This window comes from Quercus robur, chromosome 2 (genome assembly GCF_932294415.1).
Source record: "Quercus robur chromosome 2, dhQueRobu3.1, whole genome shotgun sequence".
Taxonomy (NCBI): domain Eukaryota; kingdom Viridiplantae; phylum Streptophyta; class Magnoliopsida; order Fagales; family Fagaceae; genus Quercus; species Quercus robur.
This window is the reverse complement of record NC_065535.1, coordinates 18,281,537-18,353,625: the sequence shown is the minus strand read 5'-3', so window position 1 is coordinate 18,353,625 and position 72,089 is coordinate 18,281,537. Positions and strand designations below refer to the sequence as shown.

The window sequence follows — 72,089 nt, the reverse complement described above, 5'->3', positions numbered from 1 at the left end:
TATTATTTTCAGGCTTCAATTTGTCAACTTGTTGCAAGTCTTGATGTTTTTCAACCACTTCAAGGTTCTCTTCAAAACTCGATTCTATATTGTTCATCCTCATTATTATATCTTCTCTTGATGATTGATGGTAGGGTTCATCAGTAAAATTCCTAAAGTAAGAATTTTTTGGCCAATAATCTCGTTTTGTATATGATAAAATTACATCATAATCTAAGGGGGAAAAAATCAATTGCAGGCATCTTTTTCATCTTTGTCCATGAATAAATTTTGTCTTTATCTTGTTGGCTTCTATGAAATTGAATTACATTCCGACCAATCTAAGGCATATCAACTACGTATATACAAAGCAAACTTAAACCTTTCTCTCCCCCGAAATATCCATAAAGTCAAATAAATCATCTGGATTAAGTATTCAATCAAGAAAATCTTCCTTATAAAAACAACAATTAATTTTTTTTATTCTTTCATAAAATTTATAATCCTTATGAATATCACAAAAGGAATCGTGCTCTCCAATAGGTTACCCATGATTGATATTTTTGCAACAGCTATCCTTATTGTTAACACAATCTATTTTGGGTACTTAATCGCTAAAAATCTCTGATACCAATTGACGCAAAACGAAAAGCAAGATAGGGGCCAAATCTCATTCTAACTTAACGAAACGCTTAAATCCATAAGAGCTCATTGAATCTACTGAAGAATTTAAAAGTACATCCCTGAAATATAGGTCTTAATTGATAACCAATCATAATAAAACTCTAATTTGACAAGTAAAACCTTTTAAAAAATAAAAATAAAAAACCTAAAATCAAGGAAATAAATTTTTTGCTCCTAAAATTCTGAAAATTAAATACAAATGCAAAAATTAATAAATAATAAAAAATTAAACCCCCATCATTTTTACTACGTCATGATCCCTCGCTTTTTGTCTATCCTATAAAAAATCACAAAGGGAGATTCATCAATGGAATACATGCAGAAGTAAAATGGGAGCTTTGTTTTGGGTGTGGCTTTGGCCACCAGTAGTGTGGAGTGGTCAAATTGGTGGATCATAAAGTTTAGTTCGTTTGGGTTTGGTCACCAGTCACAACCTCTCTCTCTCTCTCTCTCTCTCTCTCTCTCTCTCTCTCTCTCTCTCTCTCTCTCTCTCTCTCTCTCTCTCTCTCTCAGGCGTCTCTTTATTTGCTGATTGAACGAGGTTGTTTGTCTGGGTGCTACTGCTAACCAATCAATTTTTTTTATGTCAATTTAACAAAAGTGAGACCTAAGGATGATATTGATTCCATTCACTCCCCTTGTGTGTGCTTATTAGTTATTCCTAAAAAAATAAAGAATGATATATTATTAAGTAAAGTTTTAATTTAGTCTATTATCTAGTAATTATGTACATAATTACTAGATAATAGACTAAATTAAAACTTTACTTAATAGATCAAGGATGAAATTAGTAATTTAACTGATATATTAATAATTAAGTTGTGGATTCTAATTATTAACTCAACTGGTAAAAAAAAATTTTGGTCGAATAAAAGATTCAAATCCTACCTACAATAAAAAATTAATATGAACCAATGGTTGAATTTAATTATCCTTGGGGAAAAAAAAATATCACACTATTAATTTGTGTTGCATTTGGAGTTCCTACTAATTGATGCATCATTTATTAATATATGGACGGTTATTTTTAAAAGCAGAATTTTAAACCAAGGTTTGTTCTTAATGAGAAAATAAATAGAGGGCTTAATATCTTTGTAATTTTTTTTTTTTTTTTTTTTTGAGAATATATCAATGTCTTTGTAAATTTGAAGTACAAAGATTGTGGCTTCTATTCTATATGATGAAGAACATATATACCATCAAGTCCCTTTTTTTTCTTTTTCTTTTTCTTTTTTCCTTTCACGCCTTTTGGAATTCTAAAGAAAACTATAATCAATAAAAATCTAAAGGATAAATAAGCTACTAGGGACTTGAGGGAATTAAAGCATTATATAGTCTCCATTACTGCTGTACAAACTTGACTTTAATAAGTTCTGTTATCTTAATCATTAAAATGATCTTCAATTATTGGAACACTACCAAGTTAATCACTACATATATATCTAGATCGTACTGCACTGAAGCAAACATAAGGAATGAGTGACGTAACATTTTGATATAAAATATATATTACTACTGAAAAGTTAAACCTTCTTTGCTAATGGTAATCACATCATGATGAGGGTAATAAGATTGATAATTGTGATACATACAAGGACAAAACCAAACCAAAAAACCAGAAAGGGAAAAATCGTGCCTCCTAGATATGGGACCTCGGTGAAACCACAAAAGGCCAGACATCATCCTCAAACTAAGGAGCAACCTGGGATGTTTTATGATATATACGACAACTTTATGACAAAATTGATTATCCTAGCTATGCCTACACTTCTAGGCTTTGCAATTTGCATGGCTTTCGTCTCACTACTATTCAGTAATGGATGACACGAATTGAAAGAGCAAATTTTCTCATAAGCTCTCTTTGCTTTCTGCTATTCTCAGAATTTTGTTTTTTATAATCTCATTACGTTTTATGTATGTGGATTATGGATCGTATTAGAAATGTCAAAACTTGTTCTTTGATATACATTGAATATATCATATACAAGAAATGATCATCAAATCCTGATAAAGAAAAAATGATATAAAATTTTTTTGTTCAACTAGAGTTAGTGATCAGTTTATGGACAATACTTTCCCTAAACCTTTGTTATTGGGAGTATAAACTATAAACACTGTTGCAATCCTTTTTATTTGGAACGGATTATTTTGTATTTTCCCACTTTGTTTGTCTTCTATTCCAATTTAGGATGTCCCAAAATATTGTCCTGTTTCTAAAAATAAAAATCATTAATTTACTAATGTTCCTATTATACCCCTATTTTATTAATAATTCAATTTTTTGATAAATTTATTTAAGGGTAGTTTTGGAAACTTATACATTTTTAAAAGGTAGACAAGATAATAAATGATGTTCCTTTAAAAAGTTTGACTTTTCAAACAGGACAAATAAAATGAAACGGAGGGAGTACAAATTTAAAAGTGCATTTAATGTACCTTAAAATGGACTCTCTTTAATTATTAGATATTGTTTGGTGATTAGCAATTACCTTTCTATTAGTAGATTATGAATTGGGTTGGTAACCATAAACAAATGAAGCTTGACTATTTTTTTTAAAAAAAAAATCTCAGGTAATTCGGATAACAAGAAAAGCTTATTATAAGCCTCAAACTCACTTGAAAAATTAATAGTCTATTAAGCCTTGAGTTTTTCTCCTGTACTTAGGCTTATAAAAAAACTCCTCTATAAGCCTTTGGAATCCTAAGCTATAGTGGGGAGTGGGCTCCTCGGTACCATTTTGTGATTGAAATTTTTAAATTGATGTTTTCTGGATGAATGAAAATATTATAGAGACAATATAGGTACTAGAATTAAGTAAAAGGGCACCGTACTAGAGCACCAAGACAGAAGCATACCAACAAACATAAGAGAACCATAGCTGAAAACCTTTGTAGAAATAATTGTGATAACAATGATTGAGAATGTCAGGTGGTGCAAAGCCCAATAGTAACAAGAGAATCATATTGAATAAATTGTCTTCTCAGGAATTAATAATTAACAAAATTTTCCATTTCATTATCCCGCGTATAGTAACTTTTTTCAATGCTTCTACGTACTCATTTCAATTTTACTGAAAATACATGGGTTTCTAGCATATATACTTAGTCCCTATCCATTACTGATATTGATATAGTCTTATAGACTTAATTTGCTAATGATAATATAAAGTACTTAGAAATATCCTTAGTTTTGTCATTAAAATATATATATATATATGCCCGAGGCATATAGAGACGGCGAGATGGGTGGGGTTGCCTGAGAGATTCACTGTGGCCATTTGGTGCGCACGATATGGATTAGTGGAAAACACCACTCCGGCTTTTCTTGCTTAGCTTCTCCCATGCATCCTGACGGATCTAACCTCTCTGTCTTTACAATGTTACTTATTATTTTCCCCATAAATGCAAGTTAATTTAACGAGTGAGATAATGATGAATCATGCATGTCCCCACTATATGTCAACGTCATTTCACGTACAGAACCTTTTCTTTCTTTCTTTTTGTGGGTAAAACTGTGTTTGTTGTCCATATTTTTAGGTTGGCTAATTATAAACAATTCTAATATTTAGAACGTAGTTTGTCTAGATAGATTGGCATCAGATTATATTTGTTCAAGACAAATCAATAAGTTCAAATGGAAGACTCAGGATTGCAGAAATTGGACTTCTGTTAATGCAGAAACTGAACTTCTGTTGTGTTGTATTTCGGCTACACCTCAGACAAGTCAAGATCCACTTAACTCAACCAGTTGAACTGCATATCTCGACTAATCAAGATTCATACAAATTGGATTTTCAGTAGTTCTTCTCAACCATTGGATCTAGAGTTTTGTATATATACAAATCCTATAGCACGTTTTTAAATATATGAGAGGTCAATGTGTTTTGTAGACAGATCTAGAATTTTCTAAGCCTTTTAAAGCATCAACCAAAGTCCTACGTGCATACTAAAGATCCGGCGTCAACAAGTACTACATGAGATAACATTAGATTTAAGGTTAAATCTTCTCAATAAACTTTCATTCTATTCTAATGGATTTATTGCCTTAAGTATTGACAGTTAAATCCCCCAAGTTTTTGGGGTTGGTTTTCATGGGTCATCAGTTTGGCGTTGTATGTGATTCATGTTTGTGTGATGTTATTCAATTCAGATCTAAAGTATAATTAATCTAATTAATTACTTGGCTACGAATTTGTTAATATAATGACAACCAGGGCATTTAACCCTAACATATAAAATTAACATTATATTTTGTGTGCAACAAGTTTATCCCCAAAACTCTTAAAAAAAAAAAAAAAAAAAGTTTATCCCCAAAACCATTACCAAAACCTAAAGATACAACATTATGCATCTCACAACATATTCCACTAGACTTTTTTCGAGTCCAAATCTTTTGTTTCATTCTTCCTACTTCACTCTATGTTCCATCAATAAAAACATACCACATGTCCACCTATTTAATCAAATGCTAAATTTAAGTCTTTTATTATTTCAATTACCAAAATAAATAAAAAGTAGAACCCATCATATTCCGTCTGCCACCACTACCAACCTTCACCGGCCACCACTATCAAGATTCCGGCGAAGCCAACAAAACCTCCGGTCACTGCCAATCACCACCTCCGACAAAAACCATCACTCTTCCACTTCTTTCCACACAAACCCATAAAAAATAAATAATAAATAATTTAAAAAATCCACCCATCTCTGCTCAAACACCTAAAGAATTCTAAAATTTTGTTATTATTAGTAGGTTGAATAGATTGTGATTTGTGAGAATGTTTTATGTATTTTGAATCTGAAGCCTAAAGGGTTATTTTGGTTGATGAATGGAGAGAGGTGAAGGGAAGGGTGGTAGTGTGGTGGTATTGGGTGAGTTTTTCATGGTTTTGAGAGAGACGAAAGGGGAAGAGTGAAGAGTTTCATCAGAAGTGGTGGGCTTAGTGGTTGTGGTTGGCCATGACCGTAAAGGCTGCCGGCAAAGGCGGTGGTGAAGCAATGGGAAGAGTAATAGAGATGGGTGAGTTCTTTTTATGGCTTTGATAGGAATGAAGTGGAAGGGTGATGCATTCGTTGGAGGTGGTGGTTAGTAAGGGACCGAAGGCTTTGTTGGCTCCGCTGGAATCTTAACGGCGGTGGTGGCTGGTGGAGATGGTTTGATTTTATTATTTTTTTTTTTTGGTAACTAACTAGTGGTGGTGGATTGATAGCCAATGGTGGTGGCTGTTGGCCGTTGATGGCGTTGGTGAACTCCTCTTGGTGGCTCTGGCAAAGTGATGGTGGTGGTGGAGGACTGGTGGTGTGGCTGGTGAGATGTGATAGAGGACCTGTGGAATGGTTTGGTTATTTGAGGTTTTATTTATTTTAGGAAGTTAAGTAAAAAATGCTGAAAATTAGATATGAATTAAATATAACGTACACATAGCAAATTTTTATTAGTAGAGCAGAAAGAATGAGACTAGGGTCTCATTTAGTAGAGCATTTTAAACACATGTTTTCAGTTTTTAAACAACATTACACACATTTTCACATACTTATTCACCAATACGTATATCAAAAAAATACAAACAACATTATTCAAACTCCTCTACCAAACAGGCCCTAAAAATTTATACTCACTTTTTTCAATCTATGGAGAAAGTGTTGCCTTTTTTTAACTCCCTTTGTGCTAATCATCCCATTTAATTTATTAAAAGAATCACCTCCTTTGTACACATGTTGAATCAACCAGCTCAAAGCAATAAGTGTTGTTATGCTCACGTTCAAATATAATCTTTCATTGACTAGAAGAAGCATTCTTAACTTTCTGTTTTAGGGCATTTTTATTCTTTTGGGGTGAAATTAAAGGGAAAAGTTTGGCCCTAAAGCTTATGTGTTTTCAGGGCAACACGTGCCTTCATTGAGTTGGGCTGGGCTTTTTGAATAAACAATGACCAAAAGCTAGAAGAGAGGTTCCCTTTAGCTTTAATAATCATAATAATAATAATAATGTTCAATTATGGGAGAGAAGATTCCAAAAATCAGGTTATAAATATGGACATGATGCTCAGTAAGGACCATTTCAAGAATTTGTATATGGAAAAAGCACGAGAGAAGGAGCTTATTGGTTCCTTTCCCCTTTCATATGAAACAATGCTATGGTGAACAAAATCAACAAATAACCTTAATTAAAAAAACAGCAATACAAACTTTAAAGAAACCTTCCAAAGGATCTAGTGAAGTCACAGAATCCTCCATTATTGTACTGGTCAAACGCATTAGTTCCACCCACATGAGGATTATATAGATGAATGGAAAAATTATTCAAATTAATCCATCACATTTCTCAACTTCTGAAAGCACATGAAATTATAACCCTTTTTTATATGTAGATAGTGGGAAGGGAAGAGGAGGGTTCGAATTATATATATATGGAATATCACAAAGAATGTCATTACTTATTACTTGAATTCTAAAATAGAACTTGTGCTATTAGTTTAGGGGATACTCAAAGTCAAAGTGGTTTTTTTTTTTGCAAGAGGTAAATCAGTAGAATTGGCCCAACCATCGCAAAGAACAAAATTAAAGTGCACTTAATTGGACCTCAATTCATCGCAAACCACCTAAGTTTAATAATATATGGTCATTGCTTTTTAGGCACAATAGGCGTGGATTTTGTGACTTTTGTCTACTTGGGGAAGTTAAAGTCTATTGTTTTGGATCTAACACTCTATAATTCTTGATTTTGGGTTTTGGTTGATTAGGTTATCTAAATCTTCTTCTTCTTCTTCTTTTCTTTTTTTTTTTTTTTTCTTTGAGAAATTACTAAACCAACTTTATATGGTTTGCTAGTGAAGAAATTGTGCAAAAAGAACTAAATGTTTGGTCCGAAAAACTTTTCACTCTTAAAAGACGAGTCGCATCCCTCCTTTCACATGAGATGTGGACCCCAATGTGGAACCCATGGTAGAGCTCACATCTCTTGTGAAAGGAGGAAAGACTTCTCCCATAGAAGTGAATAATATCTTAGGGTCCTAGAGCTAGCTATCTCATGGAACGAAAACGAAAAATTTCTCAAGTATTTGGTGGCCTTGCAGGCACATGCATGCCCAAGACTTTGCACCATGAAAAATGGTAGGATCACAACAAAGCTTACAATTTTTACCACAACTTACTACATGGTGAGTCGTGGCAAAAATTTTGTAAATAATTGTGATCCTAGAATTGTTCTTGTACCATATATGGTAGCATAATTTGATGCTTTACTACAACTGCACGGGGAAAATGTATATGCCCCAAAAAGGTGCTTGACACTAGAGCTGGCAATGGCCCAATACAAATTTCACTAGAAGTTGAGTCATGGGCTGGCCCGGAGACCGTTTTGAAGTTCACATCTTATCGGCCTCGTTAGGCCCGTCTATCCAAAACTTGTTGATTTTCAAACAGTGCACACCCACCATCTGATTGATACAATCTTTCAAATGAATTAACTTAAAATTCACTTAATTTTTCTTTAAAATGAATTCATAATATATATATGTATATATGTATATATATTATTAATTTTATCTTTTTTTGACTACATTTAAACATATATGATGGACCATCTTTAGAATTTTGAGAAAAAACAATTAAACCTAAAGAAAAGTATCACTAAATATTATGTTTTCAGAATTATTGATTTTGTAATTTTAATATTTTTATTTTTATTTTTATTTTCTAAATACAAGATGTGAAAACTCACATAAATTTGTTTGTATATTTTTAACTATTATTAGTAATAAAATTACTATATATTTATTTTTAAAATTATTATTTATTTATTTATGACATCACTAGTTTGACCATCAATCTAACACCGATCAAACCATAAAACCGAGAACCACTCCTCTTTTCGGTTCTTTGACCAGTCTGGTTTTTAAAACTATACTTTCAAGTTAGGATTTAGGACCACCAAAAAAAAAAAAAAAAATGTGAGGGTTTACGACTTTAAACTTTAAAGCTTAAGAGTTAACATCCCCCCCCCCCCCCTCCACTTCGCCCCCTCTCCTTAAAAAAATAAAAATAAAAATATGTTTGCAATGGTTAGAGCATTAGAGGAGATGAGAGGAGATTTCATTTCCCATGATTAGTTATTTTTGTAAGGAAAGGAGATGAAAGATTTAAGGGGGCTTGGAGTTGGGGTTACAAAACTCCCCCAATTTAGGAGAATTTGAAGGGAAATGATTTATAATCAATGAATTTTTATGTACTTTCCATTTTGTAATAAGTACTTTTTAAGTATAGTGTTTATTTGGGTAATTTGTGTGTGTGTATAAATATTGAATGTAATGTACATGGAATGACTAACAAACTTAACAGATCGAGGATAATATCTCCTTCTTGCTTTCAAGTCCCATATCTCGTTTGAACCTGAAAATCCATTGACACATAAATCGTCTACATCATCCTTTTGCAACTGGATGGGAGTGTTGGAAGTATAGTTTGGAAAATTGTCCAAATTGATTAACAAAGTTACAAAGCAATATCAATAATATATCAATAAAACAAGATATGCTCAAATTAACTTATAAGCAAAATAGACAAGTACGAAAGCGTATAAAATTAAGGATTAAGTAAAACTTATCACCAAGGCACGGAACTAAATCCACTGTCCTTAAGAAGGGATTTCGCCCCCACTGGAATGAATCGTCAGTGCAAATGGATCAAGCGGTCGCTCTCCAGGATACAACGGCAACTCTATTAATGTGCACCCACAAACAGAGTTTCGAACTCGTCACAAATGCCCTAAAGAAAATTTTCAACAGAAACAAATTAGCTAGAGTATCAAAAGTAATATATGTTTTATTATTTTTAACTAATATCATATATGCAAAAAAAAAAAAAAAAAAATTGATAGTCTTAGAGCTCTAAAAAAAAAAAAAAAAAAAAGGAAGTAAATAAAGATGATTAGAGTGAAAAAGGAAAAGGCAAAAATAAAGGAAATTTCCTTTCCCATTGATGTTGCTACTATGTATTTTCTACAAAATAGGAGAAGGTGAGGCGGACAATGTTTATTAGGAAATATGAGATGGTTGAGGGTTTTGTTTGCTGCCAAAAATTCCCACGCCAGCCAAGGAAATTCTAGAGCATGGGCTTGGGCTTTACAACAAAATATTATGGGCTTAAGTTTTGAACATACCCAATTAATTTTAAAATATACCCAACAGGGAGTCACTAGTAGTGCTCGGCACCAAAGAGTCATAGACTTGAATCTTCCTAACAGCTAACAGGGGTCTAACTGGCACCTTTCCTCCTTTACATTGGAAACCTCTCAACCAATTACATTTTTTGACTTTTCCAACTATGAATTTTGTCAAAACTAGGTTTCACCATCAAAATGAAATATTTTTTAATGGGCTATTAAGTTCCATACTTTAATCCCCCAAAGATGAAATCTTGGTTATGTCTCTGACTTGAATCGACCCAGGCTATTAATAGTTTAAGAAAATAAATTTTAAATATGTTAGTTTGATTTAGTTTGGATTTTTTTTTTTTTTTTTTTATAAAGAAGAAACAATACTTTTTTTTTTTTTGATTGAAAAGGTGGAAAGAAAAAACAATACTTATTATTAACTAAGGCTGTTCAAATCAGCCTAAAGTATAGATTTAAGATTTGATGGTACATCCTCCATTCAGACTAATAATTGAGAGATGAGAATTACACTTCTCACAAGTGAGTGAGCTACAAAATTACAATGCTATATGAGAAAAACATAAATTTGTGAACAAAGAAGCAAGGTACTATATATTGTTCACAGTCAAGGTAGTGTATATCAGTTGCGATATGTCCAGATTGGGCCAAGGAGCCGCAGCCAGTCTTAAGAGCCTTGATGAGGATTTCAAAGTCTCCTTCCAAGATAATTCGGCCTATATCCAATGCAAATTCCAGGCCCATCACCTTCCAGGATTTATTTTGGATTTTGAGACTTAATTTTTATGAAGATGGAATATTATGCACAATTCTTTAAACTGCAATCATTTCTAAAATAATGTGTTTAAATTGTTAAATGAAAACTCCATTATTTTATTAGGTCTAACAAAATGGCCTCAACTCAACAACAACACAAACCAATCCCTATTATAAGATTGGGTTGGTTTTGCAGTTGTCATGGATTGAATTGGGAATTTCTAAACTCCAAAACGTTGAAGTGAATTAAAAAAATATTCCTTAACCCTTGTACGCCGGCTCAGACGAATCGGCAAAAAGCCCATATTGTAGAAAAAGAAAAATTAAGTTTGGCTTTAACAAATGAAGTTTGGGATCAATAACTTTTAGACGACGTGATCTTCCTGTTTCTTTCATTTACAACGAAGGTTGTTAGCCACACCTTGGCATAGAACTTGTATGATTAGAAGCATTTAACCCAGTAGAAGAATTACCGCTTGGAAGATACCTTGGAATATTATGGGGAAGAGTCAAAAGAGTGAAACACTTTTGTGTAGACCCCCCTCACCTGTGGGTCGAGAAGGTGCCAGATTAATCTGTAAAGGTTCTCTTAATAGTGCCAATAATATTTTTATTGACCCAAAAAGTCTTTTCTCTTTTTCTGATGAATTGACCCAAAAAGTCATAAACCAAAAAAGTGAAATCTATTTTATTTGCAACTTTAACTGTGAATACCCACACATTATTTTTACACTACTATATATATATATAAAGTAAAAGGTGGATTCAAATTATATCTAGTATAACTCTTATAAAGTTATACATTTTTTATACCATAAATTTCTAAAAGATTTAACTGTTAAAAAAAGCATTATTAAATGTTATTTTTTTTACTTTATTACATAATTTTTTTTTTTTTTGAGAATCCGGCTTCAAATTTTATAAAACTAAAATCAACCAAAATTGGCTAAAAGTACATCAGCAACTTATGGTAGAACATCTTCCATCCACACAGAAACACCATCAATAGTTTTTGCGTGTTTTGCTAAAAAATGAGCAACTGAGTTTCCTGACCTATGAATGTGAAAGAAAGAAATGCAATTACAAGAAACAAAATAGTGCTTAATAGAAGAAATTAGATGACCAAAAGAAGATAGAGATTCCTCTTTACTTCTTAAGGCTGAAATAACCACCTCCGAGTCTCCCTCAACAATAAAAGAGGGTAGGTTGAGGTCCATAGCAAGGGTAATAGCTCGAACAGCTACGAGAGCTTCAACTTCATCTGAGGATGAGGGGAGCGTGATCTTCTCCGCCAAGGATGCAAGCACCTGACCATGTGAATCCCGGACAACCACTCCTAACCCAACCTCCTCTGTTAATATTAACATTTACTCTTTCCTTATTTATTATTGCTTTCCACTTTATCCAAAACTTCAAATTTGTGGCTATCATACGCTAAAGCAAAATATCCCTTTTTTTTTTTTTTTTTTTGAATTGCAGGCTAAACTATCAACGTTTTAACTTTTAACAAAGACATATAAACAAAAAAACGAAATATGAATAAAATATCAATATAGCTTTCCCAAAAAGTTTTTATTTGATGGTAGAAGAAGCAATTCAAATCTAAAAACATATGTTAAGCTTGAAATTTTACCATAAATTATAAATTATTCGAAATAATGTCTTCTATTAATCTTTGTTTATCCTTTATAAGAAAATATTTTTATATTATATGGAGGACCAAAGCATGATCAGGGATAATAAATTTTCACTATCGTTGCTTTTGCAATGCGAAAACTTATAATATATTAGTTCTTCTTTCTTGTTGAAATAAACCTAGTGGTGAGGCCTATGCTACTGGAGAAGCCCCCAATCCATTCCTTGTGAACATTCCTGATAATACCTCCACACCCCACCCTACCGAGGTTTCCAATTGTTGATTCATCTGTGTTTAGACGCACCCAACCAGGCTAAGGTTTTTCCCATCTGACTCTCAATACCTTTTTGATGCCCGTGTGCTTGGGGTTGAGAACACAGTGCTGGAATTTCAAAGCACTAAATAGGGTATCATTGTAGACATTGGATTGAATGGGTCAATTCCTAAAAATCACATTGTTCCTATGCTTCCACTGAAGCCATATAGCGAAGGGGAAAATAATTCTCCATGGGTGGTAGTTGTTCACCGGACACACATTATCTTTATAGTTCTTCTCCATCCAATATTGGAGATTTCCCTCATAGAAACTACTAGTAGGGTTAATCCCCAGTCGACCCCACGTGTTTTTTACCACCTTGCAATCTCTGAGCCCATTGAGGATTGTTTCAAATTCCCTGTGATAGAGATTTATAACAGTAATGTCATAAATTCTTTGATGAAGAAATTTCAAATGAAAGTACTATAAACAAACAAAACATCTTTTTCATTTTTTTTTTAAGTAAGTGATAAGTTCTATTGATGAGAAGAACCAATGCATCAAAGTATACAAGGGTATACTAGATTTTTTTTTAGATGAATGGCATATCTACACTCTATGATTACAATGATCCATAAAATCTTGTCAATCATAAAAAAAGGATATGCTCTTACAATATGCATCCACTCAAATAATTTCTAGAAAAAATTTCTCTTCACTTTCTAGAATAGACTACTCACTCCCCTCAAAAGTTCTAGAATTCCTTTTGCATCAAACACACCACATCAAGTAGTGGGAAATAAGTCAAATAACCTTCCATATATATTATGTTTTTTCTTGCTTCCCAAAATTATCTTGCCATCTCAAAATTATCTTGCCAACATGCTAGTAAACTAAGAACCTCTTTAGGCATCAACCATGAACTCAAATAAATCAAAAACCATATCCCACTATTCTCTCGCGAAATGGCAATGCAAGAGAAAATGAGTCCTCATCTCACTTACACATACAACACGAACTAGCTAGCTAGAAGTATATTCATTTTCCTCAAATTATCTGCATTGCTTATCTTATACTATACGTCGAACCATTAATATTCATTATATATATATATATATATACACACACATATAATTAGACATATTTAGGAGTGAACAAAAAAGTGACCAGACCAACCTAAACCCATTGCCACCAATGATCACTGAATCGATCAATTTGAGTAATTAAAGGGGGCCGCCGGGCGCCGAGGGGGGGGGGGGGGAGGGGCAATTTGGTGTGATTCAGTGAGGTGGTTGGTGGTGATTTTAAAAATCTTTAAAAATTGAATCATACTATACGCGCACGCACACACACACACACATATAAATCATTCCATGTATGAAAAAAAGAATAGCGTTGTTTATTGCTCATGGTTAAGAGAAATTGAGGATCTCAATTCTCACGTTAGATTTCTCTCTCACCAAGAGCCTAAGACTACATCAAAAGAAAACCCTATTCCTTAATCCTAATAGTAAACTTAACTTCTTCTTTTTTCTTTTTCTTTTTTCTAATTGTTTGTTTGTTTGTTTATTTATTTATTTAAAATATGCAATATAAGCCAGTCTAACCAACCACACTGTTAGGAGCTTTACTTGTTGCTAATGATGGCATAAGGAATGAGGGTGTTTGGGCAGCATTGGGCCAATCACTTGGCCTCATGTTTTCTCAACATACTCATGGCTCCTCATGCTAGACTAATGATGCTCCTAAGGGCTCTTTGAGGGGGACCTGTCCAGTTTCCCTACTTGAGTTAGATTGATGAGCGAGGATGAGGGGGCAGCATGTGGAGGCACCTTGCTCCACATGATGCCTCAAGGCCATAGCAAAAGAGGGCCATGGTGGGCAGAGATGAATTTTGATGATGGGTAGCAGCAAATAGTGCTGACCCTATGTAGTGGTGCATGACATTGGTGGCTTAATTGTTAGTTTTTTGTGTGTGAGCTTAGTGGCTTGAGTGCAAGGCATGGCTCCATGGTAGAGGAGGTTCATGGTGGGCAGAGATGGATTTTAATAATGGGCAGCAGCAGGTGGTGCTGACCTTATGTGATGGTGCATGACATTAGTGGCTTAGTTGTTGGTTTTTTGTGTGTGGGCTTAGTGGCTTGAGTGCAAGGCAGAGCTGGACTGCTATGATAATTAAATGTTGTGTGCAAGGCATTGGGCTAGTAAGGGCTGGCTAAATGCATGGACAAGTGCTAGTGGGCTGATGGTAGTTACTTTGTGTGCTACATGTGGGCATGTTGTGTGAGCTATAGTGCTGATGGGAGGCATTGAGAGTGGCCCAAGCCTCCTAATACATGTGAGAACATATTGTGTGGGCTACTAGAGGATGGGTAGAGGCCCCATGGTCTGTTGAGACATGAGCTGTGCATGTGCAACATGTGTAGTGGTAGTTACTAAGCGGTTACCAAGCAATTCCTAGTTTTCCTGATGATCAGACCTGCTGTGTAAAGGCTGGAAATATGGAGAGCAGGACAAGACAGCATCAATTGAAGGTGTCCTAAGTCAGAACACAAGTGGCAAATTGTCCAAGACTCAAGCAATTACTAGGCAGTAACTGTCATAGCAGTTAATTATGTGTATTTAACCCTAAGACTGTTGGGGGTGTCAACAGCAGAGTGTATTTGACCTTGGGAAAATTCTGTGTAATTCTTAGGGGTTGTAAAATAGTTTCCTTTGTACTTGAGATTAAGTAATAAAGGTTGGGAGTGGGTTCCTTGTAAATATTATATGTGTTGTGTGTTTATACGTCTTTATATAATCTGTTCTAAGTGCTATTGCAGTGTAAAAATATTTCCATCTAGCCCACTATTGTAAGAGCACGTGTTTGATGCAAAAGGAATTTTAGAACTTTTGAGGGGAGTGAGTAGTCTATTCTAGAAAGTGAAGACAAATTTTTCCCAGAAATTATTAGAGTGGATGCATATTGCAAGAGCATGTCCCTTTTTTTTTTTATGATTGACAAGATTTTATGGATCATTGTAATCATAGATAGTAGATATGCCATTCATCTATAAAAAAAAATCTAGTATACCCTTGTATACTTTGATGGATTGATTCTTCTCATCAATAAAACTTATAACTTAATAAAAAGAAATGAAAAAGATGTTTTGTTTGTTTATAGTACTTTCATTTGAAATTTCTTCATCAAAGAATTTATGACATTATTGTTATAAATATTATTCGAAGGTATTTTATAAGAGATTACGAGTATGACATCCCTGATATAAAAAATAATAATAATAATAAGAAAATGAAAAAGATGTTTTGTTTGTTTATAGTACTTTCATTTGAAATTTCTTCATCAAAGAATTTATGGCATTACTGTTATAAATATTATTCGAAGGTATTTATGAGATTACTAGTATGACATCACTGATATAAAATAAAAAAAATAAAAACTTTTTTTTAAAGAAATTGATATAAATAAACCGTTTTTTTTTTTTTTAAGAGAGAGGATATAAATAAACTTTTTTTTTTGAGAGTCAGGATATAAATAAACTTGGTTGGAAGGAATCATGCTATATTCTAGGCTATATTAATGTTTTAATTTCATATTCAATGTTTCTTTAGGAACACCCAAGTGGTAGGCTTAACGGACTTAAAAAAGACATGTCATAAATTCAAACATTTCAAGTTTCATGAAATTTTTAGAATATTGTATGAGCATGAAATGAAATAATCTTGTCATTTTCAATAAGTATTTTCCTCGTCATGCTCAAGACTTTAATAGTACATTTCACAAAATCCAAGCTTTGGAATGCTTTATCTATAACATTGTGTTGTTATAGTTAAAAGGAATTTTATTTTTTTTAATAAATTTTAATTTTTAGATTTAAGAAAGCTTTGTATTATTTTTTTAAAATTTATTGTATTTACTTATATTTAATTAAAACATTTTTGTTGAGTAAGTCCCTTATTATTTATTAATAAAGCTGATTAGTTGTTAAAAACCATTAGTATTCCGTTGCAAATTTAGACCTCTCACTAAATAATCTCTTAACTTTTTCAACACTTTCCTCTTAGTTTGTAAAGCATGTAAATACTTTGAGATTCTTATTTTCACTTTCCAAAAATCTTAAAGCCATATATATTATAAATCAAGTACGTTTTTGCTGGTTTCAATTTTAAAGTTGAAAGATGGGCACGTGCATTCTAGACAAAAATCTCCAATGATTGATGAGGACAATTGCTCAATTGATAATTTAATTGTGTCTCATGTCGGCTGCTTATATAGCTGATCCAGTTCAATACTTATATGTTCTAACCCCACTCCACACATCCATCAATATGACCTGTTTATCAAACTAATAATGACAACAATAACTTCTACCCCAAATAATAATAATGACAATAACAAACCATCAAGGAGCTAGATGATTTTTTTTTTTTTTTTTTTTTTTTTTTTGAGAATGATTTTTGTAGCTTAGTTGGTAGCAAAAGTTGTTCTCTTAAAGAGTTTAATTAATAAAAGGTAAGGTTATTAAAGATGCAATATGTTATAAATATAGTGAATTTTACTTAGCTCAATTGATGACGTTTCTTAACGTCGAATAAAAGACTTAAATTTGATTTTCTCCTTAAAAAAAACCACATTGGTGTATTAAAATGTTGATAAAAATTAATCACAATAAAACTAACAACATAGAATTGTGTGTGTCTATATATGTATATATATATATATATATATATATATATATATCTTGTAGAAAAATAACTTTCCATCGTTTGTGCCTATATATAGCTTAAACTAGGATTGTTGAAATGGTTAATAAAAAAAGAAGAAGAAGGATTTTTGATGTGTTTAAAGGCTTACAAAGTAAAATAATAACGGATATTTCCATATTTGTGCCATGTATTTAAAATTGTCTAAACCAAAAATTCTAGGGATACATAATCCACTGACATTCCATAATATAAAAAGATGCTTTTATTATTTTGTTTAAATTTTATTTTTTATTTTTTTATTTTTTGGTAAACGGCGCATTGCATTAACTAACAAACAACAAGTCTATTACAAAAAACAATGCCAGCTTTATCACTAGCCAGCATCTCATCCACCACATCCAGTGGTTCAAACAAAAAAAGAAAATCAGTTACAACAAGTTCAGCTCCCATCCTTGCAAGCTGGTCAGCGTAGCCATTCGCTTCCCTGAACAAATGCACCACCAAGGAGTTAGGGAAAGTCTGAATCAGGTTCCTACATTCAGATAAGAGGGGTTCAAGCATTAGATTAACCATTGAAGGCCTTGAAACAAGCTGTACAATAAACTCAGCATCCATCTCAATACAGATATTTTCAATCCCCATTTGCTTTGCCATGGTGAGCCGTCCTTTAGAGCCCAAAGTTCTGCCACCGTGCTCGACGTGCTGCCCATTTTCCTCACAAATCTGCCTATCCAATCTCCACTACTGCTTCTCAAAATACCACCACCACCTACCTTAACCGGATTTCCATACATAGTCCCATCAGTGTTTAGTTTTACCCAACCGATAAGAGGTTTATTCCATTTCACTTGGATCTACACTTTACCCGGCTTGTTAGGTTCATTGGGGACAATAGCATAGTATTCCACACCTTTCTTAAGGCATAGCGAACTCATACCTTCCACAACTCTACCTATCTGAAATAAAGTCTTATTTCTCTGCAGCCAAATGACCCAAATTGCTTGAGGAAACAGAATTTTCCATGGCACATGGGGTCTCAGGTAGCTAGTGGAAGTCCCACAAAACTTCTTTAGCCACTCTACCAAATTCAAACCAAAAAAATCCCAGTTGTTCTCCTCAAAACCCAGGTCTCTCCATACCGCTCTAGCCACCTTACAGTCTCTAAGAGTATGAATGATAGATTCCGCCCCTTCATAACATAACTCACACATCGGGTCAAGGTTTAACCCTCTTGAACCAAGCACTTCCTTCGTAGGCACACTATGATGAGTGCATGGCCAAATAAAAAATTTGATTCTAGGGGATGTATGGGCTTTCCACACCCATTGATGGGTGCTAGTATTAAGGTTCAAAAGATTAAACCCTTTAGCTATGAGATAAGCAAAATTAAGGGAAAATGAGCCATCATGAGAAAAGGCCCAAATTAGCAAGTCTTCATGGGAAGGATTTGCTACAATGGGGATGCCTCTAATTTCTTGAAGGATTCTGTCAGGGAGGGCGAAAGAGATACACTCCGCACTGTTCATTAGGCTCTTGGTTGAGATCTTATCTTTCCCCACATTCAAAGGGCCTTCAATTTGCTGCCTAAGAGGTCCTGAAGGGAGCCAAAAATCAACCCAAGCGCTTACACTTTCACCGTTGGCAATAGACCATCTAAGACCCTTGTTAAAGAAAACCCCTCCCACCTTGCAAGCTTTCCATATTCGAGAGGTAGTTTGGTTCCTAGAATGACCCCTCAGACGAAGCAGGGTGAGATATTTGCAAATGAGCATTTGAGCCCATGGCATATCCAGGCTAGAGGCAATCTACCAACAAAGCTTTGCCAAAAAAGCTGCATTCCTTGCTTGCATGTCAAAATTCCCAAGCCCTCCCATATTAGTTGGATTTGTGACCTTATGCCACCCAACAAGATGCATTTTCTTCTTATCCACAGTAAAGCCCCAAAGAAAGTTTCTCACCAATTTATTCACCTCCTCACATACCTTGACAGGAAGTTTATGGCACTGCATAGTATACTCGGGTATGGCAGTCACCGCTACCTTAATAAGCACAAGCCTCCCTGCTGGCAAAAGGCATTTGGATTTCTAGCCATCCAACTTTGCTTGAACTCTTTTCACAACAAAATGAAATTCATTACGTCTCCTTCCCTTGTGGATTAAGGGAAGCCAAGATATTTTCCAAGGAAATGGGTTTCACAAATCCCGGTAAGGTTCACAATATCCAACTTATCCTCCATGGTTACATTAGGTGAGAAGAATATTTTGGACTTCTCTTTGCTGATTTTTAGACTTGAAAGCTTGCAAAAAAACATCCAAAACCTCCACTACAGCCTCTACATTTCTTTCATTAGTCTAGGCAAACAATAAGAGGTCATCAACAAAAAAAAATATGGGAGAAACCAGGGCCACTGCGAGAAGCCTTAATCTTCTTCCAACTCCCCTCCTCGCACTTCAAAATATTTAAGGTACTCAAATACTCCATACAAAGGATGAATATATATGGCAAGATTGGATCACCTTGTCTTAAGCCACAGGAAGGACAAATTTCCCCAATCTGATCCCCATTAAAAAGCAACGCTGCCAAGGTAGTAGAGATGCAGCTAAGAATAAGCTCCACTGTGTCCGAGTGAAATCCCCTCCTCGCACTTCATTACTTCTTTAGTTGGTAATGTACTATGCAAACTTTGGAAGGGATCTAGAAAAACAAAATCCCACATTCATATGATTATTTTAGCTTTAAACATTTCTTTTTTAAGACTTTCTCTTGTACCTACACACTAAACTATATAAGTTTTGACCTTGTATATGTTATTATTTTAATATTAAAACTTTACACGTGGTTTTTTTTTTTTTTTGGAGAAACAACTTTATATGTGAGTTAAAACCATTAAAAATCCATTTATCATGAGTTTTATTGGATTAAAGATATATCAAAATAAACAAATTTCAAATAAATTGTGTTTAATATTCTCTATATAAAATATAATTAAATTTTGTTTAATTTATTTTACAAATTCTTTTATAAAAATTTTTATTTATTAATATCAATTAAACAAGTTTGTTTTTTTTTTTCCCCTTAAAATAGGTTACCCACAAGTTATTATAAAGAGAAAAATGGAAAACCCCCAAAATCAAATGTTTGGTGATTAAAAGTTGTAACTTCCAACAAGAAGCAAGAACGAAGAAAAATCCCAAATGATAAGCAATGATGATGCTTCTATTTGAGTTTCACGTGGACCCAAACAAGGCTTCAATGTCCCAAAGCTTCTCATTGGCCGTGATTTCCAACTTCTGTCACGACACGTGACCCAATCACACCACCGCCTTCATCACCCACAAAACCAAACCAAATAGTACTCCTGGCTAGTACTTCACTAAAAACTAAAAAAAAAAAAAAAATTCTAAAACTAAACAAATTCCTTTCCAGGGAAGAAACCCAAAACCCAAAAAAAAAAAAAAAAAAAAAAACCTCAATTGATTTGTGTTTGTTTGGTTGCGTTGTTGTTCCAAAATACGAGTACTTCTCGAATAAGGTAAGCCTCCCTTACCAATAAATATACAATTCCAAGCTCTTTACTATTGTTATTATTATTATTGGGCTTTTGGATTGGATCTCTGATAAACCCTAATTAGAATTATTATTATTATTAATAATAATAAGAGGGATTTGGTTGTGATGAATGAGAAACCCTAATAAGAAGAAGAAGAAGTTGGGGAGAAAGGCGTAGATGCTTGTCTCTGGAGGTGGAGGGGGACTGGACCTGAATTGGTTCCTGCAGTTCTTATTTACTCTCTTCATTATCGCTGTTGGATTGCTCCACCTCGTCAAGAACACCGCTTCCAAGTACTTTGAGGTTGACGCCAATTTTGAATCAACCCCACCCAGAGATTCAGCAATAGTCGTAGAAAATAGCAGCAGCACCACCACCAACAACAGCTCAAGCTCTAGCTCTAGCTCTAGCTCTGATCATATTCATCTCAGCTCTCCAATGCCCAACGAGGACACCGCCTGCGCCCACTGCCGCAACCCCGCCACCAAAAAGTGCTCCGGTTGCAAGGCCGTTCGCTACTGGTAACTCTAAAGATGATCACTTTGGCTTACTTGTTTGTGATTCCTTGCTTTTTCTTTTCTTTTTTTAATCTGGGGTCTCTTGTTTTTCAATTAAAGTGACTGTTTTTGACGTTTTGTTGTGACAAGTTTTTGTTTTTATAGGTAATTTTGGATTGATGCATTATAATTGGATAGAATTTAGTATAATTGGTATTCTGAAATAGTTTAATTCTAGCGTAATTTTAAGAGTTAGTGGTTTTAGCAACAACTTGAATTTATGTTGAGTTCTAGTCTGCAAGAAAAGTTTATAAATTGGTGGATCCAGGACTTATTACATGCCAAAGATTATTAATTTACATGCCAAAGATTGAAGCTTGAATAGTGGTTTGCATTCAAGTGATTAGATTATGCAGAGTTCTGGCCTGCAAGAAAACTTTATAAATTGGTGGATCCAGGACTAATTACATGCCAAAGATGGAAGTTTGATATATATAATCAAAAGGAAAATCATAGCAACAACTTGGGCAAATTCAAAAAACACTTGGGGGAGTTCAATTTCAATTTGTTTTTTTTTTGGGTCAATTGCTAATTTCAACGAGTAATAAATGAATTTTATTTTATTTTTACTTAAATTATTAACTTTCTAGTTTCACCCATCTCCATAAAAGGACAGATTTGTAATTGCCTTGTATGAGTTGCTATAGGAAGCTTCATGTTTTTGGCATTGGTCTGTGGATGAAAGACCTATCCGCTTAAGGATTTACTTTGCACAACTAAGTTATTCTTGTATAGGAAATACAACTAAAAACTTACTAAAAATTGAATGTTGATGCGTGTATCGTGGATGAGCAAGAAGGTGGCACATGCTGCCTATTACGATGCAACTTAAACTGTTGCATCTGATCTTGCAAGACTTTCTAGGTGAATTTCTTGTTTACTGTCTTGAGACCTTTCTTTTTTCTTTTTCTTTTTTTCTTGGATCGCCATTGGTGAACATGAGTAGGGTAACCTATCCTTCAAGCCACTGGATGTTCTGGTGCTTCTAGCTACGGGTGGTGTTTGGGCAAGCATTGTTGCGCAATATCTGGACAGATGATCTTCATGTCAATACATCAATTCCATGAGACTGTTGTGGCATTTAAGTTTTGAAGTTTAATGATTGGTTCTGTGAACCAGAGAATATAATTTTTCATTATTTAAGATTTAAATAAATTGTCTTTTTGGGCATGTTACTGGGTACTGTTGGCAGATTTGTTCTACAATGCAACTATATGATTCTTAGGTTAAATCTAAAATTTAATAACAAGAACCTGGAGATAAGCTTCATTTTTGTAATGTTATTATTATTGGGTGCAAATATTTTTTCTTGGAACAAAGGAGACTTTGCTTCTCTCTTATGTGGACTACAGTAAATCCGAGAACCTCCTTTGGGTAAAACAAGCTCAGCTGTGCCTCTCGCAGATGATTTTTTGCATGAGGAAATAACTCTTTTGTATGTAAGAACCCATACCCTTCACTTGTCCCCCCTTACTCTTTAGTTTAGTACTGGTATTAACCACTGATTTACTTGTATATTTATATAAACTGGTATTAATCACTGCCTTCTTCTAGTATCGACATTTTTATGTTTTTCAAGGCACTAGTATTTATTATTATTCCTTTTTTTGAATGCGTTTCTTATTTGGTTGGTGAGTGCATGCGTATGTTTTTGTTTTTGGCTGCATTAATTTTGTTTTGTTATTGTTTACATTATTTATTTGACTTTTTTACTGTTTTAGTGAGTTTCATCTGTAATGGTGAGTGTGTGCTTTTTAGTAGTTGTTACTTGTTAGGTTCATAATAATTATCAGGTGGTAATTTTAATTTTTTTTCCCAGCTCGCATAAATGCCAAGAAGCTCACTGGAAATCTGGACATAAGACAAAATGCAAGGATTTGAGACCACCTGGGGTAAATTCAACTGCAGGGTCTGGACGCAAAACTTCTGGGCTTGGGGGTAAAATTTGCTCGGGAATTGCACTGGTTCCTGCTCATGGTCGTGGAATCTCTAAGCTAATCAAGCAGCCAAAAAAAGTAATTGTCCCCCCCTCCCCCCCCCCTCCCCCCCCCATACTTTTTCTTTTGCACTATAAATGGAACTTAAATAAGAAATAACTAAGACTTGTATCTTTTCAGATTCTTTTTCCATATGAAGAATTTGTGAATTTTTTCAATTGGGACAAGCCAGGATTCCCTCCTTGTGGACTTCTAAATTGTGGGAACAGGTTTGTGCATACCATAATTATGCTTTGGTATAAAACCATCAAGTGGATGCTTAACACATGTTGATATATTACACTAGTGCACATTTTCCCCTCCCCTTGAAATGAACACAAAATACATGCATGCATATGGGGTTCATGAATGGTGATTTTTTTCCTTTATTTGGTGCAGTTGCTATGCCAATGTGGTTCTACAATGCCTTGCTTTCACACGGCCACTTGTTGCTTACTTGTTGGAAAAAGGCCATCGGAGTGAATGTAAAGTCATATGCTAGATATCACCTTCCCCTGACCACCCCCCACCCCCCCTTTTTTCTCTTTGGAGGGGTTATAAGTGCTTAAACTATTTCTCACTCTTATGATGATTGATTTGTGTTCCAGGTAATCGTGGTGATTGGTGCTTCCTATGTGAATTTCAAACACATGTTGAAAAAGCAAGCCAAAGCTTGCAAGCCTTTTCACCTATAAATATTCTCTCTCGCTTACCTAATATTGGTGGTAATCTTGGCTATGGAAGACAGGAAGATGCTCATGAGTTCATGAGGTTTGTGTTATTTGTGTCAAATTCAGTTTATTTACTTGAACTAGCAGATTGCTTCAGTTCCATTAAATAAGGACATAATGTAGTGTAACGGCATTTTATGTTAAGTTCAGTTCAATTTTGTGAAGTCCACTGTCTTGCTTGTAGGTTTGCAATAGATACAATGCAATCTGTCTGTCTCGATGAATTCGGTGGAGAAAAGGCTGTTGATTCAAGCTCTCAAGAGACAACCCTTATCCAACATATATTTGGCGGTCATCTCCAATCTCAGGTTATGCATATTATTATTACTGAACACAATGATTTTACTTGTTGTTTATGAGAGTCCTGTTACTTCTTTGTGCATTTAATGTGGGTGTTAGAGATAACATGGGCACTTGGGCAGTCTTCTTGTTTTTTATTTTCTCTACCCTTTTTTGACTTACACATAAATAGGCGATGGTTTTCTGAACAAGCTGTTTTGTAAAATCTCTAGACATGTCTAACCCGTCTGAGTGCAGCCTAATGGTTGCAAGCTTAGGATGAGTTGTAGACCTAGACATTCTCGGTTCGATCCCCGCTAGGAGTTCCCTTGGATTACCCGATACATGGTCCTGGTGGGTGGGTTGTGTCTCTGTGGTTTACTACGCAGGGGTGGGTCCAAAGGGCCTTGCCTTGGTGAGGTTCCACGTCATCTCAAAAAATAGATCTCTAGTTGTGCCTAGTTATTGGGCCTAATTTAACTCACTTTCTTTGGTGGCTCCCTGTTCAATAGAAGTAATTTGTATGCGGTTTATTTCTGTCATGCCGATGGCATATAAATATTCTTTCACTTAATCTCTACAGATCTAGTCCTTGGAACAACCTGATTAAGTTATTCTATTTGTGCGTGTGTGCATGTTGAAATTCTTTAAATACTTTCAAAACACTAAGAGCTGGCTTACAATATAGCTGTAGTTATGCAACGATAGAGGTTAATGAATTTTCCTTGTGATTCTGATGTGCTTTTCAAATCACATTTCGATTTTTAGATTTTCTATTGCTAATTGTACATTTGATTCCTCTATAATCCTTTTTGTTGATTTCCTTTTGAGGTATTGAATTTTTGTGTTTTTAAAAAAAAAAAAATTATTTTCAGGTGATATGTACAAAATGCAGTAATATTTCAAATCAGTATGAAAGTATGATGGATTTGACTGTGGAAATTCATGGGGATGCTGCATCTTTGGAGGAATGCCTAGAACAATTCACAGCCAAGGAGTGCCTTAATGGAGAAAATATGTATAAATGTGATTGGTATGGTTGCTTCTATTTTTCCATCAGGTTCAATTAAAAAAATTTTAAAAGAAAAAAAAGAAAAAAAAAAAAAAACTATAATTCTGCATACTGTATGTCAGCTGTGATGTATGTGTGTTTTAGTAAATTTTCTTTCTTTTTACCTAGCCAAAAAAGAAAAAAAGAAAGAAGAAGACTTGTAGAATAGTTTTTAAGCATAATTTTTTTAATCGTTGTTTTGGCCTTCCTTTTAAAGAGGATAATCCAAATTTGTATTTTTGTTATTTTATTGCAATCCATCATTTGCATTACGTTTGTTATAAAAGTATAGTTAGATTGGTCAAGAATTTTGTAACTCAACTGGTTGATACTTCCTAGTATTTCCAACGGAGATATCTAGAGTTCAAATCCCCTCACAACTATCAAATTATTAAAAATATATTTAAAAAAAATAAAAAATAACACCTAGGGTTGGCTCAAGTGGTCAAGGCCTTGGTCTTGGTGGTATGCTCCCTCCAAGTCTAAGGTTCAAATCCCCTAGGGTGAAAACAGTTTCTAGAGGCCACGTCCCATGGGCAAAGCCAATGACTGATCCTTGTGATGTGGGTGTGTTAAATGGGTCCAGGGTTTAACAGGGTAAAAAGACAGGATGTTCTGCACGGTCTCCGGGGTTCCTCATCATAAATATTAAAGTATAGTTAAATTGGTGAATGGAGAGGATGATTGAATATTTTTGGGTATGGTGATGATTGAGATATGCCTAATTTGGCTGTTTTGGAAAATTTTGATGAACAAGCTACAAAAGGATGGGAGTGAGGGAAATTTACAGTCCCATATTTTTTTATGCTTCTAGTATGAAGAAATGCCTTTTGGCATCTTTATTTATATTTTTTACCTCTACATTTCTCACGAATTTGTGTTGCATTCAAGAAAGTCTTGTTGATTTAAGGTTTTTTGTACAATCTATTATATTTATGGATAGTTACTTGCATATGGTGGTTTAGTTTGTCGTGATCTTTTAAGTTTAATTTACTGATGCTTTGCTTCTAAATTATGTGTTTTCAGTGTCAGCATTTGATCTCATGTTAGAAACTATATATTTTTGCTGTTTGCAGCTGCAATGACTATGTTAAGGCTTGGAAGCGTCTTACTGTGAAAAAAGCTCCAAATATTCTTACAATTGCCTTAAAGAGATTTCAGGTCTGAGCTATTACATGTTCTATCTTATGTTTTGTAATGCACTCTTACTATGTTAAATGTGAATTCTAAGCTATATCATAGATTTTCACTTTCAAAAGTAATAGTGCATCATCTTGAGTTTGTGTAATTTTTTTGCTAGATTGAATTTGAGAATGTCTCTCAAAATTCTAGTTTATCTATCTGCAAATTTTTACAGAGTGGGAGGTTCGGGAAACTTAATAAGAGAGTCACTTTTCCTGAAACTTTGAATCTTAGCCCTTACATGAGTGAACCAGGAGATGGTACAGATGTATACAAGCTTTATGCGGTGGTTGTTCATTTGGATTTGTTGAACGCATCCTTTTATGGGCATTACAACTGCTATACCAAGGATTTCCGTGGAAACTGGTATAAAATTGATGATTGTAAGGTAGATCTCTCTCTCTCTCTCTCTCTCATGTGTGTGTGTGTCATGCATGGTTCCTGCACACACATTTGCGTTACTACTCCAAGTGTAAGAATCGGTCCCTTTTTTTCCTAAAAACCCTAAATTGATATTACATGTTTAGTTCCCACCAATTACTTGTTCAATAACAGCTAGTGTTGGAATTGTTCGTACCAATGCCACTGACAGCTGCTGTAGAACTTGATACCTTTATACTAATAAAGGAAATCTTACATGGATATCTCATGTTTTATCAAGGCAACTAGTTGTACCCCTTTTTTGGTTGGTTTAAAGGAGTTCATAAGTGATCCCATGTCTTGAATGTCCAGTGTACATATATGTTGGAAGTAGCAAAACAATGGACTATAATGATTGGATGGCTACTGTCCCCTTTCTGTGAAAGTTTTTGTGGATCTATAACCTATAGGTCATCTTGTGAAACATGGGTCCTCTGCAGCATGCACACGGCCATGGATTGGCAAATGCTCATGTTTTATCTATCATAAATAATTTACTTTTTTCTGTTCTGACCTGTTTGCAACTTTCTCAGGTTACAAGTGTTGAATTAAAAGAGGTACTTTCTCAGGAAGCATATATGCTTTTCTATTGCAGGTATGTGTGTGTGTGTGTATTGGTCAATGGCCGTCCTCTTTTCCTTCTTTTTTTATTGACATTACATTTTAAACCATTTTGTTTTTTGACCATTTAGTTGCTTGGTGTGATTCAAATTATGGGGCCCTTGACTTGAGTTGCCTTGAGAGTTTAATTTTGGTTAGGTTTCATTGATTTTTGATTTCTTGCATCTTCAGCCTGGACACCTTTTTAAATTGCATAGTGCATGCAAATATGCTCTGACATATGCATGCTTGAACTTGTATGTTATTGTTCCTATAGATGGAATCATCTTTGTTTAAAAACTAATCAGTGTTTATGCTTGGCTTGAAATTTTGTGGAGTCTTAGCTTTTTTATGCCTGAGTGTGAATCAAATACACTAGTCTTGTAACGGATACTCTAAATGATCCTATTTTTCCTCTTGTTGAGCAGGGTGAGTGCTCGTCCATCATGTCTTAGACCTATTGAACCTTCGGTGGAGCAGCAGCAGCAGATGGTACAAGTGACAGCAGCGCCTTGCCTAAAAGAACAAGTTGAATGCTCCACAACTGTGGAGTCTCTAAATCACATGAATGGTTTTGCGGTATCGTCTGATGATAGTAGTCCGTGCCCAAAGGTTTCTAGCTGCGAAGAAGAGTCATCTACTGGAATCAACCCTGTAGCCCTAAAAGAAAATCATCAGGATGTGGAGGTGGTCTATGTCGAGTCAAGTTCTGTTTCTAAGGAGGTTGCCAGCTGTGAAACTGATTCATATTTTGGAATAAGCATTGAAGATTTAAGAGAAGAGCCAGAGGATATAAACACGACCAATTCTGGGTCACATTCACCAATTTCAGTAGAGTTCTCTAGCCATGAGAAAGAATCTTCTGCTGCATTTAATTCTGTGGCTGGAAGAGAAGATCCAGTAGATGTGAATATGGCTGATTCTGAGTGGTGTTCAGCTGAGTTAAAGGAGGTTTCCTGCAGTGAGATGGATCCTGTTTCAATGGATTGTAAATTTGTAAGAGAAGATTCAGGGGATAAGGAGGTTGAGTCAAGACCATCTGTTGCAAAGCATGCCGAGGTTTATGGCAATGGGCACATTGATCAAAATGAAATTCCATGTCGAGAAGAACATGCTCATAAACCAGTTTCGGCTGAAACTCATAAATTGAAAGACGTACGACCCCTCCACAATTCTGATTGTGAGAATGGAAATGGAGCAGAGAGAGTAGGAATAATGGGTGACAGTTTCTAATAATTTTAGGTTCTTTTTTCTATATTTCATATTCTTTCATGATCCCACCATCAAAAGGAAAAGATTTGAGTTGGGAATTCTTTCTGGGGTTTCAGTATTTGCAGAAATCTCGGTTCCATTGTACCATGATCAGATTGACTCTTAACTTATCAAAGTGGACACAGTTAAGGATATCGCAATAGATTGTAAGGAGGAGGAATTACCTTCACTCTCCATTGCTGAGCTAATTTTGTCTATAAAAATATCTACGGTAGAATTAATTTTCTTGTCTTATATGTTTAGAGAGAGCACTCTTTACTCCTAATTAAGTCGTTGCTTGAATTGTGTTGTGAAAGAAATAACTACCTAATAATGATATATCGTTTCTGCAATTTTGTATGCATAATATTTGTATGTTGTTAACACTCAGGGATAAAGAAAAAAGACCTCACGGGTACAAGATGAAAATTCATTGCCACTACACACGTTCACCACCATATTATTTATGCTGGTAAATTGTAATGACAGATTCTTTATTTCTTTATTTATTTTATTTAGTTCATTTGAACTATTTTAGTCTGCACAACAAACACACACATGGAAACTCACTGCATGACTTCTCTTTTTATGGGATTTTGATTTTCTCAGGGGATTGAAACGTTTTACTTGATACCCTTTAATAAAAAGGGTTTGGCTTGTGTTTAGTGTTAGAGCATTGAAGGAGACATGGACACGACATGTGTCTAAATTGATCATGTGGATGCAGATATGACATGTCCAAAATTGATCATGTGTCAAGATTGTGTTTTAACCAATTTTTCAGAGCACTGGACATAAGTATTACTTTTGTTTGTATTTTTTCTAAAGATCATTTTGGTATGGATTGTTCGCATGGTATTCTCATTCACATATTTATTTTTTGGACTTAATTTTTCTGTCAACTAATCCTAAATTATTTTTAATAATTTTATTATATTTTTTCCTTTAAATTTAAGTTTTAAAACATTTTAAATTCAAGGCTAGATAGGTATGAGATTCCACCACACACACACATATTAATGATCAAAACAATATAGTTTTACTTACCAATAAATCTAAAGGCATAATAAAATTCGCAACAAATTTTACAACTATATAAGTTGGCAAATTGTTAATGGTGAATAATAAAGTAATATAAGTGAGTTTTATATTAATCAATAATAATTTACCAGCTCATGAATTTTATTGTAAAAACTATTATGTATGTAGCATTGCTCTTTACTTACATTTCAGCTCTCCCACGTCCCCACCGCTTCAAGAGTTTTATAAAAATATACTTTCATGAAAAAAAGAAAAAAAAAAGAAAAGTAATGATATGTATACAATATTTTTACCACACATTCATAATAAATTCTAAGTGTTAAGTTATTACTATCTGTTACTGATAAGCAAAAATTAAAGGTAATTTCAATAATAAAAGTTTAAATTATAATTGATAAGAGCACTTGCAATAGTGGAGCTAAATAGTTATAATGCTATTTTAACTCCACCAATATTCCAAAAAAACCTTGCAGCAATGGAGGCAAAGTTATAAATTTTTGCTGATTTGCTACAGTGCATATCTATAGCAGACATCTAAAAAAAAAAAAAATTATTCAACCTCCGATTAAAATAATGCAACTTACTTTATTTTTTTTCATTTCTTTTATTCTATCTCACCGTGCTCTCTCTCATCATCACTCTCAAGCTTAGTTCTCTCATCAAGCTCTCATCAGTTCTCTCATCAAGCTCTCATCTCTCTCATCTCCCAGCCCATGCTGTCGCCGTCCCACGCCATCCCAACCCACGCCTCAGCCCACGCCGTCCTAGCCGATCCACTTTAAGTCAGTGCTCTCTCTTCTTTTGTAGTGAATTTTTTCATCTGGGTGTTTGTTGTTTTGGCTTAATTTTTCTGGGTTTAGTGTTATTTTGTGGTGAAAAATGGTGTTGTCGCTATGTTGTTTTGGGCAAATGGTGTTATTTTTTTGCTGTTTTTGCTGGGTATAACATCTGCGGCGGTGGTGGTAAAAGATTCGTCGGCGGCAGCGGCGGTGGCGGTGGCGGCGGTGGTAACGGTGGCGGTTGTGATTGTTGTTTATTGTATAGGATATATTATTTTATTGTAATTGATATATTATTTTATTGTGATGTTTATATTATTTTATTGTGTTAAAAGCTAAAATAGATCCACAGCATGTAACATGTATGTAGGTAAAATAGATAAAATAACTTTTGATGGAACTAAAATATTAAATTTTTAATTCCATTACTGTGGATGCTAACAACTCTCCACTCAAAAATTTTTGCGAGAATATTATGTACCTGTTACACTTGTACTTCTCAAAAAAAAAAAAAAAAAGGGAACAATATCATGATTGGTTCTGTGCACGTCATCTGTAAACTGTAATAAAAAAATAAAAAATCAACGTTCAACAAAGGAGGCTGGGATTGGGGTCATCATGTAGTTGGAATTTTGGTACACTACAAATCCAATCCATCTAATATCTGAATGAAAAGCAGTCACCCATTTCTTCTTATTTCCTTCATATCAAATTATTACCCTTTCGGATTTCGTTCATAAACCAGAATTTTCATTGCAGGGATGGCCCCAGATTGGTCTTCTATTCCAGTTGATCTCTTGAGGCTTGTTGCAAACAAAGTCCACTCACTCGAAGACTATGTTCACTTTGGAGCAGTTTGTTGGTCATGGTACCATGCCGCCACTTCTCCTAAGAACAACAACCTCAAATCCTTATTTCCTTGGGTGATGCTTGCTGACAGAGAAAACAATGACTCGCGTGGTTTTTACAGCTTGTCTAGCAACAAAGTTTACGAGTTTGACTTGCCAGAGATTGTAGGAAAACGTTGCTGGGGCTCTCCATTTGGTTGGTTAGTCATTGCTGGTACTGACAATATGGAAATCCAACTATTCAACCCCTTATCAAGAGCCAGTATCTCTCTCCCCTCACAGACCACTTTCATGGGTAATGAGAACGAAAATTCTATTATGCATTATTGGTCTGTGAACAAGGTAGTCATTTCGTCAAATCCTCCTAATTGTATAGTTATGGCTATTTATTCATGCTATACAAAGTTAGCATTTGCAAAGCCTGGTGACCATGTTTGGTCCAAAATTAGACTAGACAATACTATTGGTACTGGATTCTCAGACATCACATACTTTAATGGAGATTTTTTCATAGCAAAATTCACAGGACAACTCTTGGTTTGTGATTTTTCTGGCATTGACCCAGTGGCAATAGAATTTGCACCATCACCTCCTGGAGTGGCAGACGAGGCTAGGTATCTACTGTATCTTCTGGACTTGGGAGGTGAACTTTGTATGGTATTTCGTTACTTTGATGTGATTGAGACTATAAACAATATATCTATGAAGACAAGGTCTTTTGAAGTGTATAAGCTTGATATGAACACTAAGACTTGGAAGCAAATGGATTCATTGGGAGATTGGTCCTTGTTTGTGGGAAATAACTACACTTTCTCTGTTCGGGATTTTGGCTATACTGATTGCAGGTCTAGTTGCATATACTTCACTCATGACTATTGCCAATGTTCTGACCAAATTAGTGGCAATGATTCTGGAATCTACAATTACAAGGGAGGTGAGATACATCCCTTACCCGTATCGCAGGATCTCTATTCTGTTCTTCGTCCACCGCTTTGGATCACACCACAACTTCTTTAAGCTGGTAAACTTCGCATCATTGAGAGTACAATGGCCATGGTCATTTTAATAGATTGTTGTAATTCTAATTCCGGTTGGATCATTTGATAGTATGTAATAATTCTAATTCCTGTCTATAAATTATGGATTATCCACTCAAGATAGATTACATGTTTTGATACCATATATGATAAATTATTGATTGTCTCAAAAGATTAAATTGTTAAGAAACCTTGAATTTAATCATTTATTATTCTAAGCTCTAAAACTACCTAATCGTGGCAAATTTGTGCAGCAGTTCATGGCTTTCTGTATTAATGATCCTACCATTTGAAATGGGTTTGTTTTTTCTAATGATGGAGGCCAGATTTTTCCAATCTCTTGTGCATCATTCTTAGAGAAATTTGCATTGGCATTTGTAATCCTATAAATCAATCTGTCGAACTCGAAACTAAATTAGTTGACATAATGAATATAAGTCTCCTCTTTCTACGCCTACGCGGTTTGAAAATGCAGAAGAAAATAATGGTATTCAAATAGTAGACAATGAAACGTTTTGAATTCATTCATCATCGTTTCTGCTTAGATAAGATGAGGTTATCGGATAAAAAACATTGGATGGAAAATTGGGAAATTCTTGGATATAAGGTTAGGGGGTTCTTGTTTATTAATATATCCTTATCCTCCCTTTTGGGGGAAGATAAGAGAGTTGTCGTTTGGATGGAATAAAAGGCATTATGACAATTTGCCATGGGTTCTTTGAGTGGCCTTGCAAAATATTTGCAAGCCCATAAGACCCTTGTAGGGGTGTAAATAAACTACGTCATTTAATAAACAAGCTAAACTCAAGTTTAGATTCAATTATTAAAGGAGCCAAACTCAAAACAAAATAATGTATTCATAAGTACGCTCGTAAGTATAAGACTTGATTGGAATGTATGAAATATTATGAGTTTAAACATATACATGTATAAAAATATACTTATATATACCTGAGTTTGGACTTTTTAAATAAATTCATAACATATTAAATCATTGTTTAGAATTGACTGACAATATAAATTGTCCCTTTGTATTAAAAATACATATAATTTTTAATAATATAAGTTTAATGAATCTAGTTTTTAAAAATCCAAACACAAAAATTATTTTATCTAATTAACTCAAATAATATAATAAAAACTATTATTTATTTACTAATTATTAGCATAGATTTATGAAAGGGTAAAAAGAAAAAGAAAAAAAAAAAAAAAAAAGGATGTGGTGTAAACTATATATAAGAAAAGGCTAAGTTAATTAAGTAGCTCATTTACAAGCTCAAATTTGTTTTGATAAGAAAATAAACTAAATTTAAACATTTACTTTCGCATGGTGAAAAGCTCAAGATCAGCTCATTTTTTAATATAATTAAATGAATTAATTTTTAATTTTTAATAGTTAGATCGACTAAACTTAGTTAGAGCCCGGATCCATGGCAAGTGAATAGTTTAATAAGCTGAGTTCCATGACGGACTTTAATGACCTACAGAATAACCCTTCAAAAAAAAAAAAAAAAAAATTAATGACCTACAGAATAAAGACGCACGTCCAAAACTTCAAATTTGCACTTAAACTGTCATTTTTTTTTTTTTTTTTGAAAAAGTAAACCGTCAAATTTAGTAGATCTAGAAAACACTATTCCTTTTATACAAAGAAATCAAATCCATCCGGATCAATCAAGGGTTCACATCTTTTAAATTTGATAAGGTACTCTGTTAATAAATTTTCTTAAATTCTAACCGCATTTTAATAATTTAATAGTCTAGATTTTGTCATGTCAACATTCTACTAACAATTTCTTTAAAGAATAGTTAAGATTTAAGGAAATTTAGGGGTAATTTGGTAACGGTGTTTGTATTTTTTGAAAATACATGTGAGTAAAAAAATGTATAAAAATACATATAATATTATTTAAAAATTGAAAAGTATTTATTAAATTACCATACCAAATGGCCCCTTATTTTATAAAGTACCCTAAAAAATCTAGAGAATCTAAATTCATCGATCAAATTGTCAGGTTTAGCACAAAACAAAACCATCTCTCAAGCACCCATAAAATCTACTGTGCAAGGCTATGACACACTGTAACTCCCCCACAGAGTGGCCAAGGGGATTTGATGGTGGATGGGTTTGGGTTTGGGTTTCTGTGACAGTTGATTGAAGCTTGCAATGGTGATTTTGGGATTATTGGTGACTATGGGCTACAAAAGGGTTAGATAATAAAATGGGTTTTACTTAATCCTAAACCCTAAACTATTTTAGGAAACTTTTTATAAAAAAAGAAAAAGTGGTTAACTATTTTAACAGCTTTTTTAATTCTCTATAAAAAATTTCTTAAAATAGATGGAATATACATTAACTAGATCCATATAAAATTATTAATTTAAAAACTCTAAAATTTTAGAAACTTTGGGTAGTACAGGTGAGTAGGCTCGGCCACTGTGTGATGGCCATGGAAAATGGTTGTGAGGGTTGGATTTGTAAAGGATTTATGTGAGTGAGTGGTTTGATTGTGGCTTGAGGCATGTTTAATAGGACTGGTTAATTGTTGGAACCACCATGTAAGGTAACTCAAAGTCAGAGGTGGTTGAGTTTGTACGTTTGCACCTAGATTGGTGAATAGATATGTTAATTTCTATAGCTTGTTTTTAGTTTGTGAATAGTATTTGGTTGATTTTGTTCTTGGTCAATAGTTACGAATGAAAATTTTAAACCATGTAAGGTAACTTAGTGGCGATGAGTTTGCATTTATATTATATCATCATCTATATTTGTGCATTAATTATTTTTATTAGAGGAATTTATATAATGATTATTTTTATAGATTTTATATTGGAAACTATTTATGTGGGGCCCGACAACAGATGGGCCAGATCCACCTATTCACAGGAATACTTAAGGCCCAGGCCGAAGAGGATAGTAGTCCCAACCCAATAAACGCAAAGCACCAATGGGCCATAGAAACCGCCGAGGAGGGTACAGCCCTCGGCTAGCCTAGAGCTACACTAAGGAAAGGGGTAAAAGCGGCATAGGGATAATCTTGTAAGAAATCTAAAATATCTAGGAAAGGCTGCCCAAACTACCCGCCTTAGACGGAGCTTTGCCTCTCACAGAGTCGTGTCTCTTTAGCCTACTCAACCACTCCCAACAACTCAGGTCTTAAACTGATGGGACAAGTGTCAGGCTAGGAAAGTTCGACCCTACACGTGGACGAAGGAAATTGAATGCATGCTAATATAAAAGGAAAATTTGCAACCTAAAAAAGGGGCCTTCCAGAAAGAAGAGGACCAAAGGGGTGAACACCTCTAAATCACGCAGGAAAAACTTAACAAAACCACAGCCGAGTAAACATGACTTAGCCTTTCGACCCCACTCTCTACAAATGATATTGCACGGGTCCATTTACGTGCGAACCCAACCCTACCGTGGTCCAACGCAAATCGTGTCCCTACAATTGGCGCCGTCTGTGGGAAGGCTTGCATGTTAGCTCAAGCGGTGGCGAAGTTGAGCTTCTCTCGAACAAGGGGCTATGAAGGTGCCTATATCACCGGCGACATATTGCTGATACTCCAACATAAGCTCTTGCTAGGGGCTACGTTCCACGTTGTCAACGACATGGACAAGCCTAGGGGCTTCAAACACCAAGCCAGCTCCCCCCACCTTATTTGAGGAGCTAAACCTTCAGAAAACAAGCTACTTAAAAAGAAGAATACAAGTTTTGGACAGAACCAAGGCCTTGCATGGTCCTCGGACTCAAGCCTCTGGGGAAACCAACTACTTAAAAAGAAGAATACAAGTTTTGGACAGAACCAAGGCCTTGCATGGTCCTCGGACTCAAGCCTCTGGGGAAACCAACTACTTAAAAAGAAGAATACAAGTTTTGGACAGAACCAAGGCCTTGCATGGTCCTCGGACCCAAGCCTCTGGGGAAACCAACTACTTAAAAAGAAAATACAAGTTTTGGACAGAACCAAGGCCTTGCATGGTTCTCGGACCCAAGCCTCTGGGGAAACCAACTACTTAAAAAGAAAAATACAAGTTTTGGACAGAACCAAGGCCTTGCATGGTCCTCGGACTCAAGCCTCTGGGGAAACCAACTACTTAAAAAGAGTCATATAAGTTTTGGACAGAACCAAGGCCTTGCATGATCCTCGGACTCAAGCCTCTGGGGAAACCAACTACTTAAAAAGAATCATACAAGTTTTGGACAGAACCAAGGCCTTGCATGGTCCTCGGACCCAAGCCTCTGGGGAAACCAACTACTTAAAAAGAAAATACAAGTTTTGGACAGAACCAAGGCCTTGCATGGTCCTCGGACTCAAGCCTCTGGGGAAACCAACTACTTAAAAAGAAGAATACAAGTTTTGGACAGAACCAAGGCCTTGCATGGTCCTCGGACCCAAGCCTCTGGGGAAACCAACTACTTAAAAAGAAAATACAAGTTTTGGACAGAACCAAGGCCTTGCATGGTTCTCGGACCCAAGCCTCTGGGGAAACCAACTACTTAAAAAGAAAAATACAAGTTTTGGACAGAACCAAGGCCTTGCATGGTCCTCGGACTCAAGCCTCTGGGGAAACCAACTACTTAAAAAGAAGAATACAAGTTTTGGACAGAACCAAGGCCTTGCATGGTCCTCGGACTCAAGCCTCTGGGGAAACCAACTACTTAAAAAGAATCATACAAGTTTTGGACAGAACCAAGGCCTTGCATGGTCCTCGGACCCAAGCCTCTGGGGAAACCAACTACTTAAAAAGAAAATACAAGTTTTGGACAGAACCAAGGCCTTGCATGGTTCTCGGACCCAAGCCTCTGGGGAAACCAACTACTTAAAAAGAAAAATACAAGTTTTGGACAGAACCAAGGCCTTGCATGGTCCTCGGACTCAAGCCTCTGGGGAAACCAACTACTTAAAAAGAGTCATATAAGTTTTGGACAGAACCAAGGCCTTGCATGATCCTCGGACTCAAGCCTCTGGGGAAACCAACTACTTAAAAAGAATCATACAAGTTTTGGACAGAACCAAGGCCTTGCATGGTCCTCGGACCCAAGCCTCTGGGGAAACCAACTACTTAAAAAGAAAATACAAGTTTTGGACAGAACCAAGGCCTTGCATGGTCCTCGGACTCAAGCCTCTGGGGAAACCAACTACTTAAAAAGAAGAATACAAGTTTTGGACAGAACCAAGGCCTTGCATGGTCCTCGGACCCAAGCCTCTGGGGAAACCAACTACTTAAAAAGAAAATACAAGTTTTGGACAGAACCAAGGCCTTGCATGGTTCTCGGACCCAAGCCTCTGGGGAAACCAACTACTTAAAAAGAAAAATACAAGTTTTGGACAGAACCAAGGCCTTGCATGGTCCTCGGACTCAAGCCTCTGGGGAAACCAACTACTTAAAAAGAAGAATACAAGTTTTGGACAGAACCAAGGCCTTGCATGGTCCTCGGACTCAAGCCTCTGGGGAAACCAACTACTTAAAAAGAATCATACAAGTTTTGGACAGAACCAAGGCCTTGCATGGTCCTCGGACCCAAGCCTCTGGGGAAACCAACTACTTAAAAAGAAAATACAAGTTTTGGACAGAACCAAGGCCTTGCATGGTCCTCGGACTCAAGCATCTGGGGAAACCAACTACTTAAAAAGAAGAATACAAGTTTTGGACAGAACCAAGGCCTTGCATGGTCCTCGGACCCAAGCCTTTGGGGAAACCAACTACTTAAAAAGAAAATACAAGTTTTGGACAGAACCAAGGCCTTGCATGGTTCTCGGACCCAAGCCTCTGGGGAAACCAACTACTTAAAAAGAAAAATACAAGTTTTGGACAGAACCAAGGCCTTGCATGGTCCTCAGACTCAAGCCTCTGGGGAAACCAACTACTTAAAAAGAGTCATATAAGTTTTGGACAGAACCAAGGCCTTGCATGGTCCTCGGACTCAAGCCTCTGGGGAAACCAACTACTTAAAAAGAAGAATACAAGTTTTGGACAGAACCAAGGCCTTGCATGGTCCTCGGACTCAAGCCTCTGGGGAAACCAACTACTTAAAAAGAAGAATACAAGTTTTGGACAGAATCAAGGCCTTGCATGGTCCTCGGACTCAAGCCTCTGGGGAAACCAACTACTTAAAAAGAATCATACAAGTTTTGGACAGAACCAAGGCCTTGCATGGTCCTCGGACTCAAGCCTCTGGGGAAACCAACTACTTAAAAAGAGTCATACAAGTTTTGGACAGAACCAAGGCCTTGCATGGTCCTCGGACTCAAGCCTCTGGGGAAACCAACTACTTAAAAAGAGTCATACAAGTTTTGGACAGAACCAAGGCCTTGCATGGTCCTCGGACTCAAGCCTCTGGGGAAACCAACTACTTAAAAAGAAGAATACAAGTTTTGGACAGAACCAAGGCCTTGCATGGTCCTCGGACCCAAGCCTCTAGGGAAACCAACTACTTAAAAGGAAGCATACAAGTCTCGGACCCTCAACACCAAAAGGGCCGATATGAAATGGAGTAACATGTTTCTAAAAACATAATCAAAGTCGCTCGATGCTCAGTCACCCCCTTCAATGAATTATTTGGAGTTCATCGTTTCTCGGACAGCATTCCCGCACATATCACGGGACGTTCAACCGATACCTAGGTTAGTTTCCTGAATTTAACTTATTGTCAATTATTATTATGCCTGGTAGTATAGGTAAGTTAGAACGAATTAGAACGAGTTGAATCGCATTTCAAGGGGCTCCTGCCCTAAGTAGCGCTGAGAGAAAGCACATACAGGGAGTACACTCATTCACGAGGTGATGTGCCAAAAGAACCATACCCAAAAACAAGTATATAAACTGCTATTTTTATTACGATGAAGAAATAGTACATCGTACAATGAAAAGTTGGAATCAGCCTACGTCAAAGCTTACTACATGAGTACTACATAAGCAAGAAAAAGAAAAATACAAGAAAGCTGTAGAAAGCCGAGGAGGTATGTCGGAGGAAAGGTTGGCTACAGCTCCGAGACCTTATTCTTCCCCCGCACCCTTACCTGCCCATAACTCAGGCAGCCAAAAAGACCCAACTTGAACCTGACACCGTTGAAGAAAAGGTGCAGGGAGTTGAAGGTGATGGGGTTTTCTCTAAATATACACCTGCCGCAAAGCAGAGGCACTGATGGAGGAAAACCCTTCTTCTGCCATACCAAAGTGTTGGCATGAATAGAGACTGATTCGGATTTTGGCTAAAAGAGGGAGAGACGCCGTTCTCCCTCGGTGGAGATGGAAAACTCTCCTGAACTTGTGCTTCCTGTGTCCATACCTTACTGTTATAAGCCTCATGAAGACACGGCGCTTCTGCGGCGGAGACATTTCTTTCTTCCCAACCCTCACTTTCAACATGTAATGCCAAGAAGGGAGAACTCCGAATATGGAAGCTGTGATGTGGGAGAAAATCTGAAGGATTTGTGCGTATATAAAGCAACTTTCTCTCCTTCCCATTTATTGGAAAAGACAAGGTTATGGCAGTCAACTCATGTGGCTTCCCAAGAAACGCTACAGACAAAACAGTCTTGGCTCAACTTCCAACATCAACTGCAACCACAAGATTAAAGAGCCTCGTAAAGGTGCACCTCGGTCCCCGTGACATCAGAGAGTACCACGTGGCCAGAAGTTGCAGAAATATCTCTTAAATCAGGGGCTAGGTGGATTCGTGGCCCCGGGCCCGCTTTGGGTAAGGGCCCAGGTACTTTGGCCAACGCCGAGCAATGACCATGGCCGAGAACAACCACTGTTAAGCACCTCGGGAAATGCTCAAAGGAAGGGAAAATTTGAACTCAAGGTCTCGGACAGAACCTAAGGCTTGCATGGTCCTCGGACTCAAGCTAAAAGGGAAAACCAAGTACTAATGCGGACATTGGTCTCGGACAGAACCTAAGGCTTGCATGGTCCTCGGGCTCAAACTAAAAGGAAAAATCAAGTACATAAGATAAAACGCATAAGTCCTGAACAAAACCCAGGTTTTGCAAAGTCCTCGGACTCAGGCTGCCTGGGAAATCAACTGCCCAAATGAAGAAACTTCTCGGCTTAAATACTGGAAAAGGTTAAGGCTCGCGTATCATCGAGATGGCAGAACAACCTAATGATCGTCAACTTAAAGAGGCCATTCATCCGGTGGGTAACACGTCCTCGGATAGCTACTTCTTATATCTAATCGGAGCATTTAATACCCATCACGGCTAATTTTAACATAAGTCTCATTTCACACTGGTCGGATTGCTACGTTGAATAATTATTTCATTAAAGTCATCATGGCATCTTTTTATCAACGATTACTTTGGCCTTATTTCTTATTAATTGAAATGCTATACTATTATGCCGAGCAGCGCATTCACATTTGTTAAAGTATATAAACAAGACATACGAAATAGAGTAACAATCACTTTTATTAATATGAAAAATTGTTACAACCTACAAGGAAGGGCTTAAATGAGCCAATACAAAAAATGAACTGCTAAAACAGTAACAACATCCGTAACACAAATAATTAAACCATCAGGTGTCTTCTGAATTCGCCTTCAAAGTCTTTCTGAAATCTATGCTTCAGTACTGTTCACATCAGGAGAAGATCCTTATACAAAAATAATGAAGGACAAGGAAGAAGAATTGGAACACATGGAAGCACTTCAGCAAGCTCTTGTTGCTGAAAAAAGTAAGGGAAAAAGAAGATGGAAGACATGAGCGGGAAGGAGGAGAAGAAGAGGGAAGCAATGAAAAGAAAGTAAAAGGAGCAAAAGAGGGAAAAGGGGAGCCATATTAGGTATGCTCATGAGAGAGCAGATGGAGATGACAAGGGAGGTTTTTGACTCGGCCACATCGGAAATAGGATGTGACGAGCCCCTGCTTCGGATTTTGGCTAAAAGAATGGGGAGACAAACCTTGAGTCTCCACCACCCTTGCCCCGACCGAGCCATCTCAAGTTTCGTTAAGGTATGGTGTTTCTGGGAAAGGAGGGATTCATTCATGGTTGATCACTATGGGGGACGTGTTATCGACTGAGGAATAACCAGAGGGAAGAAGGGGATTCTGAGAAGGGTCTAAGGGATTCGCATATGAGAGAATCACCTTCTTATCTTCTCTCTTTATATAGGGAAAAAGACGAGGGTACGTGACACGCTCCGATCCTCTAAGAAATCTGCTAGTAAATGCAAAACCGTTTCGTTTCTCCAAGCTATCCATAACCGCTAGATTTAAGAGGCCTCGTAAAAGGAAGACATTAAAAGCGTACTATGGCTAACCAAACGGAATAAACGCATCACGCGTAAGTCAAGGGAAATACCACGTAGACCGGCGCATTCCTTGGGGAGGTGAAAAGTCGCAGACGTTGATTAAGGGCCGAACTTAATGAGCCGCAATAGAGTCTCGGTATCATCAAAACCCACCTTTCCAACCGAGGAGTTAGATAGCCGGGTTTTGAGGGGCTATTGTGGGGCCCGACAACAGATGGGCCAGATCCACCTATTCATAGGAATACTTAAGGCCCAGGCCGAAGAGGATAGTAGTCCCAGCCCAATAAACGCAAAGCACCAATGGGCCATAGAAACCGCCGAGGAGGGTACAGCCCTCGGCTAGCCCAGAGCTACACTAAGGAAAGGGGTAAAAGCGGCATAGGGATAATCTTGTAAGAAATCTAAAATATCTAGGAAAGGCTGCCCAAACTACCCGCCCTAGACGGAGTTTTGCCTCTCACAGAGTCGTGTCTCTTTAGCCTACTCAACCACTCCCAACAACTCAGGTCTTAAACTGATGGGACAAGTGTCAGGCTAGGAAAGTTCGACCCTACACGTGGACGAAGGAAATTGAATGCATGCTAATATAAAAGGAAAATTTGCAACCTAAAAAAGGGGCCTTCCAGAAAGAAGAGGACCAAAGGGGTGAACACCTCTAAATCACACAGGAAAAACTTAACAAAACCACAGCCGAGTAAACATGACTTAGCCTTTCGACCCCACTCTCTACAAATGATATTGCACGGGTCCATTTACGTGCGAACCCAACCCTACCGTGGTCCAACGCAAATCGTGTCCCTACAATTTATATTTGGAATAATAATAATAATAATAATAATAATAATAATAATAACAACAACTTTAGAATATGACATTCCTTTTCATGATTATTTATTATTATCTTCTTTTTTTTGAGAAATAATTATAACATGCTGCTAATCCCGCAGCTCGAATCCTTTCCCCCCTAAACTCCCAATCACTTTGTGCATGAAGAGGTGCCAATTCAGTTACAAGGCCTTTGGCCATGATTATTATCTTTGACAACAATTAATGCAAAAACAATCTAAAATTATCCATTAGTGAATTCACTAAAATTTGTCTAAACCATTTTGATTTCCTAACTTCTTTTATTGATATTGTAGTATTTATTTTATGTGATTAAAAATATTACTAATATGATAAATATATTTATTTTGTTATATTATTTATTTCAAGTATAATAATGTTTAGATGTCATTTTCTAAGATTAATAGGAGAAATAATGGATTTGAATAAATATGGTATTTTTGCTCAAAACCATTGAAACAAAGTCTAAAAAAAGAAAAAATAATATTAATAACACACGATCTTAGATGTTAAAAAAATTAATGATAGATATTTGCATTTGTATTTTATCAAATGATATTTGTATTCTTGAATAGGCAAAAAACATGCCTATTTATATCCGTCACTATATCATGTAGTTTTCAAATTTGTAAACACATATAAAATGATCAAGTCACTACACCATGCTTATCTTGTTTATAAAATAGAACGTTAAAAATTATAACTTTTTATAAAGAAAATTATTGAAATATTGGAGGAAACAAATAAGAAAATGTAATACACTTTTTGTAGAAACTTGGATATCATTAACTTACTTTCCATATCCTACTTAGATTGAAATTAATTAGAGTAATCATCTCTTATTGGGATTCTAAAAAACATCTCCCATTTCCTGAAAAGAAACATTAAACTCTTACCTATATAATAAGCAAGTATTTGTTTTCACAAAATTCATAATAAAGTTCTGTGTATTGTTCAAAAACTCATATAATCAAATGAATTGTGTTGATTTTATATGACTTGTTTTTATTTTAAACAAGTTGATCACATTGTTGGTAACCGTACTAGTGGCAAAATCGAGGCTTTGCTTGAAAATATTGTGTACGCAGTTCTATTTAATATTTTGGGACAAATCTCTATGCTTGTGGATTGGTGTTGTGGCTATGAGATGGTGGTTGGAAGTCGACTGGAACAAGTCTCGGTGCTTGTGGAGGAGATAGGTGTTTGGAACGAATCTCTATGCTTGTAGAACAATGTTGTGGCTATGGGTTGGTACTTGGAAGTCAACTGGAACAAGTCTCGGTGCTTGTGGAGGAGATCGGTGTTTGGAATGCATCTCTGTGTTTGTGATTTAGTGCTTGTGTCAGAGAAGGGTGCTTGTGGCGAAGAAGGATGCTTGTGTTGGCTTAAGGGTTTGAGTAGAGGGAAAGGTGATAGGAGGAAACCTCTTGGACAGGAACAGAGCCAGGATTTAGAATTAGGGGGGCGGGTTTGTTGTTGGCTATGTGGGGCAGCTCCGACCTCTGGCTTTACTACTACTTAGCTATTTGAGGGATTTTTTTTTTCTTTTTTGGTGTGTGTGACTTGATGTTGCTGCTCAGTAATAACAAAATTAAAGGGCCAGGTTTTTGTGTTGGGTAAAATTGGTTAATTAGGCTTGTTTTGTTTTAGATTTTCTATTGGTAATTTTTGTTGTTGTGCTAATTTATTAGGCTTGTATATTTTGTTTGAGTTTAGATCTATTGACTTTTTTATGGTCTTTACAAGGAGGAATACTAGAGTTAAAAACTTTTTTACAAATTGCTGATGTAGCGAGTGGTTTTTGGTAAGTCAAAAAGTGGTGTAAGCGGTAGGCCAAGTGTGAACCAATATAAATTTTCTACCTCAACAGTTAGTAAAAATGTTGTAGAAAAGTTTGTAGTAATAACATTACTCTTAAAAGAATTGATGATATTATTAAAGGAATGCAAAGTGTAATTTTATAGAACAAAATTGCTAAAATTAGTAACTGAGTAATATTTTTTTAGTAATATTATATGCTAATATATTTATAAAAAAAAAATTGGGGGCCGGGGGGGGGGGGGGGGGGGGGGTGGTGGGGCAACATTGCCCCCCACGTCAAAGCCTGCCTCCGTCCCTACTCTTGGAGCTCTCATCCATGGAGGCAATATCTTCAAGAATGGAGAGAGAGAGTGTATGTTTTCAGATTGGTTAAAAGGGAGCTTAGAGAAATAATAATAAAAAAGTGAGGAAAATGATTATTTAAATAAAATAGATGGTAGAATAGACAAACTTATGTGGGAGTTTTGGATAAATGGCTGTGTAAAATAGAAAAATAGGCTCTAATGTTAAAATAGACAAAAAATTTTGCACAGACTGATGCAATTGCTCTTATATTGTAAAACTACATCTATATATAATTATTAATAAAGTATGTTGAAAAATATTATTATTGATGAGGTTGGCTTCTCTCCAGTTTTAATACCTAATGTTTTCTCTGGTTTTTATCTGGATGACTGACACTTGGCAAATAAAAGATCTAAGGGCTAAAAAAAAAAAAAAAAAAAAAAACTCACATCTCTTTCTTTCTCCAACATCTCCTTCCACGGCAATTTCAAATTTTCTCTCCATTTGTCTTTCTTTCTCTCTCCAATATTATTTTCGTTATTTTATTTTTATTATTAATTTTAATTTTCAATCTTTCATTATATTATCAAAATATTTTCTTTAGTTTATTTATGTTTTGTTATTAGCCAATTCATCACTTGGACATTTTTGTTTTGTTTTACATGATACTTTCTTAACCAAATTCTAAAAAGCTTATAATATTGTCCTGGTATGGATAATGATTAGCTCCAAAACAAGTCATATAATTTATAAAACTATCTATATTTATTATTTAAAACAAGTCATATAACTCCTTAAAAAAAATCATGTGAAACCAATATATAAATGATCTCTTCAATCATCATATAATGGGTTGAAAGAAGATATCTCTAAGCCAATTTAGTTCCAAACATATTTGTTGGTATCTTACTTTAACCTATTATGTGGCAATTAAAGTAATTATCCATATATAATTTTAATCATATTATTTTTTAAATGAGTTATGTGACTTGTTTAAATAATACATGTGGGGAGTAGAAGGATCCCCGTCCAAATTAAAGCTCAATAATGAAATGGGCTGCTAGAACGAGATTAGGCCAGGCCTGGCTGCATGAGGGAAGTCCAATAGGGGGATAGGCTGTAAGGAAAAGGAAGTTTAGCTAAACCTCACGCCCGAGAAGGGAAATGCCATGGTAAAGTGATTCCCGTGAGGAGGATGGAGAGTTAACCATGTTTCTGGTCAGGTGCACGGATGATCCACATGTAGCAACCAGGTGGTGCTAAGAACCGCGGGAAACTTCTAGAACACGCAAGAGGATTGAAGATTTTTTATCTCTGCCTCAATTAGGGAGCCCTCACCTAACCTCTACCGCATTAAATGCGTATGGGATAGCTTGAACAGAAAAAATATCTCACAGAAGGTAGAATTCAGGGATAAGGAAGGGGAGAAAACCAATAAAGTAAGAAAAATATCTTTGGAGACTAGGTCGGCAATGTAACAGCTATAAAAGTAGGAACAGTGGGGAGGCCAATAAATAAGAGGAAAGCCAAGTTGAGAAAAGGGGATTTTTTTTTTCTTTTGGGGACGGAAAAAGGGGGATTGTATGAAAAGGTAAGGGAAATACTCTTGTAAGACTGATGATGAATAAAATCAATTGTTTGAGCTTCCTATCATGGAGTTTTTATTCCCGTTTATTTCTTTTTAATTAAATTTTGTGGGCTTGTCACTGGTAATCTACAGAGGACCTCGGGGAGGGGGGCTGGTTTTTTCCCTGTCCATAATTGGCGCAATCTATGAGAAATCTCTACTGAGCAGTAGGCTCAAAAGTTGGTTTATTTTTTATGGCTAATTGGTCTCGTAGCAGCCCAGCCCATCTGGAATTCAGAAGAATCTGTTCATGTGGAGCGACGAGTGAGGTCTGAGGTTCATGGGGAGGCCACATGGCCGCCTAGCCCACGTCCACAGGGACAACAATCTGCCACCAATACAAGTGGATCCTCACATTCTAATAGGGAGAAGGAAATGGAAGAGCTAAGGGAGCAAGTGGTAGTGCTGTAGAGGGAGGCGAAGAGGGATACAGAGTTACTACTTCGTAAGGATAAAGAACTTCGTCGTCGAAGGGGTCCGAGTCCAACACACAGTCATTCCCAGGGAGAGTAGCGTGTGGTGGATGATAGGAATAAGAAGAAAAAGACGAGTTATCCCCACGGGGAACATGAGGGGTCTCGTAGGGAGAGAACGGCCTCACCACCTTAAAGGAAAAGCAGAAGGGAAGAATAAGATCAAGAGAGGCATAAAGGTCTAACTCCTCAGCACACAATAGTTCCTCATTCCCGAGTTTCAGTGACATTGTCAGTTTTAGGAGATGATGTTATGGGCAAGGTTTTGCAGCAGATATCACAGTCTCCTTTCTCTGAAGAAATTGATTTGCCGCGCAGGTTCACAAGGTCAACCTTCACCATATATGATGGTAGGACAGATCCCATGGAACATGTCAGTCATTATACTCAAAGCATGGCCATATATGCTAAAAATGAGGCATTGATGTGTAAAATTTTCCATTCAAGCTTAGGGCCGATAGCTATGAGATGGTTTGATGGGTTGGAAAAAGGATCTATTTGGGGCTATGATGAGCTGATTAGAGCGTTTAGGGCATGATTTGTGACATGTAGTAGAACTCCGAAGCCTTTTGCCTCACTTCTTACAAGGGCAATGAAGGAGGGGGAAACTTTAAGGGCCTATTGATTAGAGCGTTTAGGGCATGATTTGTGACATGTAGTAGAACTCCGAAGCCTTTTGCCTCACTTCTTACAAGGGCAATGAAGGAGGGGGAAACTTTAAGGGCCTATTCAGATCGTTACTAGGAGTTATATAATGAGATTAGGGGAGAAAATGGAGGAATTGTAGCTAGTACTTTCAAAGTGGGACTCCCTATTGATTCTGATTTAAGAGCTTCTTTGGCCTTGAAACTAGTTACGGATATAAATAAGCTAATGGAGCAAGTAGAAGAGTATAAGAGGTTAGAAGATGACCAATTACAAGACAAGGCCAAGGCAAAGACTTCCACCATGGAGAAGAAGGAGGTTAAAGCAGATTAAACTCCACGATCTCGAAAAGACTTCTTCCCTCAGGTTCAGAAGCCGAGGTTAGAGTTGGTAAGCTCATTGTACAAAAAGCCCATATACCAAATTGTGGAAAAGGTAAAGAACAAGCCATACTTTCATTGACCAAACAAAATGAGTGGGGATGTCACAAGGAGAAATCAAAGTCTATATTGCTCATATCATCGAGACCAAGGACACATATCCGAAGATTGCCGAACCTTAAAAGACCATTTACATCAGCTGGAGAAGGCCGGTTATTTGGGGGAATTCTTAGTACGGGAAGATCCTCATCTGCAAGATCTGAAAGGGGTCGGCACCTCAAGAACTTCAGCCCCAGCACGGGGGCTTATAGGGGTAATACATACATCCAGTCAACGGGTAGGAGCTGCCGAAACTTCATCACGGATAATGGCTGTAGGATCCATTTCTGATCAGAATTAGATGGTCCTATGAAAAAGAAGTGGCGTTGGGAAGATGATTGCATTGGCTTTAATGCAAAAGACCTCAAGGATGTACTTCAGTCCCACGAAGATGCATTGGTGATAACGCTGCAGGTTAGAGGTTATGATATTGGAAAGGTTCTGGTGGATTAAGGAGGTGGAGCAAAAATCATGTATCCTGACTTATATGAGGGGTTAGGGCTTACCCTTGAGGATTTAGCTCCATATGATAGTCCTTTGGTAGCTTTTGATGGAACCATCACTATGCCAACTGGACAGGTGACTCTTCCTGTGGAGGGTTCTGATGGATCAAGGAAGTGGAGCAGAAATCATGTATCCTGACTTATATAAGGGGTTAGGGCTTACCCTTGAGGATTTAGCTCCATATAATAGTCCTTTGGTAGCTTTTGATGGAACCGTCGTTATGCTAGTTAGACAAGTGACTCTTCTCGTGGAATTGGAAGAAAGGAAAGTAATGGTCAACTTTATAGTGGTACACTCCTACTCTCCTTACACAGCAATCCTTGGACGTCCTTAGATACACTCCATGGGTGTGGTACCTTCATTTTTGCCTCAGAAGGTCAAATTTCCAACCAAGTATGGAATTGTTAACTTGTGTAGGGATCAACTTATGGCTTGCAGATGTTAGGTGGCCATTGTGGAACATAGGAAGGGAGAAAAGCCTGAGCCAGCAGGTCAGTTATAGCAATTACAATCACCTCCCAAGGACGTATGTGAGCGATTGGAAAAAATACACATTGACCTCAAGGATAAATATTTTCATTTAGGAGCGAACCTCCTGATCTTAGAAAAAGTAGAGTTAATTCTGTTTTTAGTAAGTAATCTGGATGTATTTGCATGAAGTCTGTATGAAGCACCTGGGGTGGACCTAAATTTTATTTTTCATCAACTAAATGTTGACCCCTAATGTCCGCCAAAGAAGCAAAGACCTCACAGATCCTCGGATGTACATGTTGGGGTAGTGAAGGAAGAGGTGAATAGACTTGAGGAAGCTTGGGCAATTAAGGAGGCTTTTTATCCTAAGTGGTTGGCTAACACGATTGTGGTAAAAAAAGAAAAATGAGAAGTAGCGAGTATGCATGGACTTCATAGATTTGAAGAGGGCATGTCCAAAGGATCATTTTCTCGTGCCCAAGATAGACCAACTTGTTGATGCAACTTTTGGGCACCCTAGAATGAGTTTTCTTAATGTGTTTTAGGGGTACCATCGCATAACTTTGGCCCCCAAAGACCAAGAGAAAACTTCTTTCATTACTCCCACAGGAAATTTCATTACAAAGTTATGCCATTTGGTTTGAAGAATGCAGGATCCACTTATCAGCGAATGGTGACTAAGATGTTCAAGGAACGTTGGGAAGAAATATGGAGGCTTATATAGAAGATATGGTGGTAAAAAGTAAGGTCGTGGAGGACCATCTTACAGATCTCGTAGAAACCTTTGAGACATTACGAAAGCACCATTTGAAATTGAACGCTTCTAAATGTGCATTTGGGGTAAGCTCGGGAAAGTTTTTGAGGTATTTAGTCACTCATCGAGGCATTGAGGTAAACCCAGATCAGATTGCAGCTTTACAAAATTTGAAGTCGCCAAGGAACCCAAGGGAAGTTCAACGACTTACTGGGTTGACCGTGGCTCTTAATCGATTCATTTCACGGTCTGCGGATAGGTGTCAACCATTCTTCCAGTTGCTAAAGATGTGGAAGGACTTTCAATGGATAGATGAGTGCCAATGGCTTTCGATGAGCTTAAATTCTACTTATCACGGGCTCCCATCTTGTCAAGATCGATTCCAGGAGGGACATTGTACATGTATTTAGCCATAACAGATTACACGGCCAGTGTGGTCTTGTTAAGGCTGGACCAGGGAGTTCAAAAGCCAATCTTTTATATCAACAAAACTCTTGTGGAAGCTGAAACACACTACTTACCCTTGGAGAAAGCTGCCCTCTCAATAATCCATGCTGTGTGGAAGTTGCCCCATTATTTTCAAGCTTATACCGTAGTTGTATTAACCAAACACCCTTTGCAGGCATTACTTAGAAGGTCAGACTTCACAAAAAGGATAGCCAAGTGGGGGACTTCCCTGGGAGCTTATGATATTCAGTACAAGCCCTGTACCTTCTTCAAAGGACAAGTTTTAGCAGAGTTCGTAGCTGAATTTACCCTTGGGCATCCAAAAATTTTGCAAGTGGAGAGAGGCAAGGCAGCAGAACTTCATGAAAGGATATGGCAGGTGTATGTGGATGGGGGATCAAATTGCCGAGAAGCAAGGGTGGGAATCATACCGATCTCTCTGGAAGGAATCAAAGTGGAAAAGTCATTAAGGCTAGGTTTCCCAGCGTCAAATAACGAAGCTGAGTACGAAGCTTTCCTTGCAAGACTAAGGATGTCTAGATAGGTAGGGGCAGATAGAGTCCAGTTACACTGTGATTCTCAGCTGGTTGTTGGTCAAATCTCTGGTGATTTTGAAGCCAAGGATTAAAGGATGATAAGCTATTTGAAAAAGATCGGAGTATTAAAGTGTCAATTCAAGGAGATGGAGATATTAAAAATTTCTAGGGGAGGCAACAGTCACACTGATTCTCTAGCTACTTTGGCTTCTTCGGTAACAGATCCCCTTTCAAGAATTGTGTCAGTTGAGCTTTTACCTCTTTCTAGTGTTATTCCTTCGGGTAAGAACTTAATTTTAAGCATACAATCGCCTGTGAGTTGGATGGATCCTATTATAGCTTATCTCCGAAATGGGACACTCCCTGAGGACAGGAAAGAGGCTAAACGGATTAGATGCAGATCTCTGTGGTATTAGGTATGTAAAGAGGGGAAGTTATATAAAAAGGTCATACTAGGGTCCTTATTTGCTTTATGTGCACCCCGAGGCAGTTGAGGGACTTCTAGAAGAATTACATGAAGGAATATGTAGGAGTCATACTAGAGGAATATCATTGGCATACTGAGCCCTCACTCAAGGGTATTGGTGGCCGAATATGCAGAAACAAACCGTGGACTTCTCCAAAAAATGTGATCAGTGCCAAAGGTTTGCCCATGGCATTCATTAGCCAGGGAATCTTCTTAATCCTATATCTAGCCCATGGTCGTTCACTCAATGGGGGTTGGACAGAATGGGACCTTTCTCGAGGGCAACAGGAAATAGAAGGTGGCTCCTGGTAGCAACAGATTATTTCACCAAGTGGGTAGAAGCAGAGCCCCTCGCTAGTATCAGAGATACAAATGTTACGAGGTTCGTTTGGAAGAATATTGTGATGCAGTTCGGTGTGCCAAGAGTTCTTGTGTTAGAAAATGAATTGCAATTTGACAGTAAGGCTTTTAGGTGATACTGTACAAAGTTAGGAATAATTGACAGGTATTCTACCCCGTCTTATCCGCAAAGCAATAGTCAAGCAAAAGCCACTAATAAATCCATCATTTATGGGTTGAAAAAAAGGCTTGATGAATCAGAGGAGCGATGGGTAGAAGAGTTACCAAGCGTGTTATGGGTATATCGAACTACCCCGCAACGTTCCACAGGAGAAACTCCCTTCTCCATGACGTACGGGGCAGAAGTTGTGATACCCATGGAAACAAGATTGCCTACTTCTCGGACAGATGTATTTAGAGTAGAGAAGAATGATCAGCTACCTTGCAAGCATTTGGATCTAGTAGAAGAAATCCGCGATGTTGCTTCAGCAAAGTTGGCCAACTACTAACAGAGGATTAGTCGAGGGTATAGCAAGGGTGTCAAGATTAGGGAGTTTATTCCAGAGGACTTGGTGCTTAGAAAAGTTTTGGGTAACACCCGGGATCTTACTATGGGAAAGCTAAGCCCAACCTGGGAAGGTCCCTATAGAGTCACATTCATTGCAGGGGCTGGAGCTTATTGACTAGAAGACTTAGATGAGAGACTTGTAGCAAGGCCATGAAATGTTTCTAATTTGAACAAGTATTAATTTTGATAATAATATAAGGTGTGTATTACTTGTACTGCTATTTTGTCAAAGTTCAATGAATGGCAACAAGTTCTATGAAAACATGACAGGAAATTATAAGAGCATGTAAATAAACCCTGCGGTACTAGACCCTATCTTTGCCTCGAGTGGATTTTAAGCTGAGTTCTCTGCCCTAGCCTAATCTCATCTCAAGATCACTAACAGAAAGCAAAATTAAAACTTCTTTGAAAATAAACCCCGTTGTACTAGACCCTGTCTTTGCCTCGAGTGGGTTTTAAGCTGAGTTCTCTGCCTTAGTCTGATCTCAAGATCACTAACATAAAGCAAAATTAAAACTTCTTTGAAAATAAACCCCGCAATACTAGACCTTGTCTTTACCTCAGGTGGGTTTTAAGCTCAGTTCTCTACCTTAGCCTGATCTCAAGATCACTAACAGAAAGCAAAATTAAAACTTCTTTGAAAATAAACCCCGCGATACTAGACCCTATCTTTGTCTCATGTGGGTTTTAAGCTAAGTTCTCTGCCTTAGCTTAATTTCAGGGCCACTAACAGAAAACAGAATTAAAACTTTATTGGATACAAATCTCGCGGTGTAAAACCATGATATTTCCTCGGATGAGCTTCGAACGAGACTCAAATGAAATGAGTGCTATAAAGCAAATATCTCGAGTAAGTGGTTGGGAAAATTTATCATTTTTGTTCGGTAGTCAATTATCAAAAGTTATCACAACTTAGCAAATTATTAATGTAGCAGAAAAACAGTGGCATTCTCTCCACGGGAGAAAAGTATAAAAGGTAGCAATTGAATGTATAAATAAACTCGAGAAATGCAAGCATGTAGTATAGATAAGTAAAAGAGAAACACAAGTATTTTCAGACAAACATTCCAAATGATAGGCCAAGAATGTATTAACCCTTTGTGATGAATTAATTGATTAATTAGCCAAGTTTATTAATTAATCAAATTAACATGCAATGTACGTGGCAGCACAAACAAATCACCAATTAAACTAAGTATGCAGCGTAAATTAAATTGACATGGTGATTTGTTTATGAAGGGGGAAAACCTACACAGCAAAAACCTCACTGGGTGATTTTAAGGTCACCACTCTCGAGAATCCACCATTATCAAAATAAGCAGTTACAAGTAAAGGAATCCCAGTACCTTATACCAACCTACAGTTGAACCCTAAGCTCAATACTCAATTAGACTTGTTCTGTAGTGACAATCTCTCATTTTCTCCTAGTACGTGACTAACCAATTGCGCGGATCCTAGTATGCGACTTCAATCACCAACTAGAGAAGGTTGTTGGCTATATAGTTCTTCAGTTCATCACATGATGAAGATCAAGAAGATCCTTGGTTACAAAACTCTACGGTGCACAAACACAGCAGCTTCTTCACAAGAAATATGAACTAGGGCAAATTTTATCTCCGGTCACAATTTGCTTGAACAAACTTTGCTCAACACTTGTGCAACTTATGTCACTTGTGCAACTTATGTCACTTTTGACGGCCCTTAAAATAATCCTTTTATATGTCTAGGGTTGTGAAAAAAGAAAGCCCAAACATATAATCACAGATTCGATGAAAAACAGAATAGAAAATCTGAATTTCATAAACCTCGACAGATACCCTATCTGTCAAGCCATGGGCTAGAACAGCTCTTTAAGGCTCGATAGATGCTAGCTATTGGGCTAGCTGTTGAGCTTTAATGAACAGAACTTTTCACACTTGAATCTTGGACAGACTTATATGGTTTTAACACTTGAACTTGAAACATTGTTTCTTGAAGTATTAAACACATCCTAGATCTACCAAAATACCAGTAAAGTGCGTTTTGTCAAAGAATTATCCAATTATATAAAATAGTGACATATGTTCCTAACAAGTGAATCACATATACCCTAACACCAAATACAAGTATTAAGCTATAAAGCAAAAGCCCCTAAAATCGGGAAAACTGTAGAATTGTCCTTAAAAAATAAAAAATAAATAAAAAGAGAGAAAGAAAACTAGAAACTTGAAGCTAAACACAGGGAGGTTCCTCGATTGAAGATAACGCCGCAGAGATGGTTCCCCCTCCCAAAGACGCAATAAGTCTAGCCCCCTCAACCTGGCGGACAAAAGAGTCATCATTAATGATGGCCTGGATCTCAGGGTTTGGAATGATGACCAACTCCTCAGGAATTGGAATGTTGTTCTCTGCCCTAAGAGAAGAGGAAGCCTCCAATTGCAACTTGTCCAGGGCAGCGGTCCATCCCTTAGAGAAGTAGGTTGAAAGATTCTACTGAACCTTGGGCTTTACAGTAGCAATACAGTCATACTGACCCTGGTAATAGGCATCTTGGATCTTAGCATCATCAACTGCCTCATAGCTTTTCAGCTCGGCACCTTTGTCTGCAAGAGCCTTCCTGGCCTGCTCCAGCTCCTTCTCCAGAATCTCTACTTTCTCCATGATGGTCTTGGTGTTATCTTCTACCTCAGACTGCAGGCTCTTTGACTCTGAGACTTTGTTCATAACATTCGAGATCTTCTTGAGAAAACCCTCGTTGTCATTACTCAATTCCTCAACCCTGGCCTTTACCGATAGTAATAATCAAACCGACCAATCAACACAAATTTTCTATGCGAATTGTCCAAATCTCAAGCTCTATGAATATGACCAACAATATCTGCAACATTAATCATAGAAAAACTACAATATAAATATATAATTCAAGAACAAAATTTTCACAAAAAGATAGGAAAACTTGTACTCACCTTTTCTTAGGAGTATGTGTTTTGTTTTGTTAATGGAAACTCTGCTTTTTCGATATTCATCATACCACTAAAAAAAAAATGATTGCACAAATTGCAGCCCAAATTAAGGGTGGGGGGGGGGGGAAATAAGAATATGAGAGAGAGAGAGAGAGAGAGAGAGAAACTAACCTCAATGCCTTTAAAAACTCAGAGCAAATATTATGCATTTGAGAGATAAATGAAAGCTAAATATGAAGATCTATGGGAGAATGAAATTTTGTGTGATTTTAAGTTTTAAGTGGTGGACGCATACAAAGGTTTTTATGTTTTTTTTTTTTGTGTGGAAAATGTGACTAAATGTTTCTGAAAGGTTGCATGTTTTACGTTTATAGGAACAATGAATGGGATGGTAGGGATTTTGTAGTGTGCAAGTTAAATGTTTTTGCTTAGGTGAATGAACGTGATTATTGTGATTTTCTTGACTTCCATGTTAGGTGTTAATGCATGCAAAAAAAAAAAAAAAAAATTGAAATTTTAGATAAGACACATGAAGCAAAATAAGCTATTCAATTTAAAATTTAAATTATATTTTCTCACAACTTTAATTTTATATATATATATATATATATATATAATGCATTTGGCACAAAAATTAAGAAAGAATTTTATCATTTGGTCCCCACATAAATTTAGACACATGGCACAAAATTATACTCTAATTTGAAATTCTAATCAAACTTTCTTTGAGTTTTGTCTATTAATATATATATATATATATATATACATTATTTTACAATAGACCTTACATCATATCTTCTATTCTAAGATTGTAACACATTCAAATAATTTAAAACAAACCCCTCCATATTGAAAAACTGACAAAACAAATATATTTTATAATGTGGCCCTATCTTATAAAAAGAGAGAGGGAGAGAAAGAAAGACAAAGGATGTGGAGATGTGTGAGAGAGTAAATTGAATATAAAAAATTAGAGAGGGAGAGAGAGAAGATGTGGGGGTGTGATTGGGGGAGAGAAAATTGAATAAAAAAGTAAATTGGTTTTGAGTATGCTATACAATTGTTTGATGAAATGACTGTGTGAGATATGACTACTGCATTATCTTAGACTTAGAGGATATGGTGGCTGCTTCCTCACACTTAGTATTGACTAGAATAATTGTTTTAGATTATTTAGTGTTAATTTGCAGATCATAAGATAGACACATTATTTTAAGAACTCAAGTCCAAGTTGTTAAAATTAGATTCCACCTTCATGGCCATTGAGTGTTGTTCAGGATTGGATCTAAAAAGTTAGGACTAGTTCAAGTTGTTAATAGGACTCAAATCAGGGTATTGCACCTGATGCAATTGTAATCAATGGCTGAGATTGAAAATTGAAAAAACAACTTTCAATCTCAACCATTAAATAAAATATATTAAAGGAAAGTTAAAAAGTAAAAAATGTTTAAATATTTGTGAGAGAAAGTGGATGAATTGCATCAAGTGCAATACCTAGTGCAATACCCTAAGTATTGCACTTAATCTTAATCTGTTGTTAATATATTCTACAGACTCCAAAAGCAAGCAATGAATATTTAGGTGTCTTTTCAAAACTCTAATAATTATTTATAGAATCTGGGCTACATGCTAAAATTCATGTCAAAGTTTGTTCGCCCATCCAAGCTGAAGCTTCCACCATTCTCTGGGCAGTGAAGCTTGCAATCAAAGAGCAGTGGAACCTTGTCTGTTTTGAAGGAGATGCCAAGGCCTGTTTTGACCCTCTATCATCCCATGACCTCCCCCCTGACTGGACTATTAATACCATCATCAATGATATCCGCAATCTTGCTCGCTCTTTTTCTTGTTGCAATTTCATTTGGGTCAGTAGAAGTTGTAATGCAGCAGCTCATGCTACTGCCAAGTTTGCTTTACTTTCTAGTCCTTTTTTGTGTTTTAATAAGGGTAATCTTCCTGAGGTCATTGAGTCTGTTTGTAAAAAAGATTACCCTGTTTGTTCTGTTTCTTGAGTTTCAATATCAATGCAGATTATCAAAAAAAAAAAAAAAAATCTACGTATGGCAGGTTCAAAAAAATTAATACACAACTTACAGATTCAGTGTGACATGTCAAAGAGTGAACTAAGCTAACATCAACAGCATTCCAAACACATATTCTGCAATCTGCATAGTTAAGTACCAAAGACAAGTCATAACCCAAAATAGGTTATAAAAACTGATTCTGTCTAATTAAAAAATGTGCAAATCCTGGATAGACTATCCAGAAGAAAGCAAGAATGGGCAAATGTAGCCCATAAAAAAACAAGATGAATAACTGGGGATCCAACCCACACCCCACAACAGCCAACAAGGGGGAAAAATAGACAAATTGCTGAGTACTTTTCAAAATAAAGAAGATTTAATAAGATGTCTAACAGACAAACTACAATTCTTAGTACAAAATGCTGGGTTGCTTAATTTTAGGATGCACAAAAACTGAATGAGGCTAAAATTTATGAAATGGTAGAATAGAAATATTTTAACTAAAAGATGCCATGGGTGGAACCTATTGGAAACAAGAGAAAGTAAAAAGTAACTACAATCATTCAGTTGTGCAAGGGAGGCCAACGAATGCAGTATAAAAAGAGAGTGATCTGCTTGAATTGAAGCTGCTATGAGGATAACAGAGAAGCCAATCCTTTATAGGAATATTAGTTAGTATTGTACAGGGTCAATGAATGGGGTGAGTTCATTAAAAATTCAAAGACAATAAAATGGCAAAAAAGAAAGCATTCATTCCCCTTCTATATCTTGCATCTGTAGTATTTTTTCCCTGGTGGATCTATCTCTCATTTACTAAAAGTCTGCACAACAATGGTTGACCAAACAAGAAGAGACATGATGGTTTACAATAACGGTGATGATAAAGCTTGATGGCAAATGACTGCCCCTGAAATTATCTACATTTTTTGGATTTAAGGCTTTATTGAGGTAAGATCCAGGACAAGTACACTCAAGAGGATCTTATGTTAATAAATTTTTCTTTCCAGTAAAGTACCAATTCAATGTATTTACTTTACCCATGAAAGCTGCAAGCACAAAGCGGTTATCCAGACTTCATACAATCATATTATCACCCAGCGCGGGGGGGTGGGTTTTGGAAGAAATCTCTGATGTGGGCCTCCTCGAGGAGGTTGTGTAGGCAATGGAGGAGGTGGAACTTTTAGATGATATGCACATGTACAACGTCCAAATTTTCCCTAAAATAATGAGATAGAGAGGGAATCAAATTCCACATGCTACATATTTTTATAGTTTATTTTATCAAATTAAACAATATTAAAAATAAATAAATAAATATTGCAAAAAACCCAGCTAGAAAAAAATTTCAAGGAAGTTGAACAGCACCAAAACTTTGGAAACTATAATGGTAAACCATAGATAGGTTCACATGGGATCTACGTGGTCTTGGAACCCAAATAATTGCACTTCAGTCACGAGAACAGGTAACTATGTTGTCATGACAAAACCTGAGAACATTACAATTCAAGGAAGTGGTGCTAAGTAAATTTAACAACAAGAGCAGGTGTGTGAAAAAGCTCATCACAATATATGTTAATGGATAACATTAGATTACTTTAATTTTGAAAGGAAATAAGTGGATATATTCCTAAACAATAATGCATTCTACCAATTCTTCACTACCTAGATCTTGCACATAACAAGTTTTCTGGACTAATTCCCAACTGTCTGGCAATCTGTGTACTTTGGTCTACGATAATAGTAGTTTTGCTTAGAATCTATTACACAAGCATACAATTATTACAAAGAGATCTTGACTGTGGCAGAAATCTAATGCCATTGACCTCTCTGGAAATAACCTTACAGGTAAAATCCTTGACTAGATAACAAGCCTCTCTGCACAAAGTATCTTGAATTCATCCATTAATCTAACTAGGATCATCCTGAAAGGTTATGCTTCTATGCTAGCATCGGACTTGGATTTGTTGCAAGCTTTTGGAATTGATGCATTGGTACTTTCATTTCTGTGATGACATCAGATATAGGATAGCAGTAATAATTGCATTGAAAGTTGTTCCCTTGAGCTGGAATATGTATAATACAAGTTTGCAGATGGAAAAACATTGTAAGCTGTTTGTTACTAGGGTCATGCTCTATGCTTTATCTTGTAATGCTAAAAACTATGGAGTAATGCTATAGCCACAAACTATTGATGTCGCAAATTTTTACTAGTTCTCATTTGAAAACACCACCATTTTACTTATCAATAATATTTCACTACATCAGCAATTTGTAAAATAGTTTGTAGCTTTAGCATTTTCCAAAACTATGATATAAAATAAGGCATTACTTTTTCTTTTCTTTTTTTGAGGAACCGCTAAGAAAATATAAGGCATTATTTAAATGGATTATTATTATTATTATTATTATTATTATTATTTATTTATTGGGGTTTTAAAGAAGAAAAATAATATGAGACAAATGACTAAAATTAGCCCAAATTTTTTTTTGGGCATCTGCATTATCACACTCATTTGAAGCTAATGTCTATGTTCACTGCAATATGTACACAAGGCGACACTTAATTGGGAAGCAGCAAACCTTTAAATCTCCACTCTATCAATTCCACTGTCATCTTCATTCTCTGCGCTGAACTCCCCCCGAGAGATCATATTCATGAAGGCCTTTGTCGCTTAGCCAACAGCATGAGAAGTCTTCTTTGCAGCTCCAGCAACAACAGGTTGCAAAGAGATGATGGGCAGGCTCGCTCTCTCTTGAATCATTGCTGTATCATACAAACATGACAGTCCTCAATATAGGAAAGGGGAACAATATTAATAACCAGAAACAAAATTAGAAAGGAGAGTTGGGGTGAGAGAGAGAGAGAGAGAGAGAGAGAGGGGGGGGGGGGGGGGGGGTTGTTTGAGGTAGAAGAACAAAAGTTGCAGCTCCAACATACAGATAGTTTGCTGGCGAGCAACTGCACCAATTTGTCGAATTCCAGCTTCTGCCGCTTGCACAGCTTGAGTAGATTTGCTGACCCCATCAGCTATCTCTTGGCTGAGCACCAAATGGAATAAACATATATTAATATCAAAGCATCAGCGATGAAACAGCAGAAGTGAGAATAATACAAACATAGAGTACAACAATCATTTCCATAATAAACTATTCAATTAAGAAACAAAGAAGTGTTTTACCCAGCAAGATGGGGCTACAGGACTCCTGGTTTTTTTCTCTGGACTATACATAGATACTGAATAACCCTCAAGAAGGTCAAGGTAACAAAAGGGATCCCGTTTATGATTTATGAGACCCAAGTAAAAATTTAAGGAAGGTCCTTTCAGATTACAGAAGGGAGTCCATGTATAGCTTATGATAAACATGTGCAACAGAGCAAAAAGAATTATGGTAATTTACCCGTAGCATTCCACAAAACAACCAAAAATTGAAATAAAGGAAGAAAAAAATTAAAAGGATAATCAAAAGTAGGGAGTTTACTATCACCTTAAATCACTTCGTTCCAGTGTAAGGTCACTGATTTCCATGCCAGATAGCCTAATGGTAGCCATAGTACTAGGGAGCTCCTCACGAGCTGTATCTGCTAGCTTTGAAAGAGATGTTGCAGCTCTCCCCATTGCCTTAAGGATATAAAGGAAAAAAAGATACGTAAGAACCAATGTTTAAAGGGGAAAAAAAAACTTTGTCATCAAGCTTCAGAAGATTTATATATCTACAATCAGAATCTACTAAAAATAAGAGAGGGGAAAGAGAAAAAAGGGGGGGAGCAAGAGACAATCCCAAGCATCAGAATGAAGCAGATAGAAAGGTATAAATAAAGCTTTGAAATCTGATAAACCTTTTAATTTCAAAATTATAATCTAAATAACTTGAAAACCTCTTCAAAACATGAATGGAAGATGCTTTGCACAATTCTTAAGCTAAAACAAAATTAGCTTCAGAGTTATTAGTACGCCACCTCAAAATCTTCGATGGCCGACTCTTTGAAGGAGAATATTCCAAAGTTCAAAAATTCCTGTTCTGTGAATATACCTTCATTTTTTAATCTTATTTTCCTTTCAAAATTGAGTAGCCCGATATTGCCCCTTGGTTCTTTTTTCCTTTCAAAATTTAAGCAACCTGATATTGCCCCTAGCGCAACCACTGCATAAAGTAAGCAGCACAGATAATATGAAACATCATAAAAATCAAATGTAAGGTCAGTCACTAACTGGGGTGGACTAACCTGAATTGCACATAATTGACATCATTCTCATGGCCAGACAACAGATCCAACTCAGGTACTGGTTGATCCAGGTCCTCTTGGGTACATTTAAAATCACTCCAAACCTGCAAGTACATGGTTCTTGATGAACATATCCAACAAGATATATCTAACCAAAGTAACCAATACAAGTAAGCTAAATTTTAGTAGATGAATCATATGAACTTAATTCAAGGGTATATGTTTGAACGCACCCTTGCAAAAGTGTCAGAGCTAACAGTAACAAAAACAGTTCTATTGGCATTGTAAGCACAACAAAGCATCTGATGGCTCTGTGGGCCATTACTTGAGGAGGGTCTGTTGCTTGACAGACCATTGCTATTCCCTGCAGTAAACTTCACAGTTACTATGTAAGTGAATATCACAGAAATATTAGTTAACTAATAAGCAACAATGCAGAAGCAATCATCTAACCATTTAAAATGTCTGTAGGTTTCGGAATGTATACTCTTGGCTGGAGGTTGGAATACCGAGCATCCCAGATTCGACAAGTCCCATCATCATCACCTACAAGTAAAAAAATAAAAATTTGTAGGTCAAAATTTTTTTTTTAATCTTTTTTTTTTTTTTTTTTTTTACAAGTAAAAATTTATTGAAAAAGGAAAATGTGCTGACACACAGATGCGTGCAGTCCCATTTCAAAGAAACCTACAAATGCTGTAAGCATGGATGTGATAACAAAAGAAAAGAATTCCATCAAATCACTGTTAATGCCAAAGATCTTGCTAAGTGTCAGGAGGTGCATAGAATGAACAAAATATGAAAATACTTGAAACTAGGAAACAGAACTAATCAGTATTTTTAATTCACAAATAATCACAGCAGATCAACTGCACAACTAAAGGGAAGCAACAGGGAGTGATAACTCTAAAGATGGGGCTCACGATAAAAGCTGATATATGGCACTTGGCCTGGGACTAAATACAATATCAGTAACAGCTCCAGTGTGCCCCCCTCAGAACTGAAATTGGCATTCCATCTGGCAAACGCCACTGAATAGACCAGAAAGAGCTAATCAAATGTCAAGGAATTTGGAAGGAGCATACTAAAATGTAAGGTAGGATATACTTACAACTCGAATGACAAAGTCATTTGAAGCAGATGCCACCAAAGCGTTGTTTGAACTTACAGCCAAGTCAGTAATGTTACCCTTTAATCATATACTGAGCAGATAAAATTAAAAATATATGGAAAAATAGTAGAACAGGCTTTATTATCAAATTATAAGCTCCACTTATTATATGGACAATCTTAACTCACTTCATGTCCATGACAGCTAGCCAAGCAAAATGCTGTATCCATTGACCAAATCTTGACAAGACAATCATCAGAACCAGTGATTACATATCTTCCTGACCTATCAAAAATGGCTACAAGATCGAAGCAAAGTTGTTCAAAATAATTGTCACCACTAAATTTTGTACTAAAGTTGGCACTATGACAATAAGAATCACAGATTCATATCGCAGAAAATGTTATGATGGACAATAGATATGTTACATAATACATACATGCACGTATTACCAAAAGTTTCTGGGGGTGCTGAACAAATAGCAGTAGAGCAGTAATAAAATGCATATGTTTCGTACATCAATCTCAGCAAAATTTCCAAAGAAACAATAAAATGCATATGTTTCGTACAACAATCTCAGCAAACTGATGTTTGATTGCTTACTTTATGGTAAACCAGTCCAAGATGAGCTCCTTGAGTTCAAAAGATGACTGCCTAGCATGGGCAGCAAGAGACCCATCTGGCGTTTTATCACCTTACAACTTCAGCCACAAGTCTTTGTTCTTATTTTAACTTTTCTTCATTTTTTCTACGCACTACTAGTGAAATTTTTATAAAGCGTCTGGAAGTGGCTTTTGTTTGAAAGCTCATTTACAAAGTTGATTAAACCATACTTATACCTAAAAAAGAGTGAAGAAAAAGCAGAAAAAATGAATAGGGTTTCTACTTTAATGATTGTTTGAAGCTTCGAAATTTGAGAATGCCTTGCAGAGTTGCAGGTCATGCACTCTTGCTTATACTGTGCATTGTAATTTTGTTAGGTTGATGAGAAAATAAAGGAAACTGATAAAAATTATTTTGTGATTTCTTTTATTGAAAATATAAATTTGTTTCCTTATTTCATAAGGATATTTTTGGAAATTCAATCAAGCTTGCTACGTTGGTTTAATCAAAGCTTTCACACAATCTGCTCTATATGCTGCATAGGCTGAAATGAGATGCCATTGAGTCATTGATCAGGTCTCCAGAATCATATATCAGTTTTTGATAGGTAAGAGGAGAATATAACGTTTTATGTAACATTCGTGGATGATGGTTTTCCCAGCTGGGGCTGGCATAAAATACAAATTATATTTTTTTCACAACTGCTGGCATGGTATGTTGTGATTAGAGAAACATCCATTTCACTTAGATCTACCGTTGACACCATTATTAAGCACCAATCACAACAGTCCATGAAAGCAGCTGCAAAAAATGCGATAATCTTGTGTCCCTAGATTTATCCAATTATATTTTCTCACAAGTCATCTATAAACATAAGAAAGATCCTTTTTTTTCCATGGAAAACAAAGAAAGTTTTCCACCAGAGGCATATGTGAGAAATTCGAACAAGTACGGATGCATAATAATATATAATTGGCATGAGCTAATTTACAGGAGAGCAACAAAAAATACATTCATAATAGCATTCTTTAACCTAAACTATCCAATCAAAACTTTAAGCAAAATACAGAACAATAAGAATAAGACTTCTTTAAGTTGACAAGAAAAGAGAACCAACAAAATTGGATATTAATTGTGAAAGAAGAGGGGAAAAAAAAAAAAAAAACAATAAAACTACAAGTTCAGTCCTAAGATCAAGAAAAATGTATGCCAGCCTTGTTAAACAGAGAGAGTAGGTACAAGAACTCCTCTAGCTTAAGCTTGGATGACCTCTTGTCTTCAAAATTTCCCTCCTTCAACACACCCAAAACCTTGTTTTTAAACTCGGATGTTTCCCCATCAGCATCACCATCTTCCACATCCATTTCATCATCTGCTCCACCATCCTCATCGTCGTCATCCATCTCCATGGTTTCAACCTCATTAGCATTCCCTAACCTCAAAGAAGCCATTTCAGCATCCCCATTACCAACCGAAAGATTTAGCGCTTGCAAAGTCTTGTAGTTCTTCTCCAACAAGGAGAGAACATTCTTCTGCCTAAAAATGGCACCAAGGGTCTTGTTCTTCCTATTAAAACAAATTCTCAAAAACCCATCCCACTCCTTCTGCTTGACTTCAATTCGCGGCTTCCTAGGCTCAATTCTAACTACAGACGAATCTACCTTAGGTGGAGGCCGGAAATTGTTTTTACCAACTTTGAGGAGATGGAAAACTCGAGACAGTAATTGGGTGTTCACCGTGAGACGACAATAGAGTTTATCACCAGGTTGAGCCACTAATCTCATAGCAAACTCCCTTTGGAACATAATAATAGCGCACCTAAACGCGGGTTGGTGATTCAATAACTTGAATGTCAGTGGCGACGAAATTTGATAAGGAATGTTGGCCACACAAATATCAAAATAGGGAAGCTCGGTCTTAAGTACATCCCCTTGTATCACCTGTTGTTAAAATCAAAAACCATTTCCCTAATTCAAACGCCTATATATATGTATATATAATGGAAGAAAGAGTTTTAGAATGAAATTGGAAGGTACCTTGAGGCGAGAGGAGTGAGGGGTGCCTTGAAAGCGGCGCTGAAGCTCGAGGACCATGCGAGGGTCGACTTCAACGGCGATAACTAACTTACCGGCTTCGAGAAGCTTCTTGGTGAGGTTACCGGTACCGGGACCGATTTCGAGGATGGTATCGGTGCTTTTGATGCCGGATTTTTGGACGATGGTGTCGACGAGCATAGGGTTTTTGAGGATGTGCTGACCTTTGGATTTGTGGAACGATATGCCTCCCTGGTACGGTGCGCTTGTTCCTTTTGCTTTTGGCTTCTCTTTCCTTATTTTGCCTCCCGCCATTGCTGCTTCTCTCTCTCTCTCTCTCTCTCTCTCTCGCAGTGTGTATGAGAGATAGAGAAGGTGTTTAGTAATTAGGGTTACGGTTTTAGGTTGGGTTGTATTAAATGGGCCAGGTGTTCAATATGGGCTAGATTGGGCTTTTCAAGACCTAATTATTTCTCTCAAGTGGGTAATCTCCTCGTCCCAAAAATACCGTTTGATAATGCAGTCCAAACAACCGTTTCAGTGTTTAAACATTGTGGGACAAAAAAACAACTTTGGCAGGAGATTTCTCTGAGGAGTATTTTGAGTTACATTACTTATTTTAAAAACACTGAATTTAGATAACTTCTTATATCTGTTTTTAGTTTTCAAATAATATTTTCCATAAAAAAAAATTCAAATAATATTATTCAATGACACTTTTGTAAATATGTTAAAAACTGTAAGTCCCACTTGATTAGACCACATGAGGGAACTTTCTCTCTTTTTAAATAAAATAATAATAATAATACTTTTATTGTACTTGTCAGCTTTTAATAATAAAAAAACTCAAACACATGGTACCAAACACATTTTAAAATATGTTATTTGAAATATGGAATCAAACACACTTTTTGTATTATAAATACTTAAAACATTTGTTTTTATAACACTTTTTAAATCACAGTTTTCATATCATTTTGAATAACAATACTTGAAATCTGCTATCAAACATGCCCTAAGTTATTATAAAAAGTATTGTTCTTTTAAATATTGTTCTTTTTCTTTTGTATATAGGGAGGGTAATTCCCTTGTCCATCTTTTGGCCCAACAAGCAGCTTTGGTAAATTGGATAGGGCCAGTTCCCTTCTTTGGTCTCCCTAATTTGGTTGCTCAAGCGATTGACAAAGATGGCAACAAGCTCTCTCCTGTTTTGTAATCTTTTGGTTTCTGTTTTAATAAAGAGGTTAATTAGCAAAAAAAAAAAAAAAATGTTATTACAAAGAGTAATTCATTAGGATTGCCATAAGATACTAACCAGAGGTTTTGAATTCAAAATTTCATGATATCATGAGATTTGAAGAGCCAATAAGCCAATTACTTAGATTGATACAAACCAATTCTAAGTAATAACAAGAAAGGAGAGGTTTGAGAAGAAGTGACAAAAAGAATAACCATTACAAACCCATCAATATGAAGGAGGGAACAAAAAAAAAATCAAAAGCAAAACAATATTGCGAACACTCAATTGATTAGAAAAAGAATTATTAACAATTTTTTTTTCTTTTTTGGAGAAACAAACACACACATAAGGGAGAGGAAAAAGAGTTCTAACACAAAGGCACACCACAACCCCACTCAAAAAATTTGAGCTTAATTATTGGGAGAGAATTTCCTTTTTTTACTCTTTCTAATGTATTATTCTTATGAGATAATTACACTTTCCTCCCTTAAGGTTTGGGAGAATGATACTCCACCTCAAACCTAAAGGATAAAAAACACTCTCCTTCCTTAAAGTTTGAAGAAATTAACACTCTCCCATCCTTTTGTTTATATTAATAATGAAATATTCTAAATTTTTATAAGGATCTCTTTTAAAAAATTTAATCATGGCTAGTAAAAAAATAACCGATAAATTTAGAATAAAATGCAAAAGTTTCAAGCACCAAAAATCCAGTTGAAAGAGAGGAATCCTTATAAATATATATATAGAGAGAGAGAGAGAGAGACACACACACACACACACACACCTCTAAGTACGCACGTTGTGAGTGCTTAGGGGCTATTCTATTTTTTTTAGGTAAATATTAATAATTTGCATATATTATAATATAGAAATACAAATTTTTATTTTTCAAACAAATAGAAAGGATAAAGTTTAAAGATTAACAATAAAAGTGTATTTGAGAGTGGTGTAGTAATATAGAGAAAATTTTGGGTATGAAAAATAAGATAAATATGAGGAGAAAGAAGGCTAAATTTTATTTTTTAAATTGAGGCTTTTTTTTTCTCTGTTTCATTTTTTCTTTTTGGTTATACTTTTCAATTATATTGCAGCATAATTGTTTATTTTTATTTTAAGATAATTTTCTCAAAGTTCTTTTTTGCTCACTCAGTAAGTTATTCTTAAAAGGCTTTTGTGATTTTGAGCACATTTGTATGATGTGCCTCGTGTAGTTGCTCAAGATGATAACAGCCATAACCCATAACTTTTTCTACATGGTCAAAACTTTTTGGTTGGTAAGTTTTTGGTTGTTAGGATGCAAAGTTCTTTGAGTGTCCTCTGTCAAATACTCTAATTTTTTTTTGGAATCTGTAGCCACTACAGTTTCCTTCACCAAGTGCCCATCTCCAAATGTCTTTAGGGCATTCACATTCCATATTTTCTCATATCTTTCGACTATTCTATTTTACCATCTTAAAAATTATTTTATCTGTTATACCATACCATTTTATAATACACCCAATATCCCAACTTTTATTTTACAATACAACACATTAAAAATAATAAAAATTACACAATAAAATAATAAACGAATTATCCATTTCTCCTCTCTAATTTCTGTCCCTACCTCTATGTCACTCTCTCCACAACCAAACAACCCAATTACCACCACGCCACCACCATGCCTACAATGCCACCACTGCCCATTGCCAACCAAAATCCCATCGGAACCAAAAACCCAAATTAAAAAAAAAAATTAAAAAAACCAGCAAATACCTACCAAAAACCCAACAAACCCATTAAAAAAAATCCAAACAACCCAGTCACCACCACCACACCACCACCACACCACCACTTTCCACCAAAATCCCACAGGAAACAAAAACCCAAATTAAAAATAAAAAAAAATAAAAATAAAAAACCCAGCAAATACCCACCAAAACCCAGCAAACCCATTAAAAAAAAAAAAAAAACCATAGGTTTAACCACTCCAATTCCCTGATAATAAACTTCAAAAAATAAAATAAAATCAAAAGGAAAGAAAGAAAGAAAGTACAAGCAAAGGCCATCAATTCATGATCAAAACAAAGTATTTGTCTCTGAAAAAGAAAGACAAAGAAAACCCAGACCGTGAGGGAGAACTTAGACCATGAGAGAGAGGTGAGACGTTTTGGAAAAACCCAGAAAGAGAGAGAGGAGATGAGACAAACGAAGAGACAGAAAGGCAGATATGTTATGCGGGAATAAAAAATGATTATTTAGTTTTACAATTGTGCTACAGTACCATCACAAATTTGTGACGATACTGTAGCACAATTGTAAATTTTTTTAGGATGCCAAACCGGATAATGAGATGTTTTTGTGTTTTGATGGTAAAATATATCTACGTATGGCATATGGTAGTGACTAGTGCAGGTGTGAGTGTTCTTATAGGCTTAGTTTTAACATGTTTTATAGGGGCATTGAAGACCTATGCGTTGTTGGCACATTTATTAATTGCATTATTTCTGTTCATTTGGCAGGTTATTTGTAGTTAGTCACTTATTCCAAGACTACAAAAATTTATACTTTTCCGTCTTTTATGTGAAGTAACAGCCTACTCAATGCTGTTTAAAAATGGCTTTAGAATTTCTATAGCCAAATTTCTAAGACCGCAATCTTTTCAAAATGATAAGATATTATTAGTGCAATCCAATATGCAATAATAACACTATTCCACGTTTTCACCAAAATCATAAAGGTGTATAGACCGAGTTCCTGAAAACGAAAAAATGAATACACCAAACCAAATCTACATATACCTAAATATAAATAAAATCACATTGATTCTCAAAAAAAAAAAAAAATACAATCACATTGATGGTAATGATGCATCTTCTACATTTGACTTTAGAACCGTCAACTTATAAGAAAAATATACACTTTCAAACCAAATCAACTAATAAAATGAAATATAATCAAAACACACAACAACAAAAAAAAACAAAAAAGAAAAAGAAGATAACAACCTACCCAGACATATCCCAAACCCTCATAGTCTCATCTTTACTCCTTGTATAGCATATTAGACTCCAATAGCAATGCAATCCCACTCACAACCTGTTCATAAAAATTAATTTAAAAAAGAAAAAAGAAAAAGAAAATCAAAACCGTTATTATTAACATAGTAATTATGAAAAAGCTTTTGTGATCTTGAGCACATTTGTATGATGTGTGCTCAAGATGATAATAGCCATAACCCATAACTTTTTCTACATGGTCAAAACTTTTGGTTGGTCGGATGCAAAGTTCTTTGATTGTCCTCTATCAATCAAGATTAGCTATTAGTGTAATCAAAAAACAATTGGGCTTTGTCCCACATCAGATGCGTGAATCTGTGTGTTTATTACTTGCTCCACGCAACTAACTATCACATGCAGTTTTGTTTGTGCCGTGTTGGGGAAAATGGACGTTTGTCCCTAATTTACAAATTATGTAGCAAAATGTTCTTATTTTTCAAACTCAATTTTAACAAAATCAAGTTACAGGTGAAACTCGACATTAGCAATGTTGAGCTCTAGGCATATTTTGCCACTTAATTTTTTTTTGAAAATTTAAGTGAAACTTGACATTACTAATATCGAGTTCCATTTAAAAATATTCATATAACTTGATTTTGAGGATAACAAGTTTTACACATAACTTGATTTTGCTAAATAGTTTCAAAACATGGGTATTTTACTGCATAATTTGTAAATTAGGGATAAATGCCCGGCATGTTAATATAATAAAAGAAAAGATTAGCTATTAGAGTATGCAACGCCTGTGACCAAAGTAACTTCTTCTTCCAATTCTTAAAGCAAATACTTTAATTTTGTTTGGAATCTGTAGCCACTACAATTACTTCCACCAAGTGCCCATCTTCATGTGTCTTGAACTCTCCTCTATATTTATTGTTCCATCCCATAAATACTACAACATAATAAGCACTCTTTACAGTGAATCTCCCGCTTAGGGGAATATTTCGAATTATTTCAAGATCCCAAGGCAAAAATAGTGTCTACAATTTGTCCATTCTCCATCCTCGGGTCAATTAAAAAAGCAATTTTTGTAGCATGTGCCATGTTTACAATAATTGTATACTTGAGGCGCGGTAACACATCAAGCACATAGGCTTGGATTATAGTTTATACATATTTAAATTAAATCAGTTGCTTTTTTGGCATTTTACATATGAGAAATTACATACATATCTCATGGACTTATGATCTTAGTCTTAATCATGGTCTTAGTTGGTTACAAGACTACAAAAATTTGTACTTTTCCGCCTTATATGTGAAGCAGCAGCCTACTCAATGCTGATTAAAAATGGCTTTAGAATTTCTATAGTTGAATTTTTGTCAAAACTTCTTAAAACTAATTCTTTATATATATATATATATATATATGGAAAACTGTGAACTTTATTAATTAAGGAATATAAATGGCATCATGGACAAGAGTTTATTCAAGAAAATAAGGATTTTCTTCGATTTAAATAGAAAAATCACTAATGTTAAAAACATATTTTACTAACAAATAAGCAGGTCTATTATCTTGTTTAGGGACATGGAAAAACTCAACACGTTGACCACATGCAAAGATGAAACTATGTCATATAAGATAAGAGTCACCAGATTCTCAAAAAAAAAAAGATAAGAGTCACCAAGATGGGTGTAGGGCTGCGCTCCGCCAAAGAATTAGAGATAATCATCTCGAATAAATTCATGTATATCCATATCTTTGGCAAACTGCACCCCAACCTCGTATATTTTCCTAGATGATTAGATGGGTTTTTCACCCAATTGGAAGTGTACTGTTTTCGGCCAGGCCATTGGACTGTGCTTTTGACAATTAAATAAGGCCATTTAGGAATGTCTTAGACCCAAAATTTTTTTTTTAAACATGAGAAGCTTAAGCTTAGGGCCGGAATAATAATAAGGCCCTTTGCTATCGCAAGAAAAATAGGCCCCTTGTGTCCAAATTTTGACTGAGCCTGCTATACACTGTCAACAAAATTTTCCCCTTGATTACATTTGAACCCATGAATCCATGACCCGTTTTTTTTTTTTTTTTTTTTTTTTTTTTTTTTTTTTTTTTTTTAAATGAGAGAGTTTCCACCAAGGATTTCAACTGCATGTTTATGAGCTTGCGTTCGGTCAACCCGTTCAAGTTCCAAGTCATCTAACCACCATTGTTCTAACCGAACAATTTTTTTTTTTTTTTATTTTATATCTTTTTATTGAATGTAGATTTTAAAAATCTACTGTTGAATTGCATGTATTTTATTTTTTTAATAAATATGTCAAATTTCGTTCAAATCAGATGTTATTTATTATTCGATCAACAAATTTATTTTTTATGTATAATTTGTAACCACAAAAACTTATAATTTAAATATGTCATTGATGACATAACTATTTATCTTTAATATTTTTGAAATTTTGTAAACATGAAGCATATAATAAAAAAATTCAATCCAATAGTTATATTTTCAAAATTCATATGCAATCAAAAAATATAGAAAAAGTATGAAGATTTTCTCTCCAAATTAGTCTGGAGAGAAAAGTTTTCTGTTCTAACCCATGAGCCTCAAGAAACTAATGTTTCCCCGTGGACTTCACAAACAGCTTTGCTGCCACTTGCCCATTTGTAGGACCCACATTCTCCTTGCCAGTATTTATTTTTTATTTTTCCTCTTGTGCCATCAGGGCAATCTCCAAATACGATGATGTTTCTTAATCTAATTTCTAGGTTTTTTTTTTTTTTTTAATTAACCTTTTATTAAAAATAATAAAAAATAATAAATTAAAATTAAATAAGAAAAAAACGGTATCGTTTTGCTATAAATAACGGCAGTAGCTAATAGATTGTTAAAGAAAGACTTAATTGAGAATAAA

At 35.8% G+C, this 72,089-nt stretch overlaps 4 protein-coding genes across 5 annotated transcripts; 2 read left to right on the top strand and 2 right to left on the bottom strand.

The window, feature by feature from the left end:
* Window positions 1-20,577: 20,577 nt before the first annotated feature.
* Window positions 20,578-29,029, top strand: LOC126712752 (ubiquitin carboxyl-terminal hydrolase 18-like). Of its 2 annotated transcripts, none has more exons than XM_050412207.1 (11): window positions 20,578-21,261; window positions 23,117-23,312; window positions 23,415-23,503; window positions 23,673-23,758; window positions 23,882-24,044; window positions 24,189-24,312; window positions 25,159-25,316; window positions 26,411-26,495; window positions 26,635-26,904; window positions 27,470-27,531; window positions 27,965-29,029. In XM_050412207.1, the coding sequence occupies exons 1-11, from the start codon at window positions 20,918-20,920 to the stop codon at window positions 28,767-28,769; spliced, it is 2,382 nt and encodes a 793-aa protein (XP_050268164.1). In that variant the 5' UTR covers window positions 20,578-20,917; the 3' UTR covers window positions 28,770-29,029. The 2 variants fall into 2 exon arrangements, with proteins under 2 accessions (XP_050268164.1, XP_050268165.1); XM_050412208.1 differs by having other exon boundaries at window positions 20,580-21,261; window positions 26,692-26,904.
* A 2,339-nt stretch (window positions 29,030-31,368) lies between these two features.
* Window positions 31,369-48,382, top strand: LOC126695784 (putative F-box protein At5g60060). The gene is made up of 2 exons (XM_050392600.1): window positions 31,369-32,389; window positions 48,225-48,382. The coding sequence occupies exons 1-2, from the start codon at window positions 31,369-31,371 to the stop codon at window positions 48,380-48,382; spliced, it is 1,179 nt and encodes a 392-aa protein (XP_050248557.1).
* An 11,056-nt stretch (window positions 48,383-59,438) lies between these two features.
* LOC126712751 (uncharacterized) lies at window positions 59,439-63,104 on the bottom strand. The gene is made up of 9 exons (XM_050412206.1): window positions 62,314-63,104; window positions 62,126-62,233; window positions 61,656-61,748; window positions 61,436-61,566; window positions 61,203-61,306; window positions 60,936-61,120; window positions 60,464-60,597; window positions 59,916-60,016; window positions 59,439-59,741 (listed from the first exon to the last, which is right to left on the bottom strand). The coding sequence occupies exons 3-9, from the start codon at window positions 61,656-61,658 to the stop codon at window positions 59,650-59,652; spliced, it is 750 nt and encodes a 249-aa protein (XP_050268163.1). The 5' UTR covers window positions 61,659-61,748; window positions 62,126-62,233; window positions 62,314-63,104; the 3' UTR covers window positions 59,439-59,649.
* A 751-nt stretch (window positions 63,105-63,855) lies between these two features.
* LOC126712750 (ribosomal RNA small subunit methyltransferase) lies at window positions 63,856-65,322 on the bottom strand. The gene is made up of 2 exons (XM_050412205.1): window positions 64,953-65,322; window positions 63,856-64,856 (listed from the first exon to the last, which is right to left on the bottom strand). The coding sequence occupies exons 1-2, from the start codon at window positions 65,262-65,264 to the stop codon at window positions 64,110-64,112; spliced, it is 1,059 nt and encodes a 352-aa protein (XP_050268162.1). The 5' UTR covers window positions 65,265-65,322; the 3' UTR covers window positions 63,856-64,109.
* Between the last annotated feature and the right edge of the window lie 6,767 nt (window positions 65,323-72,089).

Excerpts from the sequence above, each read along its gene's own strand:
- LOC126712750 (XM_050412205.1), bottom strand. The coding sequence starts at position 65,264 with ATGGCGGGAGGCAAAATAAGGAAAGAGAAGCCAAAAGCAAAAGGAACA. Across the intron at positions 64,857-64,952 it reads CTCACTCCTCTCGCCTCAAG|GTGATACAAGGGGATGTACT; the intron begins GTACCTTCCAAT and ends TTTTAACAACAG.
- LOC126712752 (XM_050412207.1), top strand. The coding sequence starts at position 20,918 with ATGCTTGTCTCTGGAGGTGGAGGGGGACTGGACCTGAATTGGTTCCTG. Across the intron at positions 23,504-23,672 it reads CTTCTAAATTGTGGGAACAG|TTGCTATGCCAATGTGGTTC; the intron begins GTTTGTGCATAC and ends TATTTGGTGCAG. Across the intron at positions 24,313-25,158 it reads GCGGTCATCTCCAATCTCAG|GTGATATGTACAAAATGCAG; the intron begins GTTATGCATATT and ends AATTATTTTCAG.
- LOC126695784 (XM_050392600.1), top strand. The coding sequence starts at position 31,369 with ATGGCCCCAGATTGGTCTTCTATTCCAGTTGATCTCTTGAGGCTTGTT. Across the intron at positions 32,390-48,224 it reads AATCTACAATTACAAGGGAG|AATTAGATGGTCCTATGAAA; the intron begins GTGAGATACATC and ends ATTTCTGATCAG.
- LOC126712751 (XM_050412206.1), bottom strand. Across the intron at positions 60,598-60,935 it reads CGGCCATCGAAGATTTTGAG|GCAATGGGGAGAGCTGCAAC; the intron begins GTGGCGTACTAA and ends TATATCCTTAAG. Across the intron at positions 59,742-59,915 it reads TGCTCGCCAGCAAACTATCT|CAATGATTCAAGAGAGAGCG; the intron begins GTATGTTGGAGC and ends TGTATGATACAG.